This window comes from Chenopodium quinoa, unplaced genomic scaffold (genome assembly GCF_001683475.1).
Source record: "Chenopodium quinoa cultivar QQ74 unplaced genomic scaffold, ASM168347v1, whole genome shotgun sequence".
Lineage (NCBI taxonomy): Eukaryota > Viridiplantae > Streptophyta > Magnoliopsida > Caryophyllales > Amaranthaceae > Chenopodium > Chenopodium quinoa.
In genome coordinates, this window is record NW_018742390.1 from 6,095,542 (window position 1) to 6,167,630 (window position 72,089).

Consider the following 72,089-nt stretch of genomic DNA (forward strand, 5'->3'; position numbering starts at 1 on the left):
CTTAGAAATTTCAAAGTTGAGATATTACTTGAAATTTCCTGAGTACGTCCGAGCGATAGATTCAATGGAAGACTCACATAAGGTCAATAATACGGCCACAATAGTAGTTGATTCGGCGTTGCTCCTAGTCCAAGGGCAATGTTTACTATGATTTGATTAACTTGGTAGCAGTCATACCCTTTAAGGCATAAAAACTACCAAGTCAATCAAACCATTAAAAATATGGACTAGTAAAACGCCGAATAAAGGGGCATATCCCCCCCCCTATCGTACGAAAACGCAAAAACATGCAAAAGTATGTAAAATTTGCTAAGTACGAAATAAATGAAAAGGAAAACTTAAATTAATTAAAGCCACTCAAAGGGCGGCAAAAGATCTTACAAAAACCGCTAAAAAGGCGGCACTTAAGATAAAGAAAATTGTTCAACAAAAGCAAAAAAACAAAAAGCTGAAATCAGGGAGCGGCCTGGGCTCTAATTAGCTGGGTCTTGGCCTTGGAAGGGCTTTCGGAGGCAGGAAGGGATGTACCATCAGCGGGCGTTTCTTTGCTTTCCTCCTCGCCTTCAGCTCCGTCCGCCACCTCTTCATTTTCCTCATCTTCTGAGGTGGTTGGCGTAACGTCCAGCTCGAGGGAAGGCTGCCCGGCCTTCTTAGCCTCTTCCCTAAGGCAGACGAAGTTGAGGCGTTTGGTGAAGCATTCTTGATAAAAGGCGGCCTCACCCTTGTCCACCATGAGCTTGAACGCCTCGAAGAAGTGGCTCTTCAACCTATCCTCAGCATTCTTCTCAATGCGGGCGACCTCGTCTGCGCTAGGGGCCCTAGGTGTTTTCAGCCGTTGGGTTAAGTCCTCAACGGACTTCTTTAAAGTTTCCACCTCGGCCTGGAGAGCGTCCGCCTCATCCAAGGCCTCTTTCAAGTTCTTTTAGGCTAAGGCTACATCGCTCCTAAGCTTCTCTGATTCCTTGAACCCTTCCTTCTAGCGATGGTCGTCCAGGACAGCTTGATCCCTCTCCTGTCTCATGGCGTCCCTGGCCACGGTTGACAAGGTAGAGTCATATAACCTAATCAAAAGTAATTCCTAAAACCACTAACTAAAATAGATCGGGAAGTAGGGTCGAATCCACTAGGAAACTAGTCTTTCTATTCCTAACTAATTCAAGCAATCTAAATTATAAAGTAACCAATATATAAATTTGGATATAAAACTAAGTTACGGAGATTAAGAGTAAAGAGAAAACAATGAATAAAAGATCTGGGGTGTAGGCTCACCAATAAATAATATTCCAGGGTAAAACGTAGTAATCAATCATCAATGCACAAATTAATCAGATCATAAAGGGCTTTCGCTACGTATTACAATCACACAATTAATTTACCGATATTAAATATCATCTCTCGAATCTCGACTTAACCATTTATAAATTAACCTGCCTATTGAAACTAGACCTAAACATCAATTCTCATCTCTCGAATCTCGAATCAATATTTTCAAACTCATGCATAAAAGATCTGCGCAAATCTAGTCACATAGCATTAAATCAATCAATAGGAAATCAATCTAGCATTGATAATTAACAACAATAAATTACCCCTTCATATTATTTATGGATCCCCACAAACCCTAGAAATAAAACTACTCACACATAATTAAATCTAAACTAATCAAAGTAATAAAACAAGACATGATCAAAGGAATAAAATAAATAACTAAGATTAAGAGAAGAGAAATTATTACCAAAGAAATCTGGAATTAAGAATAGAGTTAAGAACAAAGTATATGAGAGAGAAACTAATCTGAAAGCTAAGTAGAGAGAGAAAATCTAAGAAAGAATTAAGAAAAAGTAAAAGAAGATACTAAACTCGCTTAACGGAAAAGTATTTATACTAAGCGAGAATCCTAAACTAAAACAAACTTAAACGTCGATAATTAACCCCTAATAATAACACGCCCCCGATCGGTCGAGGCACCGCCCGATGGGCACGCCTTTTTCCTTTCAGATACAATTCTCGCGCCCGGCCGGGCGCGAGTTCGGGCACCAGCCTTGCTTCCCTCGCCCGGCCGGGCGCGCCTCCTGGCGCCAGCCTCTTTGGCCGGGCGGCACTCTTGGGCCACTATTTGGACTTCAATTGGGCTTCAATTTTTCGGGCCAATCTTGATTTCCTCTTCGGGTCTTGAATACTTGGTCCAAATGCCCCGGTATCACATATACTGAGCCCTTAATCACCGGTTCGATGGCTCTAACCGGCCCTGGGCTATAAAAACTGGTCGTGCTTCTCCAACGCTCGTAGTTGCTCCATAATATCTCGAGAAAATGCTCCAAAAGTGCAAATCCTGCAAAAGTCAACCAAATCTACGAAAACACTTGAAAACACCAATTAGTAATAAAAGTGGCTCTAAAGAGCCAAAAACACTAAGAGCCAAAAACACTACTAATTATGACCAAGGGACGGGGGTAAAATACTATATAAAATACACATATCAAACTCCCCCAAGCCAAACCTTTGCTTGTCCCCAAGAAAAGATCTCATCAATGAATAAATAAATATGCTTCACCCCAAAAAGTAAAAATCAAACACAAACAATTCAAGGTAAATCCAATAAACATGCTTCAAAGTCAATCAATCAAATCCATCCAATTACCCATCCTCCCTAACAATTGTCAAATAGAGCAAACCACAAGAGCATATAGATTCAAGACTTGTGCTCACACACTCAACTCTCATTTATGTGGCGAGTAAAAGATGTACTCAATCGCTCTCCAACCAACCCCTTTATTGTGAACAATGCCCTCCCAACTCACACTCTCGTGTGTATAAAAAGATGTACGCTCAACCTACTAGTCGACTCGAAATATGTCAAATCATAACTTGCATTGATAAACAACACTTTCACATTCATACAACTCTATGTACAACGGTCGGAAGGTCTTTAAAGCTTGTAATGTAAGGCTAGGGTAAAAGGTAGGAATTATTTGGGAACAAGTGAGAGAAAAGCTATGCTTAAGGGAGCAAATCTTAGTAAAACCCATGATCAAAACAAATAATGATCAACATCTCCTACATAACCAACTCTAACAAAAATCCACCAAATATACTCCAAATATAAACAACAATCCCAACACTTACATATTCACTCACAAGGTATGATAATAGAGTGAATTAAAACAAACTTTGAACTACTTATTTTTCCTTTTCTTTCTTTTTTTTTCAAACTTGAACTTTTTTCTTTTTTTTTTTCTTGAGCAACCTTCACATAGAACATTTGAAACAATATCTTTTCTTTGCTCTTTTTTTTTTCTTTTTATCTCACATTGGAAATTTCAACTTTGAAACACAAACCATCAATAATTTCCAATCATAATAACAAAAGAACAATCACTCTTCTTTTATTCCCACATTGTGCAAATAATATGCACACCACAACTCCCTCACCTCACCAACTAATAGCTCCCCCAAGACAAGCTTGGGACTAGTAACCAATGGGGCTCATATACGCTTGTAATGTGGATAAATAAACAATAAAAAGGGCACAAGCAACAACTTGGTAGCAAGAAGGGAACAAATATATCTAATATCGTCTAAAAGCTACCTAAGAGAACAAATGCCTTCGTCCTCCTCAATGTGCATAATATTGAGCCATACCAACATTACTAATAGTTGCAAACCAATACTAAAATTCCTTGACATACCAGGAACTATCACACAATTCCTAACCAAATCAACTAGTCAAGCACTATATCCACAAGCAGTTGGGAAAAATTGACTTATGTTAAGGTTTCTAAGCAATCAAACTTCAAATCATGATCAACTAATCCACAACGCTTATCATCATATACCGAGAATCAAAATAATTTTCTCAAGTAAGGGGCACAGGGAAGCATGATTTATAATTCATTGGAACGTATTTTTGAAAAAATTTTGTTTTTCAATTTTTTTGTATTTTTTAATATAGGAAAGCAATAAAACTAACCTAAAAAGCAATAAATCTAAACTAAGAAAACACACCAAAACGAAAGAAAAGAGAAAAAGAAAGATACCAAATCCAAAATCTCCAAAAGCCAGAATCAGACAATGTCCTCATTGGCTCAGGAACTAGCCTAGCATAGCTAGTCCTCATCATCCTCATCCATGGAGCCGAAACCTCCACTGCCACCTGCACCACCTGCACCAGAGGAGCTACCACCAAAATAATCAGCAAGAAAACTCCCCCCCGTCGGTCCCCCGAAAGGAATGTCCTAGCCGTACCCATGGAAGGCAAAATAGTCAGTATAAATGCCATGGGCAGTGGGATCCCTATCGTATCCGTGGGGTGGAGGCTGAAACCAATCAGGGTAAATAGCATCGTCGGAAATGTCGCCCCGACGAGCATAATCATCGTACATAGGGTAGAGAGCTCTACCCTGGTTCCTCTCAAGGTACCCTAACCTCTGGTCAATGGAGCCTACCATCCTCCTAAGGTCAGTGTGAGAATGCTCAATACGGCCTAAAGCCTGGCCTATACTCTAAAATTCCCAAACTAGGTCAGAGTCAACATGGAGGAAAGAATGAGACATGCGAGGTGGAGAAAACGCTACCTCGGGCTCAGGCTGGGGTGGTGGGACTAGTGGGGCTTGCCCCCTAGTGTTGGAAACTAAAAGGTCGTATGTGTAGGACACTTTCCCGGGGGAAAGGCGGTCAAATCAGGACTAGGTAGAGAAAAGATGGGCAATGGCTGCTCGGTCCCAGTCCTAATACACCAGTGGGGTGTCTCCTCACTATCCAGCCAACTCCTCAAAATACCTAGCAATAATATAGGTATTCGGTCCACAGTAGGTCAGTTGGTGGGGTCCACTCTAAACAAAACCGGCCTTTTTTACTGCTATCCTAGTGATAAGGCCTCCTATACGAATGGGGGTGCGAGACTGGGTACTGGCTGTGGCATGTCTGCTCAGATGGTGGATGATGTACCTACCCATGTTCAGTTTCCCAAACCCATACACATAGTGTCCTATAACAGCTAGTTCGTTGGTTTGGGCGTTATGGGGCTCATTCCTACCCAGAAAACACAAACCCGCAAATCTTTGCCAGATTTTTGGGATAGGGTGATGGATAGGTTTTATACTAGCATGTTGGGGGTCGGGGGGTAGGCAAACCAGTCAGAGCATGATAAATATCACCCATTTTGTAATCAGCATGCCATTGGAATGGTAATTCAGAATTTAATTCAAATAATTTACAAAATTCCACATATGTTAAACTAATATTCCTATTGTTCAACCTAAAATATAAATTCGGTCCATTTCTACTATTTACAACTTTCAAAGAAGAAAAGAATTCACAAGTTAGTTCACGGTATGTAGGATAATGCATATCAACGAATTTTCTCATTCCTATGTCACTCAAAAATCGTTTAACAAAATCATACAAACCATAAGTTTCTAGAGTAGGGCGGTGTAACCATCGTGAAGGAATTACCTCGCGCTCGGCTAGGTTTTCAAGCCGTTCTTTTTGCTCCTGGCTAGCAATACGAATCGTTGGCCAGTAGGGGAGTTGTAAATCTGGGTCGTACTCCTCCCTCGAGCTAGAACTCCTTCCGAAAATCGATCGAGCCTTCTTTGAAGCCATAATGTAAAATGGGTATGAAAAATAATTTGAATGGAATTTGAAAATTTATATATAGGATTGTAGAGGATTAAGAATATGTAAAAATATTTGGATTTTGGTGAGAAATGAAGAGAGAATCTTAGAGAGAAAGCAGAGGTTTTAAGTTTTTAGAGAGAGAAAGTTATGGAGGAAAGAGATAAGAATGAGAAAAGAAAGAAGAAAGGAGAAGAAATAACCCGGAGGCTGTCGCGCCCGTTAGGCGGGTGATCGCCCGATCGGACGATCTGAATTTTTTTTATTCTGCTATGCTCTCGCGCCCGGTCGGGCGCCCTTCGCCCGATCGGGCGATCTGGTGCTCAAATTTTCATCTCTTCTCGCGCCCGTTCGGGCGAGATTCGCCTGATCTGGCGATCAAAGATGTCCGTATACGACGAGTTTCGCGCCCGATCGGGCGAAAATTAAGTTTTTCTAGACTCACTTGAAAGGAATGGTGTCCTTCGAACAAGTGTACTATTCCGTTAGTGGGTTCAGAATTATTAGAAAGCTAATATATTCAGTGAGGTCAAGTGATCGGAATGCCTGGGTGGAGGTCGCTTCCGATCAATAATATTAATGAATAATTAATATTACAGCTTAATCTTGACTGAACCCTTCGGGTCACACCCAAGCATTCAACAAACCGAAACGACGAATTAATTCGGAAGGAATTAATGAGTCGACCGAGTAATATTTATTTAGACGTCAGAAATTCGAGCTTAGAGCGTCGAAACCGAGCGTCGGAAGTCGAGTCGAAAAATAGTGAAAGACGAGACGAGAAATAGTAATAAATCAACAAAAGACCAAAATACCCCTAGCATCGGAATGCCCAAGCAAACCGAGTGCTAAGGGCGTATGGCCTAGCATGGTGGCTAGTATGCGCACCAAGCCGAGCCTAGGCTGGCTGGTGCGTGCTAGCGCACCCATGCTAGCATCGCAAGGCTAGGCGCTTCCTAGTGCGTGATAGCATGCTAGGCGCAGCCTTGTGCGCGCAATGGCTAGCAAGCCATGCCGCAACAAGCTACAGCAGCCAGCTCGCCACAGCTAGCAGCAGCATGGCTAGGCCATTGCTTGCTGCCTAGCAGCATTGGCCAAGGCACAAGGCCAGCAGCAGCCCGCACAAGCATGATGGGCTTGCTGGCCAGCAGCGCCTGGCAGCCCGCATGCGAGTGCTGGGCCTGCTGGGCTTGCTGGGTGTGGCTGCCACGGACAGCAGCACATGGCAGCCCACCTCGGCTGCCTTGGTGCCCAAGGGTGGGTGCCATGTGGCTAGTGGTCCTTGAGTGTGTGTAGAGTGAGGTGGCCGGTTATGGGAGAGGGAGTGGGGAGCAAGTTTGGTCCCCCCCTTCTCCAAGTGGTCCTCACCTAACCACTCACATAAGCTTGCCACTTGTTGATTTATTACTAGCTTGATTATTAATTTTATTTTAGCTTTAAAATAAAATGGAAAAATCATACTATCCCACATTGATGGGAGAGTAAATGATACTCCCATCATTTCCTATAAATACCCAAGTATGGGCATTGGGAATGTTGCTTGAGTAAGAGTTGAAAAAGGCATCACAATTAGTGAAAACCTTTGAACTCAATATAATTACTCGGGTTTTATTGGTCGGGTCTTGCTAACCCCAAGACATTAGACCTAGTCAGTTTTGTTGGTGCGGGTGGACTTCGTTTGAGGTCTCCGTGTGAGCGGGACTTGAAGCTTTCAAGTAAGAGCTCATTTTGGAGCGAAGCACGCGTCAAAGGTAATTAGCTTATCTTAATCATGTGATTAATTTAATTATGTTTATGGTTTTATTTATTGCGAGTGCGGTCTTGTTTTTGGGTTTGTTTCCGCGGTGAGTCGGACTCACCAAACCCCAACATCACTCTCGCGCCCGATCGGGCGAGCTTCGCCCGATCGGGCCCGAGGCCATAATATCGTTTTTTAATTTTTCTTCTTTGATTCAATTTTCGGCCAACACTTTTCCTTCAAACCTGTACAAAAACTCATAAAACTCATTAAATTCCCTCACCTCTCCTCTCATAAGAAAAAGAAAGAGATACTAGTCTAAAAAGCATTAAAATACGGGTTGCCTCTCGCAAAGCGCTCTTTTATCTAGGTCCCGCACGACCTTCTTACCAAGTACAAGAACTAGGACCCTTGACCTAACGCTGGGTCGGGTGGTTTCTTACCCGGTCGAGCGATGTTTAGGCTACGACGCGGCTTCTTGACATACCATGTGGGACGCCAATTCACCTTATCTGGTGGATCCTCCTTGACTTGGACTGGGGGTTCTTCAATGCTACGCACTAAAGATCCCTCTTCGATCGAGGGTTGCTTCAAATTGTCACTACATTTAGCACTTGCAACTCGATCTGGCGGAACACTCACCGTAGGCTAAATTTCCATAACTTGCTTGATTGATTCCACCTTTTCATCCTCAAAGTCAAGACCGATAGTGTAGAGGGCTCTTTCTATTGCATTAACTTCCTTCTGCCATTTATCTATCTCATCTTAAAAGGATGCAACACAAGATACCGCCTCCAAGGGATCTTTTACAAGAGCTTGGGGCTTGTTAGAATAATTATGAACCACATTAACACTAAAGCACTTCTCCTCTGTCATGGGCTTTTAGGGGTATTATTAAGATTAAAAATAATTTTATCGTCCCCTACTGATAGTGTTAATTTGCCACTTCTCACATCTATAATTGCTCCTGCAATGTTAAGGAATGATCTACCCAAAATGATTGGAGTTTGCATATCCTCTACCATATCAAGAACAACAAAATCAACAGGTATATAAAATTTACCTACTCTAACAGGAACGTCCTCTAAAACACCTAGGGGGTATTTAAAAGAACGGTCGGCCATTTGTAGAGTAATATTAGTAGCTTTTAATTTACCCATATTTAACTTGGAACACACAGATAATGGCATAACACTAACGCTAGCACCTAAATCACACAATGCATTATCAATCCTTAGATTGCCAATATGACAAGGGATAGAAAAACTACCCGGATCTTTTAATTTAGGTGGAAATTTTTTTGAAGTACGGCACTACACTCTGTAGTGAAAGCTACTGTCTCTACCTCACTAATAGACCTTTTTCTTGTTAATATTTCCTTCATAAATTTTGCATATGTTTGTGTGATTAATTCAGTGAAGGGAACTGTTACCTTCAAATCTTTGACCATCTCTAGAAACTTACCAAACTGCTTGTCCAAATTTGTTTTCAAGTGACGATTGGGGAATGGAAGTTTGATAAGTTTCTTTGGAGCATTATTGCTCTTATTTGGAGTAGCCACCTCTCCTGGAGTCGTACCCTACAATGTAAAGTTAGATATATTAGTTTACTCTTTAGCCTTGCGGGGCTATTAGCTACATTGTCAGGTTTAACAGAATCAAGATTAGCATTATTTAATAAAACAGGTTCATCATTTCTGGGAATAGGGGGCCCTTCATAGTTTGAACCACTCCTTAGAGTAATTGCATAGGCTTGATCCATAGGCCTGGTCGGCAGTGCTGGCAGAGCTCCCTGTTGGCGGGCTTGTAGAGTAGCGGAAAGTTGCGCAATTTGATTATCTACAATTTTATTATGTGCTAGGATCGAATCAATTTGGCATCTCTACTCTCCATGTGCTTCTGCATATTAACTAGCATCGCTCTAATTTCTACCAAAGAAGGGTTGGAAGATGAGGAGGGTTGTTGTGGTTGGTTCTTCTGGCCAGCATTGGGGTGGTAGTATTTCTTCTGTTGTTTTTGTGGCACTTGGGGTTCTTGTGGTGGTGGTGGATTTTGAACATTTGTACTCTGGTAGGAAAGGTACGGATGATTCCGGTACCTAGGATTGTAGGTGTTGGAATATGGGTTATTCTGCCTATAAGCTTGAAAGGCATTAACTTGCTCCACGGAACTCCTGCAATATTGTTCCCAATGACCTAAAATTCCCAATTTTTGCAGAAAATCTCATTAGCATTATTATTAATTGCAGAAACATTGGCTACATTAGCAGTGCTAAGACTATCTAATTTCTGGCAGATAGAGATTAATAGAGCTTGCAAAAAGGATACAGAGTCAACACTATGCTTCCCCTTGTTAGCAAAGCCCCTAGGATTTCCACATTGGGAATTATGTATCGCCATATCTTCAATAACTTGACCTGCATCATCAACATCAAGGTTCATAAACCTCCCACTAGCTGCATAATCTAAGATTATTCTAGATGAATTTCCAATGCCATTGTAAAAGGCTTGGATTAACTGTCATTGTGCCAAATTATGGTGGGGGCATTCTCTTTGTAGGTCCTTGAACCTCTCCTAAGCCTCATATAAAGTTTCATCAGCTTCTTGGGCAAAGTTTTGAATTGCACTCCGTAGTACAGTTGTTCTCTCTGCAGGATAATACTTGTTATAAAAATTCAAAACAAGAGTTTCCCAGTCAGTTATACCAAGAGTGGTTCTATTTAAACCATTAAACCATAATTTGGATTTTCCAATTAAAGAAAAAGAAAAGAGAGTCTCCCTGATTTGGTCTTGTATGACCCCAGCTTGCCTGATGGTATTACAGTACTGACAATAGTCTGCAATATGAAGATCTGGGTCTTCACCCTTAGCTCCACTAAATTTCTTCCTTTGTATCATCGTTATAAATTGGGGTTTAATCTCAAACTGTACCCCATCAAGAGCTGGAGTGGGAGTAAGGTGTGGAAAATCTGTAAGCTTTGGTTATGAGTAATCACTAAGCTTCTTTGGAGCCGTCATCTCTGATTTTGGATCTGATGATACCTCTGAATCGCTAGAATTAGTTGGAGAATCTCGGTGATTATTATTATCAACAGAATCCGCCAGAATTTGCTTGTAAAGCTTCTTTTGTCTATGGAAGGATCGTTTGATCTCAGGATCGAATGGGATGTAACCTGATATATGGAAGGATCGTTTGATCTCAGGATCGAATGGCATGATTTATAATCTGCCAGAATTTGCTTGTAAAGATTTTTCCTTTCAGATACACTTCTCGCGCCCGGCCGGGCGCGAGTTCGGGCGCCAGCCTTGCTTCCCTCGCCCGGTCGGGCGCGCCTATGGGCGCCAGCCTCTTCGGTCGGGCGACACTCTTGGGGCAAGTTCTTGTATAGGCCGTAGGCCGACATAAATGTTGGATCCCTAAGCCAACTGACCAAAGGGACCCAGTTCTTAGGGACGGCCACCATCTTGCCATCCTTGTTCACCTTCTTAACCCCATAGTACTCAAGCTGGTATGCTTGGCTAGGGTGGACGGGCGGCTTGTACGGCTTGTGGACCCCATGGCCAATCTTCCATTCTTGCCACTTGGAGACACGGTCGACCACCACCATATAGTCTTTGGTTGTACTAAGAATGAACCAGCCGTCCGTGTGTTTCTCCAGCTTAGTCATGGAGTGCATCTCATAAAAAACCGGAAAGTCCGACTTAAAACCCTTGCAGATGCACGTCACAAGGTACCCGAACACGTTCAGCCAACTGTTCGGCATCACCTGGAAGAGGGCTATGTTGTACTCGTCCAGAACAGTGCGGACGAAGGGGTGAAGAGGGAAGCAAAGCCCAACATCGAAGGCGACCCTATAGATGCAGAAGGCTTTGCGTCGAGGCCGCTCATCCTCCCATGCGGCCACGGCGTGAGATTTCCGTGGCACAACCAACTCGAAGCCGTCTCCCAAGTGGAGGAACTCCTTGTACTCCTCGAATCCATCATTGAGGTAGCCCAAGGCTGTGCTACCCACTGTACAGGCGTACGGATCCTTGAAGTTGTCAATGTTGGCGACCGGAGCCTCAGTCGTCTCTTCTCTCTCGGTCGTTTCCCCTTCGGCCTCGGCCTGTTCTTCAGCTTCCTCATTTTCTTAGTAAGGGGTAGTGCCAAATTCAGAGGACAACACTATGTCCAAGTCTGCAACCTCGGCCGAGCTTCAGCCCCTAGAGATGCGGGCGCCCCCAGATGAGGGAGGCTCTTCAGAAACCAAGGGACTTTTACCCTTGTCTTTAGCAGCGGCCGCCCTGGCTTCCGAAGAAGGCCCACTACGAGGGGGAAGGTCGGACGGTTCGTTAATTGAGACTCCAACTCTTGGCCTGTCCAACCTGCTACGTTGGAGATGGGGTGGCAAGGGAGTTGAGGAGGACGACCTAGAAACGGCCTCCCTAGAAGAGGTAGGAGGTCTCTCACGAGATCGCAACCCGGCCGATTTTCTGGCCGAGTTGGTTGGTTGTGAGGACCTTGGTTCAGGGGTTGGCTCGGACACCCCAGCAGCAGAAGAGACGCCCTATGCACGTTCCTCCTCAAAAGAAGAAGTTACTTCCACGGCCGAGCAATGAGTGCCCGTGGAAGCAGTCGTAGGAGTGGTGGAAGCAGTTTTTAAGTCTATATTGTTGGGGTCGTAAGGAGTTCTAAGGTTCACCAGACTGTCGTCTAGATTTCTAACCGCATGAAGGTCATGCATTTGCATTGTTCTTCCAATGTTCGACTGCAGGGACAGAGAAGAGTAGGTGGAGGTGAGTTGGTACGCACTAGAAATGGACCCACTCCATAAAGGAGACGACTCGTCTCCGTCCACTCAAGACTCCTCATTCCCAGGTGAACAACCGGCCTCATGAGGAAAAACGGACGAAGCCGAGTGTTGAGCACGATTTAAAAAATGAAAAGTAAAAAAAAATAAAAATACAAGTAAAGGGAAAGAAAGCAGGCGGCCTACCTCTGTACGTGTAGAAAACTTGAAAAGTCTTGAGGGTTGACCGAAAAACTCAAAAATGCACCCAGAAAACTCAAAGGCACGGCAGAGCTCTTGAAGATTTAAAGAAAATAGCACTTTCTCTCTCTAAAAGCTCTGACTTCTCTCTAGAAAATGCAAAGTTCCAAAGTGTGAAAATGAGGTCAAAGCCTTTGTATATATAGGCAAAATTTATGGGGGTAAGATGGTAAATTCACCTTTCCCGCCTAAAAAAGATGAACGGTTATGATTTGAAAATTTAACCTAGAATTTGAGGGGGCAAAAGGACAACGCCGTTAGAATGAACGGAAAAGAAGACAGCCTAATGACGGCGCGTCCAAAAATAAACAGACAAAAAGACGGAGCTAAAGCTTCCTCCTCAATAGATAGACGTCCGCTTTTCTCTGAAAATCGAGGCGGCTTACTTTGTCCGCTCCCTTCGCAAAGATCGGCGTCCGCTTGAATTTTTAGGCGGACAAAAGCCGTCTGTCAAAATCCTAATATACTCGTAAGCATCAAAGCAAGTAAAAGTCAGAGGAGGCGGTCGATATCGTTCGAGCCACCCCCTCTAAGGGGCAAATGTTTGGGACAAAAATACCCCATATACGTGGACCAGTCCCGTAGCAACACGTGGCCCAATGAAAGGGTGACACATGTCACTATGGGAAGATGCCACGTATTCAGGTTAAAAGCACTCCAGTGCGTGGGCCAATTCTATAGCGACATGTGGCCCAATGAAAGGGTGACACGTGTCACTACCGGAAGATGCCACGTGTTAAGGGAACATAAAACCCTTGAAATCAGCACAAAAGGGGGCGTTATTACATCATGGCCCAAATCCCGAGAGATATCCCTAAAAGCCGCAAAACGGCGCCCTCATATTACACGTGGCATCGCATGATTGCGCAGCCAATCACGTCACGTAATTCTAGGGTACAAACCCTAAAGGGGCACAAACTCCCACCCCTATAAATACCTTAATCATTTATGATGGGAGGGGTGGATGGTGACATAACCTTAAAAAGTGCATTAAAGAGCTCCAATTTCTCTCTACTTTCTCTCTCTAAACTTTCTGTTTTCCGATCTCTAACTTGATCGTCGGAGGCGAATATTCCGGTAAAGGAATATTCGTTCATTTTGCAGGTGTCCGTGTCTCATTGCCTGAAGAGCGCGACCAGTATCCTAGGAGATCACAAAAAACCCCGAAACATATGATGTCAGCGGTTGCTACTTAAGGTATATTTTATAGATTGGTTACCTATGCCTTTTCAACTGCGGTTTTGCTTGTGCTTAAGGGTCTTCCCATTGACCCAACTTATGTCTTTTGTGGCCTTGCCTCTGAATCGGTAAAACATCTTGCCAGTTCACAAAGATGCTTCGGGTGTCTGTTCCCTGGTGTCTGGGTTTACAGCTTTTAGTTCGTTTCATTTATGGTTTGCAGATGTTGTGATGGGTTATTCATCTTCAAAGGACTGGTGTTATTTGGATAATTTCTTTTGCCTATGTTGGACGATTTGGATGACAAGGAATACTGTTAGATTTCGTTCGGAGGTTTACTTCCCCCAGTCTATTATGGATTTAGCCTCTAGTTGGAGTAACAAAAGTCAGGAGGCTCGCAAGCTGGTTGTTGTTTCAGTTTCTCCTCCTCCGGGGTTCACCTCTCGTCCCTTAGTTCATGCTGTGCGAGGTAACCTACGGGACGGTTATAACGTTTCCCTACTTTTTTATGGTGCATGGGAGCAGGGGAGTTACAGTGCTAGGACAAGTTGGTGCTTATGGAGTTCTTCTTCTCAATATACTGGTGGTGGGGCCTAGGCTAGCTCTGCTCTTCATTCGGAATTATTATCTTATCTTTGGATCCTTAAGCATGCTTATCAGCGGGGTTTATTCAGATTATGTTGCTTACTGATTGTATGGCTATTCCTTAATTGCATTTGGATTTTGGGCCATCAGATATTTCGGTTATCTGGATTCTTGATGAGATACGTCACACCCTGTCTTCTTTTGTCGACTGCTATATCCAGAAGGTTCCAAGGTCTTCAGTGGCTACTGCTCACTCCCTAGCTAGTGTTGCGCATCGTAGGGAGTTGCTTTATTCTTTTTTTTATTTCCCTTTGTAAAAAAAATAAAAAAATTCTTTCCTATTATTACTGCGTTTTAATTACTTGCTACAAAACAAGCCCTAAGTATTTTACTTTAAATATCAATACAATAGTACTTATCAATATTAACATGAAGTAACTTCGAGTGGTTAGAATATGATCTTGCCATTCCATATTTTTCAAGATGATTTACAAAAATATGATTACTTGAAAACTTATTTACATTTTTGCGTCGGAATAAAATTAATTACGGAACTACTGTCCACATAGGCTTGGATTATTTTATTTTTGTTTTTTTAATTTTTTAGAATAAAAATGCTATCTATGTACTAAAACCGCTACCACAAGTAGCGGTTTATGTACTAAAACCGCTACCTTTGCTACCTCAAGTAGCAGTTTATGTAACCGTTACCTAAGGTAGCAGTTAAACCCTTTATAAATTGCTACTCTGTATCTTTACTTGGAGTACTGAAGACAAACCGCTACCTTAAGTAGCGGTATTGTAGACACCCATTTGTTTCTCCCCAAAACCAAACCCAGTGATGAATACCTTTCATGTCATTTAATTATCGAACAAAACAAAAGTGTGAAAAGTCTGGTGATTAGGATGTTTTTATTAAAATATCTCTTATTTCTGTTTTTGAAAATATTTCTTTTCTTACCTTATTTATGAAAAACATGCATTCCATTTTAGTTTGGTCCATGATAAGGGTCCAATAATAGTGTAGTTGGATGGGGTTGAAAAGATCTTTCCAACGATATATTATAAGCCCAATTCCGATGAATAATGAGGAAGTTATGGCCAAAATACTAAACTAGGCCCGATTTGGTTTTTATATGCGGCCCAATGATCTAAAGGAGGGCCTATTATTAATTATCATTCCTAAAGCTATTAGGATTGATTATAGTCTTCTAGAATACTCTAGAAGGTTCTCTTAAATCCTAATGGAGTTAGGATTGATAATTATGTTTCAAAGAGCTTGAAATTGAATAAAACTACTCCTTTTTAGAATCCTTGTTTTGTACGAAGTGTAATATATTCAGATTTTATTTTATTGCCTCATAATCTTTATCCAAATTTTACATGGTTGGATAGACCTTGAAATTATCTTTCCAATGATATATTATAATATTAAATCCGAGTTATAACGAAAAAGATATTAATGGAATATCATGAAACTCTATTCAAAACTGACACTGTCCTATTATTTTGGCCATATATTTTTATCTACAAAGTATTTTAATCTCATTATAATTGGGTTTAAAAGTAGACTTCAAGAGCTTTCCAACGCCATATTATATGCCTTATTTGGAGTTCTGGATCAAAAGATATGATAAAAACAAAATCCGTAAAAACTGCTGTCCATCGAGTTTTATTTCGATTCGAATTTGGATTCTTTTCTTATTCTTCGACCCTCTTTTTTCTCTATAAAAATAGGTCATATCTCCCACTTTTTAATCACCAACTCTCAACCAAAACTCTCTAATTCTCTTCTCTCTCTAAGCTGAAGCTTATTCTCTCTCTCCCTCTTTCTAGCCTAGCCTTTTACAAACACAATTCCTCATACATTAGCACTAGACACACCTACCCAAGTTCGAAGTTGTCTTCGCCCTAGACGTGAAAGGTTTGATATTTCTAAGGGTTTGGTCCCAAATCTCTCTTTCAATTATTTAATTTAATTGTTTGATTTTATTTTCCTTGAAGTTACTAACGTGTGTATTTTGCTATTAGAAAGAGGTGCGAGGCATCCAAGTAAGTGCTTTATGTAACACCCCAATAATTCTCTCTTTAAACCTGTGAGTACCCTGAACAAAATCTAAGAGAATTACTGGCGTGCTACCGCTACGTGTTCAAACGTTAAGGCTTTATTAGTAAATAGCAGCGGAAAAACTAAATCATTTTTAGATAAGTTTCAAAACCAATAACCAAAACCAAACTAAATCTTACAACTTGGAACCATTAAGGCCCTTATCCAAAACCCAAATTAGTTAAAATAGTATAAAATGAAATTGAGTTTAATGAATTCAAAAGTAAGTAGCAAAATAAGTAGTGAAAAGTAACCAACACTCCACTCTAAATCCCACAACCATGATACGAATGCTGAATGTGTAAGAACTTGTGGTTAATCTGCTCCCCAATATTACAAGTGTAAAAATTGGATCGTCACAGGGTCATTGAAAGGCGAAGGCCATGACCAAAGAAAGACACACAAAGCACGCAATCAGCAAAGCTAATTACATACAGGCTGCGAAATAAGTTAAGAAATCCCTAACATGCTACTAATAATCAAACATCATGCATCATTAAATTATAGACTCAACACACGACTCAACTATCAATTTTATTAAGTCTTCACTAGTTGATAGTAGCTAACTTATTTATTTATTTCATTGGATTAAGCAATAAACAAGATTTTCCAACCCATGCTCCATTTGGAACATCAATAAAAGAAAAAACCCGTGCTCCATTCGGAAACATCAATAAACATCCAACGACCACGGGCGCGACTCCGTGACTGTAGTTAGTATGAGATATCACCTAACTCCTAGTTTTAAAAAAAATATATATATGAAATAAGAGACTCGTAGATCAGACGGCCTCAAGAAAAGTACACGGCTAATACCCCATGTACCCTAACCCCTGATTGTCATTACTCCAGATGTGCACCAATCCAGAGTTTTATTGCTCATCCATCTTGCACTTTACGTGATTTACAGGTTTAGACTTAGTGATGACTCGTATGCATAACAATACAAACATTCTAAACACAATTCAATCAAACAAGGCAAGTTTCCAATTTCAATTCTTGATTTATTAGTGACAAACAACACTTATTATTTATTCCTTTACTACCTCGGTGTATAAGCACTTTGAGTGCATAAAGGCACCCCAAAACCTTAACCTCGTCTTATAAGACTTGAATTCTTTTTTACTTATCCTATTTTCATAATCATGAATGAGTAATAAATTAATCTTTACACTAATCGCATACCTTTGCCACTAAGCGCACCTTGCATAATTAGAGCACAAATAATACTTGCAATATAAAATAGTGCACATCATATGAAATTCACAATGTATAACCAAACAATTTAACCCAGTCATCCAAGATACATGATAATAAGTTCTCGATCTGTCCTTAAACATGCACCTAAAAGCAAGGTTTCGTAACTTGTACGTACCTTGAATAAACGAATTGATATGCCACTTTACTATCTAGAAATCACCTTCAATAAACTCCTCTCCTAAACCAAACAATAACATCTCAATCAATACCCAATCAATCAAATTTACAGCAATACTAACTTACTTTAAAACCTTCAAAATCCAAATCCAACAACACTTTAAAACCTTCCCTTTAGTTAAAATTAAAGGTTTATATATAGTTTTTTAAATTTTCTTCATAAAAACCTTAAAATACACTCTTATACATGAAATTACAGCAAGCTTAAAGTTTGATAAAAATCTTAAAATTATTTAAAAAGCCCTAATAATCTCCCTTTTTTAATGGGCGATTAAACCCTCTTTATAAAACATCAAAAGTAGTACTTAGAAACTATTTCCAGCACTTAAAACTTCAATAAAAAAAAACATATATTTATGATTAGTTAACTTTAAACATAATTAATTTTATTAATAAAACTCAAGGATAATATTTTAAGCATAAAAAACTTCGTTAAAATCAAAAACTGCCCGAAAACCATATTTAGAGGCTGAATTTGGCCACGAGAGGGTGGTGCTCACTACATAAAGTAGTGAGTCTTTTTTAAAACGTTGTTTCCACATGGAAAAAAAATACGTTTTTATCAAAATCGAATGAGTTCAGAACCTGATCGGGATTAAAACGGGATTAGTATTAATGAACGGAAATCTAAAATTTAAAACACGAATTTAAGTGTTTAAAATAATCTGAAATTAAGTTAAACTAATCCGTAGTTATAATCACCAAAAATTTAAAACATCATTAATATAAAAGCCCCAAGTCAATTGTTCATAAAAACCCTAAAATCATGATTTTCAATAATTAAAAACCCTAAGTTATAAAATCTACAAAATCTTAAAATTATGACATTTATAAAATCTGAAATTATAAATTTTAATCATCAAAATACAATTTGATACTAATTAAATTAATTTCAAACAATAAAATCAAAACCCATAAATCAATTATTATAATTACACAAATTAATAAAACAAAGGAGAAAGAAAATAAGACTAACCTTTTTGTGTGGGAAATTTTTGCGGAGTCATGGGGTATTTATAGGAGAGAATTGTAGGTTAAATAAAAAGATTGGGCCTCATAAAAATAATGGGTCAATTAAGTAAACAAATGGGTTAGGCTTGCTTGATTGGACATAAATTGTAGAATAATGGTGCATAAAATAATTTATTCAAATAATTTTCGACCCAGATTAATAATTTGAAACTTCTGAAATTAAATTCCGAAAAATAACAAATAAATAAAATAAAAATTTCATTTATAAAATATTTAAAAAATACGGGGGTTTACACTTTAATTGTTTAATTGATATTATGATATAGAGATCATGTTTAGGTTGTTATTTTTATTCCTAGTATCATGTTAGGATGTTTTTCTTAATTTGATGTTTAGGGTGACAACAATAAGTTCCTAGTATCATGTTTAGGGTAAAGAATATAATGTCAATTATGATTTCTAAGATGTCTTTTATTGTCTTTCCTAATAGTATCATGTTATGGCTATATATTTGATCTTTGATGTTTAGTGACATGATAGGGTTTGTTATTAATCTTGTTAGTATCATGCCTAGGATCTTGCTATTATTATTATACTTTAACATGATTATTTTTATGATTATTATTATGCATATTATGATTATTATTATGTTGCTTGATATATATTTATTGTTATTGCTTGATCACACCTTTTATGCATGTTTAAAGGAAATTTGTACTTGTAATCACGCTTAATAAGATAATTAATAATCTTGTTTAGGGTTATTTTGATTATAATTCAAGTGGTCACCAATAATAGATTTATTTGTACATTAATATTCAATCAACATAGATAAATAGGTTTAAGGTTAAACCTATTGATTGCATGTTAGTCAGAAAGCGCACATGAATACGATCAGAATAAAGTAGAGGCTTATTAATAGAGCTAGTTTGTAGGCATCGCTCGAAGTGCGCCTACGTTAAAGCATGTGTGAATATGCTTGGCACTCATAGGAAGTGGAAATTGACATATACGATTAGGGACAAGGAAAGTAGGGAGCCGCCAACAAGTTTTTAAGGAACTTGTAAACCGTTCACGGATCATAAAAGGCAACCACGATTAAGGGACAACGATAGGCAACAACGAGTGACCCGTGAAGGTTACACCCCATTCATAATCCATGAGATTACTAACTCCATATGGTTCGGAACCACGAAAGGAGGATCGGGGATGATGGTACGAAGTGAGTCATGGAGTCACATTCGCCCGTATTGGCCTCTACTCGATTCTTATATTGAAAAGCATTCCTATGATCTCAAAGGCATGCAAACAAAATATTCAATTTGCTCCAAACTATTATTAAGCTAAATTGGTTGAATATTAATGCAACACATAATTCTAAAATATTAGTGATCACTTGATTAAGCAACAAGATTAAAAAGGAACCTAAACCGGTTGTCCAAATTATCCTATTAGGCGTGATTTCCAATTACATATTCCCTTTAAACATGCAATATGGTGTTCAATAAATATAATAGAATAAACATTAATATTGGAAGAAATTTAACAATAATAATGTGAGTCAAATCAAATAATAATAAACCTAATCATGATACTAGCAATATAAAAATAAAATAAGAGTAATTAAATTAATTAATTACTCACATTCCGCGTGTTCCTTTAAATTGCTACATCATGAATAAACTGTTAGTAACTTCAATAAAAATATAAATCAAATGAAAATTAAATTAAATAAAAATTATATTTGATTTGGTCCAAACCCTCAGTTAATTATAACTTTCACGCCTTGGTTTAAGTATAGAACTACGGGTATTGTATGGACTTCTTGGAGTGTTTAGGGGAAGGAATAGTGAAAGAATAGGGTGGCTAGAATTTAGGCTAAATAGGGAGAAGAGAATTATTTTATGATCAAGCTTGTTGATGAATCAAAAAAGGGGAGATATGACCTCTATTTATAAGAGGAAAAGAGGGGTCGAATCAAGAAAAGATAAGAATTCGAATCGGATAAAACTCTTGCGATAGACAGCAGTTTTTGCGGTTTTTGTTTTTATCATATATTTTGAACCACAAATCGGAATAAGATGAATAAGATATGGTTAGAAAGATATTGAATTATAAATTTTAATCCAATTGGAATCAGATTAAAATATTTTGTAGAAAAAACGATATAGCCGAAATAGTGAGACGGTGTCAGTTTTGGATAGAGTTTGACATTTTATTCATATCTTTTCCGTTATAGCTCGGAATTGATATTATAATATATCATTGGAAAGATAATTTCAAGGGCTATCTAACCATATAAAATTTGGATAAAAACTATGAGGCACGAAAATAATATCTGTCTATCTTTGAACGTCTTTCAATTCGGATGTAAATAGGATTTTCAAAAAGAAAAGTTTTATTCAATTTCAAACTCTTTAATCTTATCTTTTCAAAAAGGATAATTAAGATCTTTTATAAACTTATAGAGGCTTCTAATTAATCCTAATTAGATTAGGAATTGGATTAAATAATTTGGACCCTCTACATGATCATTGGGTCGTAGGTAAGGTGGGCTTAGGTTCAGTTTGGGCTCATTTTAATATTTTGGCCATAACTTATTCATTATAACTCGGATTTGGGCTTGTAATATATCGTTGGAAGATATTTTAAAGCCCCATCCAAGTATTCAATCATTGGACCCTGATTATGGACCAAAATAAACTGGAATAAACGTTTTTATAAAAAGGACACGAAATGAATTATTTTGGGTTTAAAGGCACGAAAAGAGGAAAATAAGTTATGGTTTGGGGAAATGGGCTAGGAATTGGGTTGGTTTATGAAATGAAAATATGGATTTAAGCACTCCAAAAATTAAATACTCAACCTGACCAATAATGGCGGTGAAAGGTTGTTCATCATCGGGTTTGGTTTTGGGGAGACATTTTTAGGTGTCTACAAGGTTCAATCTCTTTTAGGTTGGATTTGTACCTTCATTCCCGAACTACCAGTCATGGTTCCAGACCTTTTGGAGTTAACGATCTCTTGGATCGTTAAGGGGTATAACCTTCACATCGTGAACGGTTTACAAGTTCCTAAAACTTGTTGGCGACTCTTTTGCTCTACCTTCTTTCCCTTTGGACGCCACCATGCTTAAGTGTATGATCACAGTGGGGTTCAAGTTTGGGGTAATGCTTGAAATATTCCCTACAGGTATTAGACTAAAACCGCTACTTAAGGAATACCGCTACTTAAACTAACGGTTTGTCTCTAAAGGAAAATATACCCCAAATGTATTCTCGAGCCTACGTGGACTGTATTTTTGTAATAAGTTTCATTCTAATGCAAAATCGTAAATAAGTTTTTAAAAAGCTATATTTTTGTAAATCATTCTATTTTTCGCCTATTCATGTGCTCATGCATAATTCATTCATATTATTCTTTCACAACTTCCGTCATCAATTTAATATATCAATATATAACCACTTCTTATTATACTACCTCCAATTCAAATTACTTGCAACTTTGGAATATTTTATATCTCACAAATAATACCTTCTAAGTTGCAAGTAATTTAGACTAGAGGTAGTACAAAGTATTTGTTAGAAGATGAGGGACTTTATTGCCAGCCAAAAAATAAATAAAAAACGTTGTACACAAAAGCTTCTTTTTTGGCAGTGGTTCATTGTGGGCTCGTCAAAAAATAAATCAATTTACATCTTGACGTTGTGTTGTAAAATCATTCTCAACAAAGATTATATTACAAGGACATACTCAAATATGCTTACAAAGAGAAGCAAAATGAAGAACTATATAGCAATGACCATTATTCTAATTGCAGACATCTTCGTGCCATCTTCAACATAACCCATGTTTGTTTAAACTAGCATCAGCAAAAGTGTAATAGGACACAAACTCCAGTAAAGTTACATTTCTAAACAAATGTTATACAATATATTCATACACAAGAAAAATTTGAAAGTAATATCATTATGCAACAGAATGGTGTACAAACATCATATAGACACAAACAGAAACCCAAAGCCAAGGCATCAAGCACGGTGAAGAATATGTTCTGAAACCAATAAACAGCCTAACTTTGATGATGTCCAGCTGTCTTATATCATCAAACCCGAAAGTTTCCACCCTAAAGGTAATCCATTATGAAAAATTGAACATCCTTACAAAAAAAACAAAATATGGCTCGCTCCATGTCTAGTCCATCTGCAAAACTTCAGTCAAACAAAAGCTAAACAACTATGCTGCATGATGGAAGATATCTGTAAATAATCCTCAGTGTCAAACCAACAATTAAAAGATATATCTGAATATGGTGCACCAGCTACCAGCTACAACTGTTAGGCTTTTACAACCATGTAACATATGTCAAAATTAACTAGGCTGACCCTATTGTTCCTTTGGTTTGCTTTATCGGGGTCATACTGATTAGCACTATAGGCAGACTTTGGGTTCTAATGAAACTTACATTCCCACATCTGTGGATTCATATCTTCACTAATTAGCATAATGTGCAGAAAAAAGTATTATCAACACTTCAACCGAACAGCATTCAGATGTAGGGATGAAACGACAGCATATTGAAGAACCACAAAACAGGATGACACCCATTTAATGATCCATCAAAGCAGCATCTGTTTCCGAAAGCGGTGCTGCATTAAATAACATGATCTCAAATTGTTAGAGGGCTTCTGGTACCAAGAGAGCATTTTTTGCACCATAGAGATAGAAAAGACAAATTTATATATGCTACAATGGAGATAATAATGGGAAAATTTGTCAATTACTACCTCAAATAAAGGTACCTAGTCAATTACTACCCTGAAAAAACAAAACTGATAACTACAACCTCAAAAGTCAAATATGTTGTTAATTGCTGCCCTTAAAAGTGATTAATTTGTACAAGTACTCTCTTCAACCATTTTCCGACAAATGAGCCTTTTTATGATGTCACTTATCATCTTAAATATATCATTTTAATCCCATTTTGTGACCTCTAAGTCACTTTATTAGTTGGAAAGCGTAATTTATGACTTCACTTATTAGCCGAACATGTATTTAATGGCACTTTAGTCCCAATTTAACTATTTATCAATCATTTTCCCCTTAGCTTTCATATAAATAGATTTAAAGCGATAAGTGACATCATAATTAGGCTAATTTGCCGAAAAATGGCTACAGGTAATAATCGTACAATTAATCACTTTAAAGGTGATAATTAGCAATTTTTATTTTTAAGAGTAGTAATTGACAAATTTCGTACAATCTACAATCAAGGAACCTTAAGAAACGAACTTATCATCACCTCCACCTTCACCACCCCACCCTTTCCCAAACTCCATCCCCCACTCATCCCACGGGGGGAAGGAAAGTAAAGGCCAAAACCCCTTATACTACCTCCGCTTCGGATTACTTGCAACAGTTTCCTTAAATGGGTGCTTCACATTATTTGCAACAACTTATTTTCTTTCCTTATTTAGTAAAGTTTTCCTACAAATTTACCAATTTACCCTTACTGTATTTTTTAAACACCTTATTACTACTCTTAATCTAATTTTGTTAAATTTAACTCCAATTTACTTTTTTTAACCACTCCCACCAAATTTACCCAATTTCTTTTAAATCCCCAATCCCCCAACTACCTTCATTCATTGCTTCAACATTCAATTCATCTTGAATATGGTTTAAGGCATTCAATTCTGGGTTTACTTTTCCCAGAATTCACACCCCTCAACCCTAATTGTTCATATACCCAATTCTCTCTCTCTCTCTCTCTCTCCCAGTGGTTTTGTTTCTCTCTCTTGTTCAACTGGTTTTTCTCCTTTCTCTCTCCTTCATCCTTGGTTTTTCCTCCTTTCTCTCTCCTTCATCCTTGGTTTTTCCCTCCCTGATACTTAATCTCACACTAAAAATGGCTTCTTCAGACGAAGAAAACCCATATCTTCAATGCTATGAGTCCCTTTCTGCTGCTACTAGGCTCTCTTCTCCTCGTCCTTCCTTTACGAGGTACATTCCTCGATGTGGTACGGGTGAGATGAAACCTCTTCGAAGAGCTTCAATCATAGCTCGAAGGAGGATCAGGGGGGCTAAACTCGTGGAGTACATCTCCAGTGACGAGGAGGAGAAAGTGGTGAAGCCTAAGCGATCTAAAAAAGTAAATCCCCCTTTTGTGGCTGCAGCTGCATATCTGGCTGAAACCCCTGCAACGGTGATAGATCTGGTCGAAACCCCTGTTGCGGTGGTCAATGTCAATCCTCCTTTGGCTGTTGTCCCTGTTGAACCTGTTGTTGTGGTTCCAGACACTGGAACTGAGTCTCAACCCATGGAGCTGACTGCGGAGGAGGTCCTACTTCTGGTGCGAAGCGCATCAGATCTGCCTAATGGTCTTGAGCCAGATGATGTGTACATGGCTTATCTTCAGATCTACTACCCCCAGTACTACATTCCCCCAAATTAATGGGGCAGCGTAAACTCTTAAACCCTTTTAATTTAATTTTTTGTAGCTTATTTATGATTTCCTTATGTTGGTGGGTGTTGATTGTTGGCTATGTTCCCTGTTTGAGTCCTGTTTTTGTTATTGATCTTATTCTGGATTTGATTTGTTGCCTTGGATTGAAGTTGTGGTGTTGTTGGTGTTCATACATGGCTATGTTCCCTTCATGGAGTCCTGTTTTTGAGTTTGATCTGTATAAGATGCATGTTTGGTTGCTTGAATACAAGTTAGTACTCTGTTTCTTGTGTATGTTGGTTTGGGACTTAGTTACTTGTTTGAAGTTGTAAATGCAGCCTTGTGAAGTGACTGATGCTTGTGACATATGAATCCCATTGGTGTGCCCCTATTAGATGCATTTAGTCCCCCCCCCCCTTTCATATGCATCAGTGTTATTATGTTTCAAATGATGAAGGGACTCAACTGATAGCTTATTGTTCAGTGTGGAGGCTCTAGTGACTTCTTTTGAGGTTGTTGTTGAGGTGCCCACTGTCAAGATTGCTTTGAATGAAAAAACACCCTGTCTGATGGAATTTGTTAGCATTTTCATTCAATCAAAAACATGTGAAGCTTACAAAAGTTAGGACACTAATCCTTTAAGCCCTAATACATGACTGCCTAGAAATGAGGACTAAGAATTTACCAAAATACACATAACCAATACTTAAACTAAAACAAAAAAAAAAAGTTTAGGCTTGCATGGTTATGTGTGGCAGTCTATGAGTCCCAAAAGCATATTCACTGTCCCTTGCTTACTTAGTCTGCATCTACCTCCATGTTGGCATCTTGTTGTTGGTTGCTTGTTGTTGGCACTTCAATTGTGTACAGATAATGCACCACTGTGTTCAAAAGCTCTATGTCCACTTATAGGAAGTCTGGTAGTTGCCCTAGACTGTCCAAATGTCTCTTTTTCATGTGTGGTGGAAGTCTGGTAGTTGCCCTAGACTGTCCAAATGTCTCTTTTTCATGTGTGGTGGAACAAAGTTGTTGTTGCCCTTCCTTTCTAGTATTTCAAGCATGACTGTAGGATAATCCATGTATACTTGTTCACTGTTGGATCAAATTCCTCCCAAGCTTATTTCACCCTTTCTAGTAATTCATTAAGGTTTTTGGGGAAAGACTGATACTGAATGGACTGTATGACCCTAAATAGACCTAAATCCAAGACATTTAAGTCTGGACTTTGTGTTGGTTGCTAGACAAACTCAATGTTGAACCCATATGCTTGACGTGCTTATGTGAATTCTGTATCCTTAGGGACTTGGTGTGGCCTAGCATTATCCCACTGTATTAGGATACCCTTTGGTAAATGGGGGGGCCATTTCTCATGTATAGCTAGAATTACATGGTTGAGTAGCATGTCCCTTATAGCATCCTTGTTCACAGACTGGACAGCCTTAGTTTCCAATGTTCCCTTGGCTCTGTTCTTGCTTGTCTTCTTTGCTATCTCATACTTGACAAAACGAAACAACCCAAACTTCCCATCATGCAAGAGATTCTTGTTTTCATCATAGAGTGGCTTCCTAACCATGCCCATGAACATAGCCTTCAATTTAAACCTCCTAGTTGAGCTCTATATGGGTTGTCTTCATTTGGTAGCAGATAAAATGTTCTTGTTTCTGGGTTCAAGTAGAACCACTTTTCATCAATGTGTATTGTGTGCTTCATATCTCTGCAAGTTGGATCCCCAACAGATAGAACAGGGTAAACATAGCTTAAAACCCACTTAAGTCTTGCAATTTTGTGATTATCTGTGAGTGTTGGGTGATTAGTTGATGTGTGTGTTCTAAATCTACCTTTTTTCTTTAATCTGTGTATCACTGAGGAAGACTCATGAAGGGCAGCACCATAGCTCCTTTCAATGGTCCTCCTCTTATACAGAGGGACAGACACTAACCACTCATCAGAATATTCTTTGGGTTTAGGCCCTGTTTTACCTAATTTTTTAGTTCTAACATCAATAGCAGTCCCCTCCCCTAAATGTTTTTTTAATTACCTAGAACTATCTAGTTGTTCATCTGTGAACATTGCGTTTTCTGGCCATTTTGGATAAAAATCCAAATGGTAATGAGTCCCCTTCTATGTTCACCAAAATTTCATCAACTAGTTGTCTCTAGTTCTCTGTTTGCCCTTCTGCCATCATCTGCTTCTTCATTTGGAGTCCCCTCCTGTTTGTGTATCATCAAGATCTGCATCATACCCACCATCTTGTTTGTTCACCATTCTGTTGCTCAGTTTCCATTTCTGATTCTTCATGGACTGAATCATGAAGTCCCATGTTGTTGTAGTCCCATTGTTGTTGTTCATCTTCATACAATTGATGCATGCCATAAAAATCAGATTTAAAGAATTCCAAGAGTCCCCTTTTTTTTTTTTTTTTGTTGCAGAGCTAGTGAAGGTGATGAAGTGGCGGCTGTGGGTTTTTTTAGCGGTCTTTAATGGAGCCTAATTCAGTAAATATGGATGCTGCTGGAACTAACTCATCACTTAGAATTAGGATTATTAACAACTAATCTTAGTGAAGTTGTAATTTACTAGGGCTGCCTGTATTTTGTGAAGTTAAATACTGTTGGTTTTTGTGAAAAACAGTTGGATATTATCAACCCCCCCCCCCCATATTATCCCATCTGAAATGAAGTGAAAAAAAGATGGGTTTATTTGGAGGGGTGACCTCTTTATAAAGAGGTCATTTTGTTTGATTTAAATGAAAAAATTTGAATTTGGGTGAATGTTTAAATTTTCGTGGAAAAATTAAGAGGGAAAAACAAAGTTCCCAAAACAAGTGGGAAACTTGTTGTAAAGTCTAGAAAAAAAAAGGGGGGGGGGGGGGGAAGACCCACTAAAAAGATTCCCCCCACATGCAACCAAAAAGTAAAGAAGGGACCACTTGCTTTCCCTCCATTTTATCTCTCCTAATACTATAACCACCCCTTAATTAACTACACTTCAATCTTTTGCCTCGGCCTCCGCAAACTTGTACTTTGTTGCAAGTAACTCGAAGCGGAGATGGTATATACGAAGTATTATGCAATGTTACCTAAATTGATGAACCCTTAAGGAGCTTGATAACATGATATAAAGGGTTCGGATCCAATGAAAAAGATGAGAAGGATAAATGTTCATATTTTTTCTTCATTAGATGTGCAAATTTGATTTTTGAGCTAACAAAAAATTTCAATATTCTGGAAAGAACAGAAAATGTGCACATAATGTACAAATTTTATGCACGTCAAATTTGTGTTGATTTTTTTGCACATTTGATTCAAAATATATGCACATTTAGTATAAAGATTATACACATAAAATACTTCTCATTTTTAAGGAGCTTCTCAATTGACCCTAAATCATAAATTACGTCTTTCAGTTGATAAATTATTTAATAGGTCACCAAAATAAATGACAAGGGTAGTAAATCTTACAAATTAATTACTTATTTAAAGGCAATATTTAACTTTTTTTATTTTTAGGGTAGTAACTGACAAGACGCTATTTTTAAGGTAGTAATTCACAAATTTTCCAATATAATAAGAGACTGTTGTAGAGGATAATTTAGGAGACCCGTAATTGATACAAAATGAAGGTTCATCAAGTGTCAAAAGTTCCAACAATTTTCTCAGCCAAAATGATGAGAGACTTTAGTAGCATGTAGACTTAAAAATTGAAGATTGCTCATATACACAAAAGGGTATGGCAGAAGACGTACAACTTCCTTTGAGATATGTATTGCACATACTAACTGAACAAAGTACGTACATGTATGAAAATATGAAACAAACCATTGATACCAGGAAATATATTTGAATAGGAGAAAATCATTAGGAAGAAAGATGAAACAAATCTTTCAGCAAACCAAAAATACATACCTAGTAAATCTTCATATGCATCTGCTAGCAATGATGTTTCCATAAGTAAAGGTGGAGAGAAGACTTGATCCGGCGCCTCATCAAGGTCATAAAAAGATGTTTGCGATTCAGAAGCTGCATAATTTGAACAGGAAGCAGACAGAAACCCATTTACTCGATCATACTCTGAAAGTGAATCAAACTCATTAAAAGCATCTGATACTTCATCAAACTTTTTGCCTCCACAATTGTCAACAATAGAATTCCCAAGTAACAAGGACTCGGCTTCAGAAAAAAAATCGGTTATTCCTAACTGAAGATCCCCTCTGTTCGACACCCACAGAAGGAATTCCAGCAGTTGAAAGAGGAACAAAGAAGTGCTCTGAACCATCTTCTGAGTGGCTATCACGTGATGATTCATAATCACATGATTTTGTAGCCAAAGCTGCTTCTCGGACTGACCGCTTAAACTTCTGGACATATAAAGACTCTGAATCTGCAGAAGTAAATTATTCAGATATAGGCCATATTAGATAGCAGAAATCAAAAACAGAAACAACAATATAAAATAAATAAATAAAATAAAATAAAATAAAAGACTTGCTGCAAACCTTGTGGCAGAATATCCATTGCATTATTCAAAAAAGCACTATCAATACTCTTCCTTTCAGATAAATTATCTCCATGGTTGACAGGAGAAGTAAAACTTTTTTGTAAATTTCCCCCTCTCGCTGTTGAGTTTGGCGTAAGATTGAACAATGGAGGAAGCTTTAAAGTAGGGCTTGCAACTGCCTTCTCAAATTGAACATTGGACATTTTTGACGTAACTTCAGCAGTATCATCACTTTTACCAATCTTAATAAAGAAAAAGTACAAAGAATCAAACATTAAAACATCTAAGCTTAAATCAGCTTCTTTAACATATACTGGGAAACCAAAACAAAATTACCATTACCTTCCCACTGCTTTGAGCTTGCATAGGCAAACTAGACTGGCCAGGACATTTATTCATTAAAGGAAGGCTGGAAGAAACAGTGTTAACTTCTTCTGTGAGTTCTTCTATCGAATTTTGAATAGCAGGCGCAACTTCCTTAAGTTGATTTATTAAAACCTGACAATCATGGTACCTTAATTTAAATATATTACTTTTAATATTAACCAGATGTCCAACAAAATGAACAGAACAACTAGGTCAACTGTTTTTGCGACGATGAATCCAAGTCACAACCCTATAAGAGATAAATGAATCTTTATCTGAAAAACAATAATACACTTTCTTCTAAATGCAAACTAAGAAAATGGGATGGCATAATATTAGCTAAGAAAATGGGATGCATGCTTATTATACAAACAGGGGGCTATATAACTAAAGCAGGATTGACAAGAATAGTGTATTACTCGTAACATTAAGTCATTAACTAATACCAAATCTCAAGTCATCTTTATCTTTATTGCCTTCTCTCAAAGACTAGGTACCACCCTATTCGGATGGAGGCTAAAAACAACCATGTCAAATTGGTAAACTGAAGAGACCCCTTCATTCTTGCAAATATGACTTTGCCAAAATTGGGTATACACTTTAATTGAAATGTTCTCGCAGAGAAAAGATCTCTAGTCACGGTTGGTCATTGAAATGTTCTCACATAGAAATGATCTCGCCGCAGTGGTCAAAATTATAATTATCATTACTGTTCTATAGTATTTGAGTATTTATAAGTCAATGCTTTATAAAACGGAAAAATAGAAACATTTCTAGTTAAATATTCACAACTAGAAATTAGGCAGAGATAAACCTTCTTGATACAATACTTGACTTGAGCATGGAGATCAAGGGAACTTCTGTAGTAAGAAAATATATACAAACTCTTTGGATGCAAAAATAAAAATATATATCACAGTCGGTTAATTGGTATATTTTAATGCTTATCCACTAAGTGGGTCTGTTTTCTAATATTATGGGCCGGCTAAAACTAAAAAAAGAGATTTCGTAAGAGTGCTTGAATCCATTTGACAAGAGATGGGTTGCAGCTTATTGTTTAGAACGGTATTTCGAAATTCTCAATGAGTTTCATGAAAAGGAAGCCATGGAAAAGGTTTATACGCCACATCGCCACTTTTTCAATCCCAATCACAAGCACATTTACAAGTCTTTGTCCAACAGAGGAAAAGTCAATAAGCTAAATGGTGGGTGAATCTAAGGAGGCATACTTAGCACTTTATTAACAAAAATTGAATGCATCTTTCCAAATTTGAAACTAATTAACCAAGCTTGTATCTCTATTCAAGTTGCGTTTCAAAGAATTTTAATGGTAACTTATAAGCTCCAATGGTCTGACTCAAAATCACGTCAATATTTAGAGACAAAATGTCCACTGGTGACTCCATAATTCCATTTTGGATACTCCTTTCACCATCATACCCATAGTACTCCACAATATTTACACATTTTCACACTCTCTTACATTATCTGACACCACCCACCTTCTTTCTTTCTCTCTCATATACGCATACACACACTCAGAGTTTATCTTACACCCACAACCTTTTTACTTTTTCTTACACCCCGTCATCTTTTTCAAAGTTTTCATAAACTAGGTATCTGGAATAAGCAAGTCAAACAAATAAAAAGTATAGGTAGTACACTGTACATAAACAATTTCCATTTTGTAGAAAGAGAGCTATTTTAAAAAGTTCTGAAATTTATTAAGTGTTCTTACTAATCCTAACACATCCAATGGAGGGCTTCTTTCGACATAAATCTTGGTTCCCTATTTGAGTCCTCCATTGGAGAAGCTCAATGTTTTTACTTTTTCTTGTCCTTCGTTTCTTTTTAGTTGACACTTATTTTGACTTTGGACACTATTTACACAGGTAACTTTGACCTTTTTTTTTTTTATTTATTTTTTAAAAATAAAGTCATTGCCTGGTCTTGTTAAATTTGTCTAAATGTATAAATATAAGCCTTTAATTTTTACTTTTTGACGATTGAAGATATTTATGTTTGAAATCATACAATAGCAAACTTGCCTAAAGAAATGTGTCAATTAAAATGAACCAATTAATACATATAAAACTAAAAAAAAGTATTTATATTGAGAAAGAAAACAGTGTTGATGTGATGGATAGAGTAACGTTAATATGAATGGAAAATGAGGAAATAAATATTACCTCCGTTTTTTTAGTTGACACGTATTCTTTTTTGGGAAGTTTTTTTAAGTTGACACGTTTCTATTTTGGACATATTTTCTATTATGAATGGTCAATTGTACCCTTACCTCTCTCCTGCTCATATCTGATTATTAGACCAATCTCTCTCCTCTCTCTATCACCTCCTCCTGACCCAATGAACACACCAACCACATGGCCACATACTAGTATCATACCTCATCACCATCCCCACCACCACCACTCGTCAGTCGTCACCTCTTTCTCTCTTCTTCCTCCGCCTTCAATAAATCAAAAAACCCTCAAATCATCGAACCCACTAGATTAAGATCTCTATTTCATCAATCATGTCGTTGGCGGGACTAGTAATTTCATCCCCACATAACAAACTAACAAGGTGAAGATTTGGGATTCTTTGATTCAACTTTTTATATTGAATTACTTGAACTTTGATTGCAGCATCATATTTGTCATCCTTCGTCATCGTCGTCTACTTCTTCTAGCACGGGGTATTTGAGAATTGAGATCTAAAGCCCCTAAAGGTAATAGCAGTTATTGGGCTGTGAATGCTTTTGAATTTTTAGATACTTATTAAGGTTGAGTAATTTTGTGGGTTTTACGTGATGAAGGTAGTGACGAAGGTGAGGCGGTGCCGGAGAAGTACGTCTGGCCGATCTGGGTGGTGGCGATGGTGGTGGTGGAGTAGAATTAGTAGATAACTAGATATAGGTGTGGAGTTGGGGTGGGCTGGTGGTGGCTCATATGCCTTTCACATGTCTATCTCACTTCTCCTAAATATGTGTGCCTAAATCAAACGTGTCAACTAAATGGAAACAGAGGAAGTAGATTAGAGGGGAAAGAAAAAGTGGGAACTTTAATTTGGACCGAGTCACCAAATTACTAACAGGCCCATGAATACTACACCTGTATACTGGCCAAGTGTTGTCGATGTTCAACCAGGGTTGTTGCCAAACATTCAGCATGACCAGTTCCACCAACTTGTGTGCTTCGAAGAATTTCTGGACCCTCTCCATCATTAGCTTTTGCCTGCAGCATACAATATAGTTAGAAAATACCCAATAATAGTCGTACCAAATGTTCAAAGACAAATTTTACCAAGATTGACATTTTTTATCGTAAATTTAATGTAAGACAACATTAAATTAAAAAGTATACCAACTGAAGTGATTGCTTATGGATTCGTTGTAAAGCATGTGTCCAGCGCCTAAGAATCTCCGCAACATCAACAGTGGGATTCCCTCTTCCACTTCTGTCGTCCACTCGGCCTTCTTCATTTGTTTGTGAATGGGAAGAATCCACACTTGTTCTTGGCATGTCTCTGTTCAAATTGGCAGATGACCCATCAACCAGCTCTTTCTTATCTGGATGAGCTGTAGCTTGGTCACCAAGCTTCCCTAACAAGACCTGTGAGCTTTGATCCACACCAGCAAGTAAAGCTGAACCAGAGATGCGATACCTAAATAACTCATAAATCAGTGCAATTCTTCAGACACTAGAGCACCTAATCAATAATGATTGCAAAGAACCAAATATACCTGTGCTCTCGATGGGCTATTAGATCTTCTATAGGCCCTGAAGCAAGTACTTCATGCTGACCTGACGACAGTAACAATGTTATAACATCAAGTGTGTTGTTTATTTTATTTTTTTGGGTGAAAATTCAAAATCAATTGTTCTTGACACAGCAGATCAATTTTTTTTTTTAAATGCAGCATATAAGGTGATTATGATATAGCAGAACATTACCTCCATCGAAGTTAAGTAAACCTCATAGAACTTGCTAAAGCCAATAAGAGTCATACATATTTGAGAGTTGAAAAGAAAATATTTGAAATTAGACAGACAACATGAAAAGATGCAGCACTAGCGTAAGGTAACATAGCACAATATTGATTAAAGCGAAAAGATATTAGCCATCAAGATGATTTCTGTTCTAATATTGCTATGCGGATAAAATCATAGATTTAAATACAGAGAACTGAAAGCATTAACTGACATAGAAGAAGGAAATATGAAGTGGCCTCGCAGGTATGCAGGCGTTTGGGGGTGGGGGGTATTATGTCCCAAGGAAAGCACATTAATAGCATATGACAAATTGAATTCCCCATGAGCTATGCAACATGAAATGCTGCAAATTAGGTAATCATGCTACCGATTAATGCTTCTAGTGAGCAATATATTATATCAATATAAATCAGAGTTGTGTTTTTAATTGAAATTTATGTACACCTGTTAAGAACCACAATTTTTTTTAAAAATAGTCCACTTCCATACAAGGAGAAGACTAATGGAGTACTTTTTAAACTAGCCACTTTGAAGGTATGGCATGAGCTTAATGCTTAGAAGAGAGCAATTATATCAAAACTGAATTTTAAATTAGTAACAAGTGCATGTTAGTAATTCTTACTTATAAATATTAGCATACAAACATCATTTAGATATTGTTGTAGAAAGAGTAAGGTGTGTTCTGTCAAATAAGTTACAGGGTTAATCACGTCTAATCAGGGCTAATCGGGTCCTATCAGGTGTACATATAACATGAAAATAAGGTCTAATTAAGTCCAATAAGATAAATTCAGGTCAACAGAACAAGCCCCTAATCAATATCACACAAAAGATTCAGAGGGCTAATTCTACTGACTACTTCCTCCGTTCCTTAAATATTTGCAACATGGGGATGGGACACAAATTTTAAGAAGAGGAGAGAGGAATAAACCATGTGCTGAGGAGAGAGAAAGAGTGAAAACGTGTGCAAATAGGCAATTTTTGCAATATTTGTGAAACTTCCTAAAATGGTAATTATTGCAATATTTATGGCACGGAGGAAGTATTTTATATACAGAATATAATATGATCTTAGACAGGACATCATGTTATAAAATGTTTTCCTTCTGCAAAGCTAAATCAACAATTTAACAAGAATTCAATATTTGCCTAAAAATACAGAAGTCTTATTTCCAAGGGAACACAAGATAGGGAATATTTGACGATAAGCCATGTAAATCTCAATTCAAGCATAGCAAAAGACATATAAAGAAGCACATACAGAAATTAGATGAAAATATATTCACAGTAGCTCCACTTACTCTTACGAGATAATAAGGACTCCCATAATCGAGTAGCCTTAGAAACCAAATGAGAACTTTGACTTGAACCAGAAGCACGTTCATCCCATATTTCAGCCTCCATCTTGGCTTTGTTTCTCAAATCCTGAAGCTTTTCAAGCTCTTGTTGCAGATAGGCCTAAACCAGCAAATTGAAAGAAAATGAGTTTTTGTAATTTTAAGATGGCCTCCAAGTGTTTCATATAATAGAAATTCGTACCTCTTCTGCGCAGAGACCCCGATACTCTGCAGTCATCTCATGAGCCAAACCTGACCACATCACCTGCCTCTGGACAGCAGTTTCTGCATTTTTCAGGAATCGCTGTCGTTCAAGAGCTATCCTGGCCTAATGAAATGAGGGGTGTCATATCCACCACTCAGGTAAATTACATATTCGCTTACACCAACGAATATCCTAGGCACTAGAGTTAAGCATGACAGAAAAGCATATATATTACAAAGATACCTTGGTCACAGGAAGTAGTGCAGCAGCATGAGAAAATGCCACATCAGTTAGGGAACTGGGCAATGCATTAGAAGCAACGTCAGCTGGAAAAGTTCGTCGATGAACCTCACGTAAAGCATGCAAAGAAAGTTGCCATAATAATTCAACGAATCTGAAATCATACACAAAGCCAAAAAATAATGATAAATAAATAAATTCAGTTATCTAATAACTGAAGGGCATAACTGAGAACAGACCAAGAAGAGCCTCCACCACCCAGACATAAGGAAAAAAAAAAAGGCACTAGGAAAATAGCACAAAACAATAGTGCCCTTTTCTGCATCATAAAAATACAAAGCCGTGCAATACTAGGAGGCAATGAGGGTTTCAAGTTTAAGTCCAAAACTTCTTAAACCAAATATATCAAATTTGTAAGGAACTGCACACAATTGAAATAATAGATCCTTAAGAAGTGTAAATTGAGATAAGAGCAAAGACTTTTTAGCAAACAATTCTCTAAGCATGCACAGAAAGTTGCCATGGCAGTTTGCTAAAGCAGCAGTTACTGAAAAAAAAATCCATACTCCACCAATTGAAGAGCTAAGACAAACCAAATAAGTTTCCAACCCAATCAGAAAAAAGCAAGTTATAAGGTGCAAACCCACTAGATACTATGGAATTGATAATTATATACAGGAAAATTCTAACAAACAAGGAGCATAGCTATGATTTGTAGATCTTTATACTCTAAAATTTACGTTTCCATTTGAGAGGATAAAAAAAAATAAAAAATAAAAAAAAAAAAGGTCTGACGGAGCAAGTACAAAAGGGTGTACGCCTATTTACAAGAGGGGGACATGTAATAGTAAATGGGCTAAATTAATTGAAGTTTGCTAATTTCTGATACCCTTTTGTTATTATCACATGTACCCCTCAATAATAACTCAAAGCAAGATTTAAAGTTGATTAAAAAGAGATTAGTTAGGAAGGTTTTTCCGCCAGGGTGACCCAAAATTATAGTCCAACATTAAAAATAACAAAGCCTCTACACATCTTTGTTACAAATTATACCACTTCTCCATCGTTAGATCAATTAAGGAACATACCACTTCTCCATTGCTAGATCTATGCACCACGCATCTAAGGACTCCTACATCAAAATCTCTAACGATTGGGAAAATTGATTTAGCAAAAGATGTAGACATGAGAGGATATTAAAATGTCAAGGTTGTGAAATCCTCGAAAGTGTTAGGGTATTTGCTAGGTGTTCGGCCCTCTGTTACGAACGAATGAACGCTTGTATATATAGATGCAAAATTAGAGTTTACAAGTCATCAAGCTCCGCCACTTACGAGGATGTTGCGCGTAGACCTTGAGGTCACACGCAACACCTACATGCAAGGATGAAACTCGTGCTCAAAGCATCTATCGTTTTATATATTTATTTATTTTTATCCGAGATTTTTTTTTTTTGTTGTTGATGATGCTCAAGGTAGAGAGGAATACTAAAAGAGCTGGAAGCTGATGGTGTTGATACTTCTTTCTTAGTTGTAAGCTTATTATTTTGCTACTTTTCAATTTCTTAAATCGAGTGTTCTGGCAGTAACATAGCTGCATATAAAAAAAAGAGTCCCATATCAATAAGGGCAGTTGGATTTCATAGCTTAATAAGAAGGGTCAATGGGTACATGATTTACATATTTCGTTGGCTATACAGATTGAAGCTGATATAAATTTTATTTTTCTGTTATTAATTGTTACTGACTTTTTCTAAATCACAATTTTGCTTGCTTACACTCCACCAGTGGGTTAGTGGGTTTTCCGCTGGAGGAGGGTTACGGTAGGCAGTGATAGCCAAATGTAAAACTTTGTCGCATCGTTTAACATGAGCCACAATGATTGAGAGTAGTACTATGATGGGTGACCTCCTAGGAAGTCAAGTTCTCATGTTAGTTCATGTAGTTGACCCCGCTTATGAGATTAAGGCGTTCAAGAAGATCTTTTTTTAATTTATTGGATATTCTAAGATATATGCGCGTGATCTAACATTCACAGTTGCGCTTGACATTTATGTGCAACCTTGATTCCGCAAGCAAGCGTAAAGCAAGGTGATGTATTTAAACAAGCTTTTATACATTATTAACGGCTGCCTAATATGTGGTAATGTATTCTAAGCCTAATTAATAAACAGAGTTGGTTCATTTAGGGATAAATAATCTATTTAGGCTTAATCTCTACCTTCACATTCCATAGTTCATAGAAATATAGCGTCGATCCAGGAAGAAGTCAATTCATGTCTCATCATCGCAATATTTGTTAGGTTAGCGGCCAAAAACAAAAGTCTACGTTTCATAATAGACTTAACACTATCTCAATTCTTATCGATTGCCAATGCCACCCCTTAATGAAATAGCTAAAGTTCTCCCATGAAGACTATTTGTACTCTGATTTTCATAAAAGCTTGGGATCCTATCCTCTTCATTGTTTCAGAATAATCAACATGATTGAAACACCATTAGGTTGTGTTTGGGAAGATAGATTTCATTTCAAATGCATCATTTGAATTATTGAATTTGAGTATTTCAAAAGACATGGTTTACCTTGTCATTTGAAATCCTTACCTTCATGGGTTATTACTTGGTAGTTGTATAATTTGGGCAAATTCCTCATTTGAAATTCTTTGACATCCAAACACTATAACTGTCCCAATTCCGAAATTTCAAATGAAATTCTAGAATCCAAACACACCATTAAGGAATTTCCACGTTGTGATACCCAAGACAGTGAGAGAAATGCTACAAATGAACTTATCTCAAAACTTGACAAGAAGGTTAGAGCTATAAGAAGAGGTGTACAGAATTTGATAGATTGCTAATTGAAGTTACTACACCCCTAAAGAGACACCTACTAGCATACACATCCTAAAGCAATATAAACAAAATTAATTGCATCTGAACTATGTTTTTTCAAGTAAAATTTTTAAACATCACAAATTTACCTTGACAAGAAATCTATTCAAGTAAAGGCATTGTCGTCAAAGGATATTTTTACATTCCATAGCTCAAATTTTTATAAAAATTGAGATATAATAAAATGATGTCATCAAAGTAGAAAAATAATCACCAAGTAATGCGAAGAATCTTCATCTAACCACTCGGAGGAAAACCATAACAAACCAAGGCTGTGCAAGTGTACAATCTCAATGCTTTAACAAAAAGTATTTGAAGCAACTTGATGCAAGATTATAAATGTAGCATTTTGGTTAGTTCTAATATACAATAGAGCTCTATCTTATTAATGTGAGTCTGATGTTCGATTCATACATTGTCAACTAGACAATATTGTGATTTAATCTTGATTATTTCCATATAAATAGTCAAAAATTATATAGATTACATAATATCACCAATCTAAATAAGGGATGGCAAAAGGTCTTCGTGGAAAAATAAACAAGCTTAACAAATCAGGTTTTAATCATTGTTACTTAACAAAGTATATAATTGTGCACATCCTATATTAAACTCCTGGATACACCAATGCCACTCGAGCAACCATTTACTATGTTAAGTTGCACGATAAAGTGTTCATTTGGAGGTGTAAGAATCATATTCTAAGTTCAAACCACATAAAACACAATATCTATATTATAATTGTAGAGACACTTTTCACCAAAATCCTCCAAAACCCAAATGCTCAACTCTCATGCATTTAAGGTTTTTTTTATAAAAAAAATAAAAAATAAAAATAACTACCTATCCAACAACTTTATTTTTATTTATTTTTTGTCTTTTTTTTTAAAAAAAAAAACAATAACTACCCATCCAATATTTCCTTTTTGTTTTTTTTCAAGAAACTACTACTAACATTTAACTTTATGTTTTTTTCTTGGTACGTAGTATAATATATGACATGCATTAGCACGAGTATACAGTTTCTTTATCAACAATTCACTATAACACTCAAAATCCCCAACATTTCACTTTTTTTAAAACAATATGTACTAACATTTCACTTTGTTTTACGAGTATTTTTTGGTACATAGTATAATATATGTCATGCATTAGCACGAATATACAGTTCCTTTATCAACAATTCACTGTAGTACTCTAAATCCCCAACCCTTCAATTATATGCATTTTTTTAGGCACTACCCTCTCTAAACAATTTCCACTTCTCTTATCATCAAAAAAAAAGTACAACACGTAATTGCGCAACTGGCCTCGCCGAATAACTTTTTGCAACAAATTAAAGTATATAACTCTTAGAGCAAGACATGCACTAACCAATATGACACTACCCGAGTAACCCCTATAACACTAAACGGGTAACCTCTAAAAATTTGACAATGTAAACCCCGTAATATCTAGCTACATTGCGTTGTCACCGACATAAAAGAGTAAGACCCTGTTTTTTTAGCTTCTAAGCAAAGCAGGGAATATCATATGCAGAGCAGATGTCAGCACGACAGAACAAGTGTCAGCACATTGTTAATACGATTATTAATACTCACTAGAGCAAAGCTAAACAGGGTTCAACAGAGTCGACCAGTCCAAAACCGACCATTACAGCTCAAGTATAAGTTATAACATCAAGATCAACTTTCCATATTTTAAATATATTTTTTCTAATATATCTCGTGCATTTTGCACGGGTACACTCTAGTATCCTTACAAGCACAGCTTATCCTTGGTACTTTTGAGCACTCCAATAAGTAAGAGCAAACCAATACTCCCAATGCACAACCAGCTCCTCCCCTATTATAGCGTATAACCTCACATTGTACGAAGTAAGCAAGAACGACACAATGGCAGCTTGACTCAATAAACAACTTCTAGTGAGAGCTAGCATTTGCTTTATTACATTAAAACTTACATATTGTTAGAATCTGGACAAAAGCCTTTCAAATGAAATTGGTGACTAGAAGAACATAGAAAATGAGTAGGCAAGAAAGAAGAACATAAACTATCATCTTATTAAAAAGGATTGAACCCATTGCCTTTGACTCAAATTCAACATTTTACTATCTAGAGTCTCTTACTTTTGTGCTATGTAGAGATTTTAGAACAAATAAATCAAAAAACTGAAAGTGACAGGATAATTCAACCTATACTTTAAATTTTCGGTTCATTTTTTTGAAAAACCACAAATTAAACACTGATGTATGTACCATTAATCCGAAATTGTGATTCGTACTGTAATGATCATTTTCTCCCAAAAACACATTTACAAGAGCAAAATTCAAAATTCAAAAAAAAAAAGAAAAAAAAAAGAAAAGTACGAGTATGAAAAAGAATTGGCCACCAACCTGGGTCCACAACATGTTGCAAGAGACGAAACCCTTGAATTACTCCTGGGAAGAGCACCTTGAGATTCAAGTTCACTAATAATCCCTTGAACAACCTGTGAAACAATTCCGATCGTTCACAATTCCAAATCAAAACAAATAAATAAATAAATAAATAAATAACTAGAATCAATCACCTTACGAAAATCGCGAGACTGAGCAGAATCGAAAATCGGCCAAACCTTGTCAAAATCCTAACAAAACAAAACAAAATTAGGCAAAATAAAGAAGAAATAATAAAGTTTAAAAAAAAAAAAAAAAGAGGAATATTGATTTAGAACCTTGGCAGATTGAGCAGGACCTCGGAGAGAAGAAAGGATGAAGTAGAGAAGTTGTTCGCCAAGTTTAGGATTGGAATGCCGGAAAAGACCAACACGAGGAGTAGTGTTGGAAGGAGCAAGACCGATGATGGATGGATCGAGGCCTAAGAGCAAACAATTAGTGTACATTGCGCTTTCTAGCTCTATTTCTCTCTCTTTCTCTCTGTCCATCGTCATTTACCCCTCTCCTCTCTCCTCTCTGTTAGTGTTGATTTTGAATTTTTGGAATTTGTTTTGGGTTTTTCAAAAATTTAAGGAGCTTGGGACACGATCACATTTAAATAATAACCATGTGTCCTTCTCACACCATGGTACCATCTAAATTCCGCATCATATAATTTCACTAATATATAAATTGGCCAATTAGCCAAATGGTATAAAAGTTAGCACCCTTATAACATATTGGTATAAAAGTTAGCACCCTTATAACATATTGGTATAAAATTTAGCAATTTGTGACAAATTGGTATAAAAGTTAGCCACCAGCGACATATTAGCATAAAGTTTAACAAATTGCGACAAACTGGTATAAAAATTAACAAGCTGTGACATTTCACCCTTCTTTTCTTGCCGAATGAGTTTTTTTTTAAATAAAAAAATAAATAAATTTGTTGTTAATTCTCATTTTATGATAAATAATTCTCTCCTTCATGCTCATTCACTTAAGATAATCGATAAATAATAACAAAAAAATCGTGAGTTCAAAAAAAAATCTCAAAAAATGAATGGAAAGAGACATTTTTATAATTTAGTGTCTCAAAAGTGAAAATTGTCATGTAATAAGTTGTGATATTAATGAAGTTGGGAGAAAATATATTTATATAAAATTGAATTTTTGAAACAAAAAAGCTCGATATAATCTTAAAGTATTTAATCAAAGAGTTTGATCTTGTAAATTTTCTTGATTAATTCTTCTGCATAATCCTGAATATTTCTCTATATATTCCTTTTTTTTCTCTTTTTTTTTATTCTTTAACTATTTTGGGGGCTTTTAATAGTTTCCAAAAATAAATATGTAAAGCAAAAAAAAGGTAAAGGAAAACAATAGATTTAAGCTACAACAAATAAGAATTATCTTTTGTACAATATGCGCTTATTATTCTAAGAAGAAAGAGGGTTGTCATCACTAATAAACTTTTATACCAATATGTCATCACATGGTAACTTTTATACCAATACGTCATCGGTGATTAACTTTTATGCCAATCTGTCTCAACTTGCTAACTTTTATACCAATTTGTCGCCGGCGATAACTTTTATACTAATATGTCACAAGGGTACTAAGTTTTATACCAATTTGGCTAATTGGCCTATATAAATTCGGTCTCACCGTTAGGTCACGAGACATTAACACTTGACATTTTAGTTTTTCAGTGTCGAGCCATATAAGACATGAATATGTATTATTGTGACATATATAATGTTAAGTAAACAAATTTTAGATAAACTTTTTAACATAAAAACTAGTGTGTACCCCGGGTGATGTCCAGCGTTGCTAGTTTGTGTACTTCTTGCTGTAATTTAGCAATTATGTTCGACTATTTGTATAGTAAGTGTGTGAGTGGTTCGGGCGTTTTTCTCGGATGTCACTTTTTTATTTTTTTACATTATGTATTTTTATATTCTAATCTTGTGAAAAATAAATAAATTATATTACCTTTATTTTACTTAATAAATGAAAGGAATATATAATATTATGTGCAGCTTGAAACATGAATAATAGTTGGTTGAGATGGTGAATGTATTACTTATATGTATTGGAGGTTATGGATTCGAATCTTGTTCAAAGCATATTTTATTTTGTTAAATGAAGTGGCTAGCTTACGTGGCATATATACTTTGGAAGATGACGTGGCATTGTGACGTAGCACACATACTTTGAAGAGTGGACGCCTTGTAATATATAGTATAGATGTTGTATAAAGTTTTATTATCGATAGAATTCTAATATTTCATATATACAAAATTAATCATAAATTTTAGTACTATTTCCATCATAAAATTTCTTTTAAAAAGTTCTTTAAAATGAGATCCATTTATAATATATGTTAATAAAAATTTAAAAATCATTTTAAATAAGATTTAATCAAAAAATTAAATTTAGTTTGATAAAAAATACTTTCTGTTCATTAGAAATAATTTAAGTGCAATAAAAAAAATATCAAGCTAATAGTAATAATAACATAGATTTCAATTTACAAATAAAACTACAAAAGTACATACACTATTATATAAATAAGCAATATGATATCGTTTGTCTAAATATTTACATTATCTAAAAGGGTTATATGATTGTATTAAAGCTAAAAAGGTTAGAACAATCCTGGTATCGCCCAGGCACATAACTAGTCACTAATATATAAAACCGGTCTCCCAGTCAGGCCATAAGACTGTTACACTTGACATTCAGTTTTTCGCCAAGTGTCATGCCACTTAGGTAAAAAATAGGTATTATTGTGATACATATATTAAGTAAGCGATTTTTGTATATATATTTTCTAAGATAAAGTTGTTGTATATAAGGGTGTCCATAATTTGGATTTAAACCGAAATCCAATCCAATCCAAACCGAATCATCAATTCAGATCGAATCCGAACTTTAAATTGGATCGGATCGGATTGAGATTTTTTGAAATTTTTGATTTTCGGATTGGATCGGATTGGCCCTTATTGGATCAACCGAAACCCGAATTGTAAAATTTGGATTGTATAAATATGGATTTCTTTGTATTTTGAAGTTTAACTTAAATACTTTCTACTACATAAAATTAATTAGGGGGGATTTTGTATTAATTAATTGATGTTGAACTATTTATTTTAATCATGATTTTGAAAACTTGTATTTATATTAAACCTTAATTTTTATAATAGTATTAGGCGCTAAAAAAATAATATATTATAACTCAGATTTTCAGATCGGATCCAAATAACCAAATTTTAATTTAGATTGGATTGGGAAAGAAATTCGGATCGAATAGAATTGGAAAATTGATAGTCAAATTATATTTCGGATTGGATCGGATTTAGATTAAATCCAAACCGAAAAACAAACTGACACCCCTAGTTTATGATGGAATAATTCTAATATATATGTATATAGACACACACATAAATCTATATAAATATCCTATAACTATGTTCTATTTCCATCGTCAAATTCACTTTATAAAGTTTGGATAGATTTTTAAAGATAATAATATTGTATAGAGTTTTATTATTGATATACCGCTAATATTTCACATAGAAAAATAATTTAGTTTTTGTAAAAAATAATTTTAATTTAATAAAAAATAATTTTATTCAGTATGTTAAACATCTTGCATTATCAAAAGGGATTTATGACTGCATAAAACATCCCTACCTTATAAAAAGTGGAAGAATACACTTATAAATAGTGTTCTTCCAACTATATCCTTCAAAATGTATATTTACATATTCACCCTCGCTCTTTAATATTTCATACTTAAATTTAATCTTTTCCGATTTCTCGTTCTTAAACTAACACTCTTTTCTCTATCATCCTCTGTCTCTCTCCTCAATTAAATCGACCTATGAGTTCTCCATTAAAGCACAAACTGGGCTTTCTCTCCTCCATTGTTTCAGGTTATAAGGTTAGGTGATTTTTATAAATAAAAAAAAAAATTATATTGAATAGCAATTTCTCAATCTAGCCAGATTGTTAAATTTATGAAGGTACACTTATAAATAGTGTTCTTCCAACTATATCCTTCAAAATATATATTTACATATTCACCCTCGCACTTTAATATTTCATACTTAAATTTAATCTTTTCCAATTTCTCGTTCTTAAACTAACGCCCTTTTCTCTATCATCCTCTGTCTCTCTCCTCAATTAAAGCGACCTATGAGTTCTCCATTAAAGCACAAAATGGGCTTTCTCTCCTCCATTGCTTCAGGTTTTAAGGTTAGGTGATTTTTATTATAAAAAAAATATATATATTGAATAGCAATTTCTCAATCTAGCCAGATTGCTAAATTTAGGAAGGTACACTTATAAATAGTGTTCTTCCAACTATATCCTTCAAAATGTATATTTACATATACCCCCTCGCTCTTTAATATTTCATACTTAAATTTAATCTTTTCCAATTTCTCGTTCTTAAACTAACGCCCTTTTCTCTATCATCTTCTGTCTCTCTCCTCAATTAAAGCGACCTATGAGTTCTCCATTAAAGCACAAACTGGGCTTTTTCTCCTCCATTGCTTCAGGTTATAAGTGTAGGCATCGCTCGAAGTGCACCTACGTTAAAGCATGTGGTGAATATGCTTGGCACTCATAGGAAGTGGGATTTGACATAATATAATTAGGGACAGGGAAAGTAGGGAGCCGCCAACAAGTTTTTAAGGAACTTGTAAACCGTTCACGGATCATAAAAAGGCAACCACGATAAGGGATAACGATAGGCAACAACGATTGACCCGTGAAGGTTACACCCCATTCATAATCCATGAGATTACTAACTCCATATGGTTCAGAACCACGAAAGGAGGATCGGGGATGATGGTACGAAGTGAGTCATGGAGTCACATTCGCCCATATTGGCCTCTACTCGATTCTTATAGCGAAAAAATGATTCCTGCGATCTCAAAGGCATGCAAACAAAGATTCAATTTGCTCCAAACTATTATTAAGCTAAATTGGTTGAATATTAATGCAACACATAATTCTAAAATATTTGTGATCACTTGAATTAAATAACAAGATTAAAAAGGAACCTAAACCGGTTGTCCAAATTATCTTATTAGGCATGATTTTCAATTACATATTCCCTTTAAACATGCAATGTGGTGATTAATAAATATAATAGAATTAACATCAATATTGGAAGCAATTTAACAATAATAGCGTTAGTCAGATCAAATATAAAATTAACCTAATCATGATACTAGCAATAAAAAAATAAAATAAGAGTAATTAAATTAATTAATTACGCACATTCCGCACGTTCCTTTAAATTGCTACCTCATGAATAAAATGTTAGTAACTTCAATAAAAAAAATATAAATCTAATGGAAATTAAATTAAATAAAGGTAGAATTGATTTAGTCCAAACCCTCAGTCAATTATACCTATCACACTTTGGTTAAAGTATAGAACTTCAGGTATTATATGGACTCCTTGGAGTGCTTAAGGGAAGAATGGTGTAATTAGGAATATAGGTTTAAGGCTTAGAATAAGAGAGAGAGAGAGAGAGAGAGAGAGAAGAATTTTGGTGTAAAAGAGAGGAAGAGAGAAGGATTTGATGATCAAGCTTGTTGATGATTGGAAAAGGGGTGATATGACCTCTATTTATAGAGAAAAAAAGAAGGGTCAAAGAATTAAGATAAGATCCGAATTAAATCGGAATAAAACTCGATAGACTGCAGTTTTGGCGGTTTTTGTTTTTATCATATCTTTTGATCCAGAAATCGGAATAAGATGAGTAAGATATCGTTGGAAATATCTTGAAGTCTAATTTCTAACCCAATTAAAATCAAATTAAAGTATTTTATAGAATAAAAGATATGGCCGAAATAGTGAGACGGTGTCAGTTTTGGATAGAGTTTGACATTTCATTCATATCTTTTCCGTCATAGCTCGGAATTGATATTATAAAATATCATTGGAAAGATAATTTCAAGGGCTATCCAACGATATAAAATTTAGATAAAAAAATGAGGCACATAAATCATATATGTCTATTTTTGAATGTCTTTCAATTCGAATATTCAATTTCAAACTCTTTAATCTTATCTTTTCAAAAAGAATAATTAAGATCTTTTAGAAACTTATAGAAACCTCTAATTAATCCTAATTGGTTTAGGAATGGGATTAAATAATTTGGACCCTCCACATGTTCATTGGGTCGTAGGTAAGGTGGACTTAGGTTCGGTTTGGGCTCAGTTTAATATTTTGGCCATAACTTATTCGTTATAACTCGGATTTGGGCTTATAATATATCGTTGGAAAGCTCTTTTAAAGCCCCATCCAACTATTCAATAATTGGACCCAGATTATGGACCAAAATAAACTGGATTAAATGTTTTTATAAAAAGGACACGAAATGAATGATTTTAAAGGACACGAAATGAATTATTTTGGGTTTAAAGGCACGAAAAGAGGAAAATAAGTTATGGTTTGGGGAAATGGGCTAGAATTTGGGTTGGTTTATGAAATGGAAATATGGATTTAAGCACTCCAAGATTAAATACTCAACCCGCCAATAATGGCGGTAAAAGGTTGTTTATCATCGGGTTTGGTTTTGGGGAGACATTTTTAGGTGTCTACAACAAGGATAGGTGATTTTTATTAAAAAAAAAAATAAAAAATTATTGAATAGCAATGTCTCAATCTAGCCAGATTGCTAAATTATGAAGGATATCAAAATTAAATTCTTCAAGGGTTATTTGCGATTTAAGTACGAGCAATGGGTTCTGGTAAAAACGAGAAAGCAGCAAAATTCTCAATTAATGTTAATCCAAATTCTTAAAAAAATATGTCTGAAATGTTGGTTTTTTTTCTATATAATTAAAAATTAGGGGTTTCATTTTGGGGGGTTTTTAATCTTTGGTTGATGGGTTGATTAATGCTTGTTGTGAACTTGTGCAGGAAAATGTTGTTGGAATCAAATTAGCTGAAATTTTGAGCATAAAAAATGACTCAGGAAAGCTGGAGAATGCGACAGTTTAAGAACTTAGAATTGCATTAAGGTGACTTCTTGTTGAATATACAATATGTTTTTGTAAATCCTTAAACAAAAATTTGGTAACTTTCTTGTACTCCCTCTGCGTTGAATTAATAGTTGTGTTGGTTGTTGGGATAAATACCCTTTTTAGGGGGTGTTTGGTATGAAAATTTGTAACATAGGAAACGTAAATAAATAAGTGTTTCCGTTTCTATTAGTTTGGTATGAGCTATAAGTTACAAATACCGTTCCAAAGGGTAACAAAATCCCCCAAATTGTTACCCTTATCCAACTAGTGGAAACAAAATGTGTCTCCCTCCTCAATCATAAACTCCTCAATTTGTTTCTATTTTACAAAGATACCAAACGTATATCATAACGTGTATCATTACCCTTTCCCTTACTTATATAAATCCTTTCCATTCCGTTTACGGAATTTATACCAAACGCCCCCTTATTATTTTCCATATAATTGAAGAATGTATGCTAGTTTTAATGAGATAAATGTTAGTTTTCATCTTCTAGACCAAACCTGGGTTGAAGGAGTGTATGAGTCATAGTATGAGGAAGAATATAATCAATATTTGTTGGCTTTGGATAACATGTGAAAAGTTACATAATATGTGCTTAGAATTTATCTGCTACCGAAGTTTCATATAGAATGATAGTTTATGTGAATATATGTGCTAGAACAATCTAATTAACCTTATCACATTTAAAGTAAGCTCTGCTTCTCTAAACCTATCATGACATTTCCATAAATCAATTTAATCGACACAATGTTGCATTTACAAGAACTCTAGGTTTTTTCAAGATATATATCAAGTTTGTTATTTCTCTGCTTTCAAGTTGTAAAGATGAATATACTAAAAATTGAATATTATTGTCTGGATCATGTTGTGTTGGCTTTATTTGGATTGTTGCTAAATGTTTTTGAAGTTAATTTCTTAAATTGCAGAACTTAATATATATTTTTTAAATTAAACATATTTTCCAAGTTTTATAAGGCCTCTTAATTTGGTGATCAAGCGTTTGCTTATAAAATTATGGGTTGTTGACTAAATATGCCCTTGGCTTGTACTTATATGGCAATTCAATTTTTTTTAAAAAAGTGAAGGAAATGTATAGTTTGTGTAATCTAATTGTTTATGTTGTAAAAGCATAGGAAGAGGTGAATATGCTATATGCATGCTATTTGGAGACACCATTATAGTTTAAATGAGCTCAATATTATTAGTGGAATTGTCAGATGAATATTATATTGGAAATGTGCTTGAGTGGCTCGAGTGGTGTTTAAAGATGATCAACAAGACTGAGAGTGATTATTATTGCGTGGTTGATATAAAATAGCAGAAATAATATATGTGGGTCTCCTCTTCATCCAGCTAAAGTTGAACCTGTAGAATGCAGCGTTTAGGGAAGTGAAGGAAGCAAAGGAGGGCACTTATTTAGTGCCACCACTTTCGTCTAAATATCTCTTGTTCTCCTTGTTAATCTATGCATAATCTACCTTTAATTTGTAGTCAACTAGGATCAAATGAATCATATTCTGGTTTACTGGGAACACAAATAGAGTCTATTTTATCCCATATGTATTTAACTTATGTTAGTGGCTTATGTACTGTGCTGCTTACAATCTCTCATCTTAGCTTATGCTTCCTTTTTTTCCCTTAAAACCATCTTATGCTTTCTTAGTAGAAACATTTCGGGAGAAATCTTATGCGAACAAGATAAGATCCTTATTTGTAACAATTTCAATATGACTATAATGGAATGGAGTTTATATATATATATATATATATGTTTTTTTTAACATTCTTCCTAATGCAACATCAACTAAAAGTTTTTAAACTTAGAGGTTCAAATAAATAACTCCTTATTTTTATTTTGGGTATTTTATACCCTGCCAAGTCGCCTCAGAGTTTGACATGTGTCACTAGAAGGGGCGCCAACTCGGATCTTCCAGATGGTGACACGTGTCAAGCAGATATAGCTCCTGATTTGGGGTATTTAATAACCCCCAGTGGACCAATGAGAGAGCAACACGTGTCACCCAAGGAGGCGCCGAAATGGCCTCTCCAGATGTGTGACACGTGTCACTCAGATACCCCTTATCAAAAGGCGGCCTTCAAGGCCCAAACTTTGAGGGCTCCGCAAAATGGCGTGCCCTAATCCCTAGGTCATCAAAACCTAGGGAGGGCACACTTCCCAAGGATCCTATAAATAGGGACATTCCCCTCATTTATGGGGACACGTTACGTTAATTATTGCAATTATTACTAAGCTGTCGTTCTCAAGAAACAGACAACACCTGAGCTTGGAATCCGAGCAAGTAACTTAATTTTGGCACGTTTTATTCCGATCACTTTACTAACTTAATCTTCGGAGGTGGACCACCGACCATCTGGCGGTCCGTTTGTTTTGCAGGCACAGGCGACCTTGTGAATCCAGTATTGAGCTGTAACTCTCCCGAGGGACACGAAAAACCCCGAAACATTTGGCGCCATCTGTCGGGAGTGAAATGCTAACCACACGGGTACTAATAGGCCCCCGGACCCTGAAGTAAGCCCACAGGGCATGCGTCTGATGCCTCCCAGGCGGCAGGATCAGCCCTAGTCACCCGTGACGAGCTCATGAAATTCATGAGTAGCCTCAGGGGTTAAATCAAAGGACTAATCAACAAGCGAACGACTGCCCTAGAAAGGAGTAGTAGACCACAAGGCCTGCCAAGTCTGGGCAGCAGAAGTCGGTCTGAGACCGACAACCGACTCCTCACTCGGAGAAGGCTCGGCCTCCGTTCGACCTGTTAAGACTCCGTTTCCCTGAAATGGTGAAAAGGAAAGCCATCCGGCATGTTCAGCCAGATGGTAGCAAACAAACATTTCCTGATGCTCGTCAGTACATCGACCAGCTAAGGAATCAGCAGCTGTCAGAGTCGACTTCAACGTCGACTTATCATGACAGTTTTCAGAACAACTCGGTGAGGAATTCCCCTTCCGGGCCAAGGACTCCCTCAAGCGGCCCCCTCATGCAGTCGGGACCTCACCTAATCAATTCGGCGTAGTATGTAGCACAACCACCATACAGACCGCCTGCTTTACCTTACATCCAACCTGCCTTCTTCGGAGGACAGACGACATATAACTATCAGCCCTTGGACTGGCAGCTTTGGCTACAAAACCTTGGGGAGTAGCCCTCTGCGTTCTCCAGGGAAATAGCTGAGGCCGAACAGCCGGCTAAGGTTAAAAATGTCATGGTTGGAACCTATGATGGTACTTCCAACCCTGAAGTCCACCTCTTGGCATACACCCACCTCATGTACTTATAGTATTTGGACGATACCGCCTGGTGTCGATGCTTCCCAGCCACCCTGAAGGGCAGCCCTTCAGTGGTTTGGCAATCTGCCAGCTGGTTGCATAAATAGCTTCAAGACGCTTGCGTTCTTGTTTGCTTCTAAATTCTCTATGAACATCCCTGAAAGAAAACGAGCCTTGATTTAGGCCATGTGCAGCAGGGAGATAGAGAAGGGTTGCGATCATACGTCAGGCGGTTCAATCTGGTGAGAATCTAGATACAAGGATTGTCTGACGAAGTGGCTTTCACAGACTTTTTCAAAGGACTGAAGGACGGGTTGACTTTCAAGTTCAAACTCGTCAGTAAGAAAATCTTCACTCTCCAAGGAGCTTTGATGGAGGCGGACGCTTATATACAGGCGACCGAGCTCTGCTCCTCTAATAAGCAGTCGGACTCTAAGAAGTCTGACCGACAGAAGGAGAGTCAGCTTGCTCAGCCGTCTCTAAAACCAGAAGATATCAAAAAGAAAAAACAAATCTGGGCGGTTGATAACTCCGATCAGCCGGCCCAGAAGAAAAAGAAAGAGTGGAAGGCGTACGTTCCAAGGTACGAGTTCCACAAGGACAACTACTCCATCCTCATGGAGATTAAGGATCGGCTGAATCTTGATAAGCCAACTCCTATGAAAGGTTCCGCTGAAAATCGGAACAAGAACAAACATTGTCACTACCATGAGGATGTCGGCCATGGCACGAAGGACTGCTTCAGCCTCAAGCGGGAGCTTGACCGTCTGGCCGATAAAGGAGCACTGAAATTCTATATGAAGTCCAAAGTGGCTTCCAAATCGAATCCTGGGAAGTCGAGCAAAAAGACCCCTCGGCCTGCTATCAGCTCTAAAACGGATGAGGAACCAGTCTATACGATAGCAGGCGCAGATTCGCCGGTGGTGGTCCAACCATCTGGGGAAACAAGGATCATCTGAGAAAGATGGTCCATTCTGTTGATGAGGGACAGGCGGCTAGCACATCCGCCTTCCCTGAAGTCATCATCACCGAAAAGGACAGAGACAAAGTCCGTCGGCCGCATGATGACCCTGTGGTCATAGAATGCAAAGTGGCTAACCAATTGGTTGGTCGCATCTTAATTGACATAGGAAGCTCCTCAGAAATCATTAGCTTCAAATGTCTATCCAACCTGAAATATAGGCCAGATAGTAGGACGGATGTCTCCCATCCCCTTGTGGGTTTTGGGGGAGGAGTTTTGCATCCAGTCTGACGCATTGATTTGCCCATTCGACTAGGAAAAAAAGGTAGCGGTCGGCACATGATCATCCGGTTCCTGGTGGTTGAGGAGCTAACCGCCTACAACCTCATCCTTGTCCGACCGTCTCTTAACGAGTGCAAGGCAGTCATCATTCCAACTCTCATGCTTGTTAAGTATGAGAGGGATGATGGAACTGTTGGCTCCTTGAACGGGGACCAGAAGACGGCTCGAGAATGCTATCTCTCGAACGTCAAGCCTGCGGCAGCTGCAGCCGTACAGGGTAAAGAGCCAATTGATATTGATAAGGTTAAGGATGACCATACGGCCCCATCACCCATTAAGAAACGAAATCCTAGTCCGCTGGTGGTGGTCAAAAAAGAAAAGCAATAGCAATCACTGACCGTGGAACGATCAGATGACCTCCGTCCCCAGCCGGCTGGTGAGCACATTGATATTCCTCTGGACGACAGCCGTCCAGGGTGAATTGTTAAGGTGGGGACGACTGTTTTTTCTAAGTTGGGCACAAGTCTGCACCAACTATTAAAAGAATTCAAAGACATTTTTTCCTTCGAAGTGGAAGAGATGCCAGACATCAACCCGGATCTTGCTATCCACAAACTCGCTGTGGATCCCAAAAAGAAGCCCATTCAGCAAAAGAAAAGAAACCATGGCAAGAAAAGAAGTCAGACGGCAGCCGCCGAAGTTAAAAAGCTGTGAAACGCTGGGTTCATTCGACCATGTAGCTTCCCTGAATGGGTTGCTAATGTTGTGCTTGTAAAGAAGCCGAATGACACCTGGCGCATGTGTGTAGATTACACTGACTTGAACAGAGCATGTCCGAAGGATAGTTATCCACTTCCAAAGATCGATAGTCTAGTCGACTCTACAGCCGGACATGCCCTGATGAGTTTTATGGACACCTATTCAGGCTTTCATCAGATTCCCCTGTGGAAAAAGGATCAAGAAAAGACGACATTTGTCATTGATCAGGGGTTATTCTGTTACATGTGATGCCGTTTGGTTTGAAGAATGCGCCTGCTACTTTCCAATGAATGATTAATATAGTCTTCATTAATCAAATTGGGAGGAATGTAGAGGCATACATTGATGATATGATAGTCAAATCCAAACAACAGGCGGATCACCTGTCTGACCTCCGAGAAACATTCGCCACACTCAGGCGGCACAAGGTCATGCTTAATCCAAAACGTGTGTCTTTGGTGTTGAGTCTGGGAAGTTTCTTGGATTCTTGATTGACCAAAGGGGGATAGAGGCCAACCCTGATAAAATACAGGCGGTAATCGACATGTAGTCGCCCCGTTCTGTAAAGGATGTTAAAAAATTAACTGGTTGTCTAGCAGCTCTTGGAAGATTTCTCAGTCGATCAGGTGACAAGTGCCTCTATTTTTTCCAAGCGATTAGGAAGAAGACTAGATTTTAATGGGGGGATTAGGGGGTGAAAGTGTGGTTTGCAGTTTGGATTATAACCAAAACCGAATCCAATCCGAATTAATTCGGTTTCATAAATCTCAATCCGAATCCAAACCGAATTAAGATTCGATCCAATCCAATCCAAACCGAATTAATTCGGTTTTTCAAATTAGAATCCAATCCAAACCAAAATTTGTTCCCTTCTTTTGCAACATTCAAATCCGAAACTCGAACTTCACCCTGAAAATTCCTACAATCATTTCTTGTTAACTACATTCTTTGTGAGAGAGTAAGATATTGAGAAAGGAGAATTAAGAATTAGATTCTTTTTTTAAGTTTATATATGAAAGGGGAAAGTGGTTGGATACTTTGAAAAAGAAAATGGGCTTAAAGTATTGGGTCAAAATTCGGTTTGTAGTTTGGTTTTCGGTTTTTTTAAACCCCAAACTGAATCCAATCCGTAATCCATATTTTTTAATTTTTCCAATCCGATCCAATCCGAATTCAAAAAAAAATCCAAACTAAATTACTAATTCGGTTTGGTTTTTGGTTCGGTTCTGTTTTAATCCGAATTACTTTCACCCCTAGGGGGGATGATGCTGAAGCCGCCTTCCAAAAGCTGAGAACGCATCTGAACTCTTTGCCAAGGTTGGTTAGTCCCTTGCCTAAAGAGGTGCTCTATATGTATTCGGCGGTTTCAGATCATGCCCTCAGTGCTGTACTCTTACCTGAAAGAGACGACATCCAACTCCCGGTCTACTTCATTAGCCACGTTCTTAGAAACGCAGAGCTTCGGTACCCCATGGTTGAAAAATTTGGTCTCGCCCTTTTCATGGCTGTCAAGAAGTTGAAACCATACTTCTTGGCACATCTGGTCACGGTCTAAACTGACCAACTGATCAAGAGGCCAATGACAACCCTGGAAAACATCTGGATTTGACCAACTGATCAAGAGGCCAATGACAACTGATCAACAGGCAAACCAAGGAAGACAATAAAGGGGCAAGCATTCGCCAACTTTATTGTTGAAATGACAAGGCCGGCTGAGCTGGATCATATCAATCAGGTTTGGAAAGTGTATGTGGATGAAAGCTCCACAATGAACGGCTGTGTTGCAGGCGTAATTTGTCAGTCTCCTGAGGGTGACAAATATGAATATGCACTACGGTTCAAGTTCCAAGCCTCAAATAATGAGGCCGAGTATGAAGCCCTGTTAGCCGGCATTCGGATGTGTAAGGCGGCAAGGGCAACAAGAATTGATGCCTGCTCTGACTCTCAATTGGTCGTAAGCCAATACAATGGTGTCTATGAAGCCACCCATTCGCTTATGATCAAATACTTGCGGCGGTCAAGGCTGAAGTTGGGACACTTGAAGACTTCAAGTTAAGCCAAGTGCCTAGATAAAAAAATAATCAGGCGGATGCTCTGTCTAAACTGGCCTCATTCGCCTCCTGTGAAACGCCTCAGTCAGTCTTCTAGGAAGTCATGGAAAAGAGAAGTATATCTGATGAAGACCCCATTGGAGTACTTGACCGAAGTTCCACCTAGATGGATAACATCCGGGCATACCTAATAGACGGCACCCTCCCAGATTCACCTCAAGAGGCGGCCGTGCTGAAAAAATGGGCTGCAAACTTTGAGATAAGGCAAGGAGAGCTCTTCAAAGCAGGTTTCATGAAGCCTCTTTTGAAGTGTGTGACCCCAGAAAAGGGGCAAGAAATCCTTGAAGAATTGCATGTCGAATATTGCGCCTCTCATGTAGGCGGCAGATCCTTAGCTGTTAGGGCCAGGCAGCATTACTTCTGGCTGACCCTAGAGTCGGATGCTATGGAGATGGTTAAAAAATGTGACAAGTGTCAAAAGTTTGGCAAGCTGTCCATCGTCCGGCCATAGACCTGACGGCCATCCACAATTGTTTAGGGTAAAAATTACCCTAGACAGGTGTCTCAATATGAGAAGACCACGTGTCAAAACTAGGCTGACCCAAGTGGCCCCCTAGCCATCTAACATGTGGCTCCTTCAGATAGATTCTGAAATGGCAGCCTTCAAGGGCCCAAATCCCAAGAAAACACCGTAATTCAGCGCAACCCACTAAAATCTAGGTCAAGTGACCTAGATAGGGGCACACCTACCAATGACCCTATAAATAGGGAGATATTTCCCCATTTTGGGGACACATTCAATCATTTATTACACCTACTTTCTCTCTCATCAGAGAAACACCTGAGCTTGGAATCCAAGCAGATCCCCACCTAAATTTCCACACTCTTTATTCTCTTTCAAGTTACTAACTTGATCTTCGGAGGCGGAGCTCCCACCACCCGGAGTCTCCATTGTTTTTGCAGGTACAACTCAGCCGGACCAATCTTTGTGACGTAACTCTCTCGAGGGACAAAAACACCCAAAACATTTGGCGCCGTATGTGGGGAGAGTACCTCAAGGATGGTTTAAGAGTCTGTACCACCTCTTGAGCGTCTAGTAGACCAACCGGAAGTCTTTACTGACCAAGAGGATGACGATCCTCAAGTTGAAACTTATATAGCCAGTGATGGCTCTTTGATAACCAAGCGCATCCGGCCCAGAGACACTCTGGAGCGGGGTGCCATCCAGGCGGGAACAAACCTACTCCCTTGGACAGCCGGAAGGGGAAACCCATACGGCCAGTGGATCTGCTCCCGTCACTCGAGACGAACTCATGAAATTCATGACTAGTTTCAAGGGTGAAATTAAGGATCTGATCACCAAGAGTCGGGCTGGGCCAAGGAGGGGTCAGTCGGCAAGGAAGACTCCTCTGGAGAAGGGGAAATTAGTCAAAGATAGGCAGCCAATTCCGCATCCAAAGGAGAAGGCAGCCGGGACCATTGATTGGTCCAAGATTCTTCTTCCTAAGAGGAACACCAACAATACTTGCCAGAGTGAACAACCGGTGGGAAACAAGAAATCACCTCTTGATGCCCGGGAGATCATCACCCGCAAGAGGAATCAACAGTTGTCTGAGTCAGCTTCTACATCAAGCTTCTAGATAGCTTTAAGAATATATGTGCAGGGAATGTGCAATCCTTGCATGAGAGCCATACAGGCGGTAATACCTTCCATTCTGACCCTCAAATGATTGGGAATGCACCGTATATACCACCTCTGGTCTACGGTCCGTATTCTCCTCATTTTATGCAGCCGACCCTCTTCAAAGGTCAGGTGGCATACAACAATGTCTAGCCACTGGACTGGCAGCTTCGTCTGATCTGCCTGGGTGAACAACCTTCTGCGTTTACCCGGAAAATAACCGAGGTGGCACAGCCAGCCAAGGTTAAAAATGTGTTGGTGGGTACTTATGACGGTACCTCCAACCTAGAAGATCACCTCATGGCTTACACCAACCTCATGTATTTACCGGGGTTGGATGATGCCACTTGGTGTCGATGCTTTCCGGCTACATTGAAGGGCATTGCCCAACAAAGGTTTGGTAACCTGTCAGCCGGCTCCATCGATAGTTTCAAGAAGCTTGCCTTCTTGTTTGCTTCCAACTTCTCAATGAACATCCCTGCGAAGAAAACAAGTCGATCTTGACTTGAGCACTTTTAAGCAGGGAGAGAGAGAAGGATTGCGCTTCTACGTTAGGCGGTTCAATCTGACTAGAATTTAGATTCAAGGACTGTCTGACGAGGTAGCTTTTACAGACTTCTTTAAGGGTCTGAGAGACGGGTCGACCTTTAAGTTCGACCTTGTCAGAAAAGGGGCTTTTACTTTGCAGGCGGCCTTGAGGGAGGCGGAAAGCTATATTCAAGCAATCGACCTCTGCTCGTCTAGTAGCCAGTCGGACTCCAAGAAGTCTGACATGCACAAAGACAGCCGGCCTGCTCAGCCGGCCAAGAAAAAAGATTAGAGCAAAAAGAGAAAAGAAGTCTAGGCAATGAGTGATTCTGACCAGCCGTCCCAGAAGAAAAAGAAAGAATTTAAACCGTACGTCCCCAGGTACGAGTTTAACAAGGATTGCAACTCCGTCCTCATGGAGATCAAGGACCGGCTGTCTCTAGAGAAGCTGAATCCAATGAAAAGTTCCATTCAATCAAGGAACAAAAATAAATTCTACCAATACCATGAGGAAGTTGGCCATGACACCAACGAGTGCTTCAGCCTTCAAAGGGCATTGGACCGTCTGGATGACAAAAGGGATGTTAAAGTCCTACATTTCTTAGTCCAAAAGGACTAATAAGTAGAACCCGGGGCAGTCATCTAAGACACCCTAGCCTGCTAGTAGTTCGGACACCGATAAGGAGCTGGTCTACACCATAGCAGGCGGGTTCTCATGCCGTGGCCCTACCATCCGGGGCACTAAGAGCCATCTTCAAAAGATGGATAATGATGATGATGATGAGCAGGTGGCAACAAGCTCCTCCTTCTCAGACTTTCTGAACATTGAGAAGGACAGGGGCACTGTCCGTCATCCGCATGACGATCCGGTCGTTATTGAATGTGAGGTCGCCAACCAGCTGGTTGGTCGGATCCTTATTGACACCGGCAGCTCGTCGGACATCATCATTCTCCGATGCCTGCAAAAGCTGAAATACAACCTCAGAATATGCATCCGTTTACCCCACCCCTGGTTGGTTTTGGGGGTGGGATGGTTTACCCAGCCGATAGGATTGACTTACCTATCTGATTGGGTGAAAAGGGAAAAGGACGACATTTGGTCGTTAAATTCTTGGTCGTTGAGGAACGCCTATAACATTATCCTAGGCCGTCCAACCCTCAACGAAGCCAAGGCTGTGATCATCCCTTCTCTCCTGCTCATTAAGTATGAGAGGGATTATGGCTTTGTTGGTTCCTTGATTGGGGATCAAAAGACGGCCCGGGAGTGCTACCTCTTAGCCGTCAAGGATACTGTGGCCCCAGACGGCCAATGGCAGGAACCAATAGACCTTGACTATGTCAAGGACGCCGGCCCAGCCCCACCAGCAGCCTGGAAGAAAATTAAGGCTCCTTAGCTGGTGGAGGTGAAGAAAGAGAAAAAATAGCAATCATTGACCGGGGAACGGTCAGATGAGCTCCGTCCCCAACCGGTTGGAGAACATATTGATATACCTCTGGACGACAGCCGTCCAGAGTGTACTGTTAAGGTTGGGACGACTGCTTTTTCTAAGCTAGGTGCAGATCTGCACCTATTGCTGAAAGAATTCAAAGACATTTTTGCCTTTGAAGTGGAAGAGATGCCAGGCGTCAGCCCGGATCTTGCTGTCCACAAACTCGCCGTGGATCCAAAAAAGAAGCCCATCCGGCAAAAGAAAAGAAATCACGGCGAGGAAAGAAGTCAAGCGGCAGCTGCCGAAGTAATAAAGTTGCTGGATGTTGGGTTCATTCGGCCATGTAATTTCCCCGACTGGGTGGCAAATGTTGTGCTTGTAAAGAAGCCGAATGGTACCTGGGGTATGTGTGTTGATTACATAGACCTCAATAAGTCATGTCCAAAGGACAGTTATCCGCTTTCAAAGATCGACAGCCTAGTCGATTCTACAGCCGGGCATGCCTTGATGAGTTTTATGGATGCCTACTCAGGCTTCTATCAGATACCCCTGTGGAAAAAAGATCAAGAGAAGACGGCCTTCGTCACTAATCAGGGGTTATTCTGTTACATTGTGATGCCGTTTGGCTTGAAAAATGCGCCGGCTACATTCCAACGGATGATTAATACGGTCTTCATTAATCAAATTGGGAGGAATGTGGAGGCGTACATTGATGACATGATAGTCAAATCCAAGCAGCAGGCGGATCACCTTGCTGTTCTCTGAGAAACCTTCACCACACTCAGGCGGCATAAGGTCATGTTAAATCCCAAGAAATGTGTCTTTGGTGTTGAGTCTGGGAAGTTTCTCGGATTCCTGATTGATCAAAGGGGGATAGAGGCTAACCTTGAGAAGATACAAGCGGTAATTGACATGAAGTCACCCCGCACTGTTAAGGAAGTACAGAGACTAACCGGTTTCCTGGCGGCACTGGGGAGGTTCCTCAGCCGGTCAGGTGACAAATGCCTTTACTTCTTCCAAACAATCAGGAAGAAGACCAGATTTGAATGGGGGGATGATGCTGAGGCGGCGTTTCAAAAGCTGAAAGAACACTTGCACCCTTTGCCAAGGCTTGTTAGCTCTCTGCCCAAAGAGACGTTATACATGTACGTAGCCGTCTCAGACCATGCCCTCAGTGCTGTTATCCTTGCTAAGAGAGACGGCATCCAGCTCCCGGTCTATTTCATTAGCCACGTGCTAAAAAATACCGAACTCTGGTACCCCATGGTTGAAAAATTTGGCCTTGCTCTATATATGGCATTTAAGAAATTAAAGCTGTACTTTCTGGCACATCCGGTTGTAATTTACATCGATCAGCCCCTCAAGCGGCCAATGTCTACCTTGGAGTCATCCGGCAAAATGTTGAAATGGGCTATTGAAATGCAAAGTCTTGAAATCACGTTTGAACCTAAAAAGGCAGTGAAGGGTCAAGAGTTTGCTGACTTCATTGTTGAAATGACACGACCGGTACTGTAGACACCCATTTGTGTCTCCCCAAAACCAATTCCAGTGATGAGTGCCTTTCGCGTCTAATCATAATCGAATGAAACGAAAGTGTGGAAAGGTCTAGTGTTGCGGAAAGTTTTAATTCTTTTCTCTTTTTTCTGTTTTTGAAAACTTTATTTTAAGAAAACAGCCAATCCGATTTAGTTGGTCCATTATATGGGTCCAATAGTGGTGTAGTTAGATGGGGATTGCAAAGACCTTTCCAACGATATATTATAAGCCCAATTCCGATGAATATTGAGGAATTTATGGCCAATTTACTAAACTAGGCCCGGTTTGAGCTTTAAGTACGGCCCAATGATCTAGGGGAGGGCCTAATATGATTTATCATTCCTAATGCAATTAGGAATGGTTTTAGTCTTCTAGAACATTCTAGAAGGTTTTTATCATTCTTAATTCAATTAGGATTCTTCAGAGTTTTAATCAAGATCGAATAGCATTTTCGACTGAAATTATATTATTTTATCTTCCAGTACGGGAGATTTATCGGATTTTAGAAAACGCGTTGAAATCCAATTTGGCATCCAACCCCAGGCCTTGGCGCCTGGAATCAGGATTGGCGCCAGACGCCAGCCATTGGCTCCTGGCGCTAGCCACTGGTCCTGACGCCAATGAGCCAGGGCTGGCGCCAATGTGTTTTTGCGGTCTTCAGACTCTGTTTTGATAAATTATCTTTTTTGGATGATTTTCTGTATAAATATCGTATAAAAAACTCCGTTTTCATGGATCATCTACATCTATCATCCACCAATTCTCTTTATTCTTAAGTCTTCATCAACTATCTTCATCATTCATCAATTAGCATTCATCTCTTTCAATAATCCTTTTCATTCATCTCTTCATTCACCAACTCTCATCAAGATTTTCTTGATTATTCATTCTCTTCTTTCTTTTCTTTCTTGCTTTAATACAAAATTCCGCATTCACAAGGTCTTGAAACGCCTAGCCATATTCGAGGTTGCCTTCGCCCTAGACGTGAAAGGTTTTAATTTCTGAGGGTTTGGTCCCAAATATCTCTTAAAAAAAATTATTTAATTTAATTGTTTTGATTATTATTTTCCTTGAAGTTACTAACGTGTGTATTTTGTTATTAGAAAGAGATACGAGGCATCCAAGTAAGTGCCTTAATTGATTAATTGATATTATGATGTAGATATCATGCTTAGATTGTTATTTTGATTCCTAGTATCATGTTTAGGATAACTTTAATATCAAGTATGATTAAAAGTATGATGCTTCCTATATTCTTCCTAATGTTAATTCATGTTAGTATCATGTTAGGGCTAAAGATTTGATTTTTATTGCTTAGTGACATGCTAGGGTTTGTTATTAATCTTGTTAGTATCATGCCTAGGATCTTGCTATGTTTTAACATGATTATGATTATGATTGATATTATTATTATTAATGATTTTGATTATTTATTACGTTGCTTGATATACATATTATTTTATATTGTTATTGCTTGATCACCTTTATTGCATGTTTAAAGGGAATTGGTATTTGCAATCGCGCTTAATAAGATAATTAATAATCTTGTTAGGTTAATTGTGATTATAAATTCAAGTGATCGCCAATAATGGTTTATTTGTGCATTAATATTCAACCAACATAGATTAAACAGGTTTAGGGTTAATCCTATTGATTGCATGATAATCAGATAGCGCACATGAATACGAGCAGAATAAAGTAGAGGCCTATTATTAGGGCAGGTTCAATCTCTTTTAGGTTGGATTTGTACCATCATCCCCGAACCCTTATTTGGTTCATGACCTTATGGAGTTGACGATCTCATGGATCGTTAAGGGGTGTAACCTTCACCTCGTGAACGGTTTACAAGTTTCTTAAAAACTTGTTGGCGACTCTTTTGCTCTATCTTCTTCCCTTTTGGACGTCACCGTACTTTAGTGTATGATCACAGTGGGGTTCAAGCTAGTGAGATTTTTAAAGGCTTGAAACTATTCCCTACAGGTACCACCAGATATTATTGATCAGGTTTGGAAAGTGTATGTAGACGGGAGCTCGACAAAGAACGAATGCGGTGCAGGAATAATATATGAGTCCCCTGAGGGAAAAGATTTGAATATGCACTTCGGTTTAAGTTCCAGGCCTCAAATAACGAGGTGGAATACGAAGCCCTACTTGCCGGAATCCGCACGTGTAAGGCAGCAGGGGCAACAAAAATTGACGCTTACTCTGATTCACAGTTGGTCGTAAGCTAGTATGAGAGAAAATATGAGGCAACTCATTCGGATATGATCAAGTATCTTCAGGCTGTCAAAGAAGTGGCTGAGGCACTTGAAGAATTCCGTCTGAGTCATGTTCCCAGGTCAGATAACAACCAGGCAGATGCATTGTCCAAACTGGCACCTTCCGCCTGCTATGATACGCCTCGTTCAATATTTTGGGAAGTTATAGAAAAAAGAAGTATATATGAAGAACCCATTGGAATCCTGCACCGAAGCTCTACCTGGATGGATGGCATCCGGGCATATTTAACAGACGGCTCGCTTCCTGATTCACCACAGGAGGCAACCGTCATAAAAAAACGAGCAACAACTTTCAAGATGAGAAATGGAGAGCTCTTTAAGGCGAGTTTCCTTAAACCTCTATTGAAGTGTGTTACCCCAAAGAAGGGTAAAGAAGTTCTCGAAGAATTGCATGCAGGATACTGCACCTCTCATATAGGCGGCAGGTCCCTAGCCGTCAAAGCCAGGCGACACTATTTTTGCCTACTCTTGAAGTAGATGCTAAAGAGTTGGTGAAGAGGTGTGACAAATGCTAGAGGTTAAGCAAGCTTAAACACCGTCCGGCTACTGATCTGACGGCAATCCACAGCCCAGTCCCGTTTGCTAAGTGGGGCATGGATATCTTGGGTCCTTATACACCTGCCCCAGGCGAAAAGCGTTATATTTTGGTGGCTATGTATTACTTCACCAAATGGGTAGAGGGTGAGCTGGTCAAGAACATCAAGACAAAGGATGTCATCTCTTTCATTTGGAAGAACATCATCACCCGGTTTGGGGTACCTATGTCTGTGGTGTTCGATAATGGCCCTCAGTTTGAGATGCCTCACCTTAAGACTTGGTTGGGAGATCAGGGAATCTCACATTGTTTTGCATCAGTCGGCTGACCCCAAGCAAATGGCCAAGTTGAAGCCTTCAACAAGCTTACCTCAGACGACATAAAAAAGAAAATTGAAAGAGCCGGTGGCTTATGGGCAGAAGAGCTGATTCATGTCCTATGGGCCATCCGGACAACTGCCAAAGGGGCAACCGGTGAAACCGCATTTCTCATGGTGTACGGTGTTGAAGCCGTCTTGCCCATTGAGCATTACGAGCTGACTCTTAGAGTCCTGCTTTATGATGAAGAGGCAAATTGGGAGGCCATGCGGCTGGCGTTGGACTCCGTCCCGGAACGCAGGGCAATGCTTCCCTGCGTCATGAGATATACCCTCTAATAATGACGAGAGCCTACAACAAGAAAGTACACAAGCAACTTTTGAAAGTTAGCGAATTTGTGTTACGAAAAATGGAAGCAACCGGTAGGGCCAATAAGCTTGGAAAGCTAACCCCCAATTGGGAAGGCCCCTACCGGATCTATGAAGAAGTCAAGGGTGGCACCTACCATTTGAAAACCCCGAACGGCAGACGCCTACCTAGAAATTGGAATGTAGATAACTTAAAAAAGTACTACTTCTGAGAATTGTAAATTTTTGTAAACAAAGAGTTTATTAATGAGAAATCAGGCTTTGTTTTCAAAATTGTTTTGTTATCTTTATAATTACTTATCCGTCTGGGTAATACCCAGACGACTTATTTGCTTAACCAACTAAGTTCGATACTTAGTATTAAATTCAATGATCAAATAACACGCGGCCAATGGCCAGATTGAAAAAACTAAGCACAAAAACGCTTAGTAGCTATACAACCGGTCTCAAACAAGACCAAAGGCCAATGGCTGGATGGTTAATTAATTTACAAAACCGCCTGTCCCGACATGGACAATGGAGTCCGGCGACACCCCTTTGGGTGCAATCGTCGCAGAGAGCAGACTCTTTGTTAGCTCTACGTACTTATGCAGGCAGTAAAGATTGAACGACCAAATTGGTCAACTCATAGCCGTCTGACCAGAATAGTCTACAAGAACGATTAAGTTTTTGAATACCGGATGCCCTAAGGCATCAGACGGTTACCGGCTGAAGTTCTTACTTAGATTATTTATTCCAAAATTGCACACTCTCTCCCAATTGGCGCAAAAGAGTTTTGTGTAATGGCTATGCAATAATCCCAGATGGAATATTATCGCCTGTGTAAGAGGCTCAAAGCGCTTGTTTAATAACCGGCTGTGCACTTGGTTTGGGGCAATCACCATTGTGATTGATTGGCCTTAAAACACCTCAAAATTCTCCAAGAATCAAGTGTTTTCAAGCCAATCAATCAATATTGAATGAAACCAATCACACAACCGTCCAGGGGCAAGAGCAGCCGGAATGCAAATTGCCGCATGCTCTTGTAAGTTAGGTGTAGGGAATATTTCAAGAATTATCCCTAGCCAGAACCCCACTGTGATCACACACTAAAGTACGGTGGCGTCCAAAGGGAAGGAAGATAGAGCAAAAGAGTCGCCAACAAGTTTTAGGAACTTGTAAACTGTTCACGAGGTGAAGGTTACACCCCTTAACAATCCAGGAGATCGTCAACTCCAATAGGTCTTGAACCATGACTGGTAGTTCGGGGATGAAGGTACGAATCCAACCTAAAAGAGATTGAACCTTCCCTAATAATAGGCCTCTACTTTATTCTGATCGTATTCATGTGCGCTTTCTGACTAACATGCAATCAATAGGATTAACCCTAAACCTGTTTATCTATGTTGGTTGAATATTAATGCACAAATAAAACTATTATTGGCGATCACTTGATTTATAATCATATTAACCCTAAACAAGATTATTAATTATGTCATTAAGCGTGATTACAAGTACAAATTCCTTTTAAACATGCATAAAAGGTTTGATCAAGCAATAACAATAAAAAAGCATTAAGCAACATAATAATAATCATAATAACAATTATAATAATAATCATAATAATAATAATTAAAATAATCATAACAATTATTATAATAATCAAAATCATATTAAAGCATAATATTAATAGCAAGATCCTAGGCATGATACTAACAAGATTAATAACAAACCCTAGCATGTCGCTAAACAATAAAGATCAAAACTTTAGCCCTAACATGAATATTAGGAAGAACATAAAAGGCATCATACTTTTAATCATACTTGATATTAAAGTTACCCTAGACATGAAACTAGGAATTTATTGTTGTCACCCTAAACATCAAATTAAGGAAAACATCCTAACATGATACTAGAAATCATAATAACAACCTAATCATGATTTCTACATAATAACATCAATAAAAACCATTAAAGTACTTACTTGGATGCCTCGTATCTCTTTCTAATAACAAAATACACACGTTAGTAACTTTAAGGAAAATAATAAACAAACAATTAAATTAAATAATCGAAATAAAGATTAGGGACTAAACCCTCAGAAATTAAAACCTTTCACGTCTAGGGCGAAGGCAACTTCGAATAAGTCTAGGTGTATCTAGATCTTGTGAATGCGGAATTTTGTATTTGAGAAAAGGCTAGTTTAGAAAAGAGAGAGAGAATATATCAAGAATTTCTTGATGAGAGTTGATGAAAATTCGTGAGAATTGGTGAATGAAAACGGAGTTTTTAGAAGGCTATTTATAGAGAAAATCAGCCAAAAAGATAGAAAATCGAAACAGAGTTCTGACGCGCAAAAACAAGGCTAGCGCCAAACGCTGACATTAGCGCCAAGTGCTTACGCTAGCGCCAGGCGCCAAGCTTAGCGTCAGGCGCTAATGCTGGCGTTTGGCGCTAATTAAATTATTGACGCGTTTTCTAAAATCAGATAGAAATTAACCGTACACGAGGATAAAATCGTATTTTCCTCAAAAGCATTCTTTTATTCTAATTAAAACTCTAAAAAAATCAACAAAAGTCAATTTATCAATGCTAATTGAATTAGGAATGAAAAAGAACCTTCTAGAAGAATCTAGAAGACTAAAACCATTCCTAATTGTATTAGAAATGATAAATCCATATTAGGCCCTCCTCTAGATCATTGGGCTGCATATAACGCTCAAACCGGGCCCAGTTTAGTAATTTGGCCATAACTTCCTCAATATTCATCGGAAAGCTCTCTTAAAGCCCCATCCAAATACACTACTATTGAACCCATATCATGAACCAACCAAACTGGATTCACTATTTTCTTAAAATAGGTTTTCAAAAACAGAGAGAAAAGAAAAGAAATTAAAACTATCCGCAACACCAGACTTTCCACACTTTCACTTCATTCGATTATGACTCGACGTGAAAGATACTCATCACCGAGTTTGGTTTTGGGGAGACACAAATGGGTGTCTACAGAAGCCCCCACTTTGACTGAGTTTGGAGAAACGCAAGTTTCGAAAATAAAAGTCAAAGTATCGATAGGGACGGAGAATGATTCAGAACGTTCTGCGATCCTAAATGTAATCCCCCGTATTTTTAAATATTTTATAAATGAAATTTTATTTTATTTATAATATTTATTTGTATTTTTCCGGAATTTAATTACAAAAGTTTCAAATTAATAATATTGGTCAAAAATTATTTTAGCACAAACTATTTTATGAACCTATGTTCTACAATTCATGATCATACAAACAAAGTCTAGTCTATTTCATTTACTTAATTGGCCCATTAATTTTATGAGGCCCAATCTTCTTACTTACCCTACAATATTCTCCCCTATAAATACCCCATTAATCCCCAAAATTTTCCCACACAAAAAGGTTAGTCTTATTTTCTCTCTCCTTTGTTTTATTAATTTGTATAATTATAATCATTGATTTATGGATTTTGATTTTATTGTTTGAAAGTAATTTAATTAGTATCAAGTTGTGTTTTGATGATTAAACTTTATAATTTCAGATTTTATAAGTGTCATAATTTTTAGATTTTGTAAATTTTATAACCTAGGGTTTTTAATTATTGAAAATCATGATTTTAGGGTTTTTATGAACAATTGATTTAGGGTTTTTATAGTAATGATGTTTTGAAATTTTGGTGATTATAATTAATGATTAGTTTAACTTAATTTCAGATTATTTTGAACATTAAATTCGGGTTTTAATTTTTAGATTTCCGTTCGTTAATATTAATCCCGTTTTAATCTCGATCAGTTTCCGAACTCATCCGATTTTGGTGAAAAAGTAGTGTTTTTCATGTGGAAACATCATTTTATAAAAAACTCACTACCTTTGGTAGTGAGTACCTGTGGAAACAACGTTTTAAAAAAAACTCGCTACCTTTGGTAGTGAGTACCACCCTCTCGTGGCCAAATTCAGCCTCTAAATATGATTTTCGGGCAGTTTTTGATTTTAACGAAGTTTTTTTATACTTAAAATATTATCCTTGAGTTTGATTAATAAAATTAATTATGTTTAAAGTTAATTAAGCATAAATATATGTTTTATAGAAGTTTTAAGTGCTGGAAATAGTTTTTAAGTATTACTTTTGATGTTTTATAAAGAGAGTTTAATCACCCATTAAAAAGGAAGATTATTAGGGGTTTTTAAATAATTTTTAGATTTTTATTAAACTTTAAACTTGCTGTAATTTCATGTATAAGAGTGTATTTTAAGGTTTTTATGAAGAAAATTTAAAGAACTATATATAAGCCTTTAATTTTTACTAAAGAGAAGGTTTTAAAGTGTTGTTTGATTTAGATTTTGAAGGTTTTAAAGTAAGTTAGTATTGCTGTAAATTTGATTGATTGGGTATTGATTGAGATGTTATTATTTGGCTTAGGAGAGGAGTTTATTGAAGGTGATTTCTAGTTAGTAAAGTGACATACCAATTCGTTTGCTCAAGGTACGTACAAGTTACGAAACCTTGCTTGTAGGTGCATGTTTAATGACGGATCGAGAACTTAGTATCATGTATAGGATTAACTGAGTTAAATTGTCTGGTTATACATTGTGAATTTCAAATGATGTGCACTATTTTATATTGCAAGCATTATTTGTGCTCTAATTATGCAAGGTGCGCTTAGAGGCAAAGGTATGTGATTGGTGTAAAGATTAATTTATTACTCATTCATGATTATGCAAACAGGATGAGTAAAGGAAGAATTCAAGTCTTATAAGACGAGGTTAAGGTTTTGGGGTGCCTTATGCACTCAAGGTGTTTATACACCGAGGTAGTTCAAGGATTTAATAATAAATGTTGCTTGTAACTAATAAATCAAGGATTTCATACTTTTTATTTTGAAGCCTCTAATTACATTGAATTGACATATTTTTGGGTTTTAAACACACTAACTTGCTATATAATGATTATTTCAAGTAATTATGCTTATGGGGTTATTTTATATATTTAAACCAAATTTTCAGATTTATTTACTTACTTTAAAGCTGCTGGAATTTCTTGTTATACACTATATTTTTATAATTTTAACATATAAACTTATAGTTGGGATGTTATATTTTTAACTTTGACTATTGGGGACAATTTAAAGGCTTTATTTTGATGATTTAAGAGGTTTTAAAGTAGTTTAGTATTGCTTTAAATTTATTTGCTTGGGTATTGATTTATTTCTAATTGTTTGGGTTAGGAGAGGACTTTGTAGAAGGCGACTTCTAGTTTTAAAGTGGCCAATCGGATTGTTTACACATGGTACGTACAAGTTACGAAACCTTGCTTGTAGGTGCATGTTTAAGGACGGATCGAGAACTTAGTATCATGTATAGGATTGATTAGGTTAAATGGTTTGGTTATACATTGTGAATTTCAAATGATGTGCATTATTTTATATTGCAAGTATTATTTGTGCTCTAATTATGCAAGGTGCGTTTAGAGGCAAAGGTATGTGATTGGTGTAAAGATTAATTTATTTCTCATTCATGATTATGCAAACAGGATGAGTAAAGGAAGAATTCAAGTCTTATAAGACGAGGTTAAGGTTTTGGGGTGCCTTATGCACTCAAGGTGTTTACACACCGAGGTAGAAAGGAATAAATAATAAATGTTGTTTGTCACTAATAAATCAAGAATTTTAAATTGGAAATTTGCCTTGTTTGATTGAATTGTATTTGGAATGTTTGTATTGTAATGCATATGAGTCATCACCAAGTCTAAACCTGTAAATCACGTAAAGTGCAAGATAGATGAGCAATAAAACTCTGGATTGGTGCACATCTGGAGTAATGACAATCAGGGGTTGGGGTACATGGGGTATTAGCCGTGTACTTTTCTTGAGGCCGTCTGATCTACGAGTCTCTTATTTCAAATATATTTTTTTAAAACTAGGAGTTACGTGAGATCTCATACTAACTACGGTCACGGAGTCGCGCCCGTGGTCGTTGGATGTTTATTGATGTTTCCGAAAGGAGGAATGGGGTTTTGCTTTTATTGATGTTCCAAATGGGACATGGGTTGGACAACCTTGTCTATTGCGAAATCCAATGAAATAAATAAATGAGTTAGTTAATATTAACTAGTGAAGTCTTAATAAATTTGATGGTTGAGTCATGTGCTAAGTCTATAATTTAATGATGCTTATTCTTGATTATTAGTAGCATGTTAGGTATTTCTTAATTCATTTTGCAGCTTGTATGTACTCAGCTTTGCTGATTGCGTGCTTTATATGTCTTTCTTTGGTCATGGCCTTCGCCTTTCAATGACCCTGTGACGATCCAATTTTTACACTTGTAATATTGGGGAGCAGATTAACCACAGGTTCTTACACACGCAACATTCGCATCAGGGTTGTGGGATTTTGAGTGGAGAGTTGGTTATCATTCACAGTTTATTTCTTTTCATAAGTTTGAATTTATTTAAACTTTGGTTTTATTTATTTACTACTTTTGTGGGGTTTTGAATAAGGGCCTTAATGGTTCCAAGTTGTATGATTTAATTTGGTTTTGGTTGTTGGTTTTGAAACTTATATATATACTTGATTTAGTTTTCCGCTGCTATTTTCTGAAAAAGCCTTAACGTTTGAACACGTGGCGGTAGCACGCCAATAATTCTCTTGGATTTTGTTCAGGGTATTTACAGGCTTTAAGAGAGAATTATTGGGGTGTTACACTAAATCACTCTTGTAACGCCGATACATGCAAACTAGCGTTAGTTAAACAGATAAAAGAGTTAAGAAACGCGTATCTTGCACCGTCGAGCACACATCTCTGAAGGTAACCGATTTGCTACTGCATTGCTGTATTTCTATATTTTTGATGACCTCCTGCAAGCTAGAGAATTCCATCCCCCTTGAAGACTGCTACGCTTGTAACTGCCTCCAATTTCTGCTTGATAATCTTCCGCAAGCCAGGGAACACTATCGAAGATTGCTTCCCTTGAAACGATCCTCTTCCGCTTTGTGACCATCTTCCACATCTTAGGGAACACAATCGAAGACAACTTCGCTTGAAATCACCTTCAGTTGTTTGTGACAACTCTTCGCAAGCTAGGGAATGCTGCCAAAGATATCCTCGCTTGAAGCTACCTTCATTTATTGCGATAATTTCCCAAAGAAAATTACCGAAGACCCACGCTTGTTGATCTTTAAAAGCTCGCTTGAACTTTGTTTCCGCTATGCCTGTATGTCAGCGCTTTTGCTGTTTTTGAACCTGTATGTCGGTGCCTTTCGCTGAATGAACCAGTATGTCGGTGCCTTTCTGAATGAACCAGTATGTCGGTGCCTTTTGGGATGAGCCAATGCTTAGGCGCTTTAAGCTAAGTGAGACGATCTTTCATCAGGTCGATCACTTTATGTAATTGTAATCAAGCCGATTACTAAAAATCGTGTCAAATTGCTTAGAGGGGCTAACTGGCGTACCAAGGGACTCAAAATCTATTGCACAAGGTTGGAACAACCGTACTGAGTGGCTGAACGTTCTGACGCCGCTGAAATAACATTAGCGCCGCTTATTTGGCTGTAGCGCCAAACGCTGGAACTAGCGCCAGGCGCTAAGCCTTATCGATTGACGCCAAGGTTTGACGCTTGGCACTAGAGTCGGGTTTTCCTTAAATACCCTTCTCTTCTTCATTTCTGCTGCTGTTGTTTGCGTTTCTACTTCGAGAATTCTCAGAACTTCATTTGATCCGTTCTTGCTCGTTTCTCAACCAAATTCGCTCAAATTTGTTACAAATCAAAGCTTATTCCATCCATTTTCTCGATCTATGTAAGTTTCCTCCAAACTCACGCCGGTTTTAATGAATTTCGCATGCATTTGTTCACGAATTTCTTGAAAATTCAAAATTAGAATTGCTAAATTCTCTTTGTTTATCAAATTTTATGCCACAAAATTGCTTGATTATGTTTATATATTGCCTTAGGAGTAATTTCAGACTTATTTGACTCAAT

The 72,089-nt window shown here is 37.8% G+C and overlaps 1 protein-coding gene across 1 annotated transcript; it reads right to left on the reverse strand.

Annotated features, from left to right (window-relative positions):
- Window positions 1-22,308: 22,308 nt before the first annotated feature.
- Window positions 22,309-41,631, reverse strand: LOC110700366 (AUGMIN subunit 6-like). The gene is given in 14 exon segments (XM_021877896.1): window positions 22,309-23,311; window positions 29,013-29,290; window positions 29,292-29,487; window positions 29,603-29,846; window positions 29,947-30,102; window positions 33,081-33,203; window positions 33,333-33,633; window positions 33,713-33,773; window positions 35,264-35,420; window positions 35,502-35,627; window positions 35,748-35,898; window positions 41,032-41,126; window positions 41,208-41,264; window positions 41,352-41,631. Coding segments are annotated over 14 exon segments (2,202 nt in total). The 5' UTR covers window positions 41,568-41,631; the 3' UTR covers window positions 22,309-23,270.
- Window positions 41,632-72,089: the final 30,458 nt, after the last annotated feature.